We start from the raw sequence: 72089 nt of genomic DNA on the forward strand, positions 1-72089 counted from the left end.
GAAGAAAGATTCTGAGAACAGAGTGGCCACACTTATAACTGCCTTTATTTCTCCTGATCACTCTTACATGAAACTTATTGAAATTCATCTCCTCTCCAGTGAACAAACTTCCTTTCTTTATCCATTCATTCACCCATCTACTCATCCTACAGTGAGCCAGGTACTGGGCTAGGAGACCCATGAGCCTAGAGTTTACAAATTGGTAGAAATTCTATTTCTGGCATTTTCTTGCTATTGTTTTGACTCCCTGCTTACCAGGAAAGAGAACAAAAAAGTGACTGTGCTGATCAAAATACGGACCAATAAAGCTAAGAAGAAACCAGGGCTGCCAGGCGCGATGGCTCGCACCTGTAATCCCAGAACTTTGAGAGGCCAAGGCGGGTGGATCAGGAGGTCAGAAGTTCAAGGCCAAGATGGTGAAACCAGGTCTCTACTAAAAATACAAAAATTAGCCAGGCATGGTGGCGGGCGCCTGTAATCCCAGCTACTTGGGAGGCTGAGGCAGAGAACTGCTTGAACCCGGGAGGCAGAGGTTACAGTGAGCCAAGATCATGCCACTGCACTCCAGCCTGGGTAACAGAACGAGACTCCATCTAAAAAAAAAAAAAAAAAAAACAAAACCCAGGGCCTACAGCACACTGATCTCTCTATCCACAATTGCTGAGGAAATGTGGGAAGGAGGAGGAAGGATGGTAACATGTCCAAGAGCTTGTTCCACCCAGAGTTCAGTCATCCCTCACTTAAATAAAACAGACTCTGTATTTGCTGCAAATGTAAATCTGTAAGAAGATGTGCCACACAGGAATATATTTATAGATTTCTTTAATTTATGACATAGAGAATCCATTTCTTGGCCGGGTTTGGTGGCTTATGCCTGTAATCCCAGCACTTTGGGAGGCCGAGACGGGCAGTCACCTGAGGGCAGGAGTTCGAGACCAGCCTGGCCAACTTGGTGAAACCCTGTCTCTACTAAAAATACAAAAATTAGCCGGGTGTGGTGGCACATGCCTGTAATCCCAGCTACTCAGGAGGCTGAGGCAGGAGAATCAATTGAACCTGGGAGGTGGAGGTTGCAGTGAGCTGAGATCGTACCGTTGCACTACAGCCTAGGCAACTCTAAAAAAAAAAAAAAAGAGAGAGTCGATTTCTTCATAACGAGGGCTATTTTCACAGATAGCAGTTGAAGGAGCAATCACTTGGGTGAAGAGGAGGTGACTGGGCCTGTCACCTCCTTTTCACAGACCTTCCTGCAGTGGCCACAGCCATGGGACAGATCGTGCCTGCCCTCACACTGGGCATCTGGCCCCAGCGATTGTCCTCCCTTCTTTCTGGCCTCTGCCCGACAGGACCTCTTGACTGGACTCCTGCTGTCATTCTAGATTCGCAGACAGCATCTACCTCCAGGGAAGCAAAGGATTCCTCAAACTGGAGGCTTCAGATTCTCCAAAAGCAAACCAGTTCATGCTTTGAATTCACGTGTTAGCAAAACAAGTGACAGCCTTGTTCCAAAAGGCTAACATTAATTACCTCTAATAGGTGGGATCGTGGATAGTATTTTTTTTAATTTTGTATCTATGCATTTTCTAAATTTCCTTCAATAATCATAGATTACATTGGTAATAAAGAAACATAAACATTTCTTAAGGGTTGCTTAAAATGAGGGTTGCCTGTAAAGTGATCCTTCTCCACCTTAGGTGAGAAATAAGCTCTGCTTTTCCTTCTCTTGCCTCATGCTCCATCCCCTGTCCCCATATGGAGAGGCTGCCCCACGGCTTCCTCGTCCTTTCTTCATCCACTTACTATCTAGTCCCAGCAGCCGTCCTCTTAGCTGTCAGTCCATCCCCATCTCCTCCAGCTCCTCCATGCTCCAACAACACTTTAGAGAAGGCAGAGGGCCAGCACGTGGCTTTCTTGCCTTCCCTGAGCAAACAGCCCGAGAGAGAAGCTGGTGTTGACAGAGAGAGGCTCTTTTATTGCAAATTAGATAAGCCCTATGAAAATAAATAAAAGCATATTCACATTTATCAAACATCTCAAAGATGTGGCACCTATGGGATTTCAAAAAACCCTTCATAGATATTTGTCTCCCAAACCCACACAGCAGCCCCATGAGGTAGACGTCAGTTTCGTTCTCTTCTACGTGTGGGAACTGGAGGAATGTGGCACAGAGAATGCAGAGCTGAGTCCACAGTGAGGCCTCCAGTCCGTCCTTCCCTTGAAGATGTTTGACCCGCAGCCGCGATGGGCAGAACCACCCGCGTGGCAGGCAGCAGAATTGACAGGTCGCAACAAACAAGGCCCCAGGACGCAGCAGACACAGCGCTGGGCTGCCGCAAGCCTGGCTATTTCTGACTTGCCCTAGTTAGGGCCTCCCTTCCCAGGATCGTTTTATAATCACAAGGTTGTTTGATGTTGTACAATGTGACATCCATAGGACGCTACTGAAAAAAGCCTTGGTTTTTTTCATACTTTTTGTGCCTTGCAGAAAAGGTGAGGTGAAGCTTTCAAACAGCCTGTGGTTGTAGCTTTCTTTCTATTATTGATGCCCATGTGTCCTGGCAACAGTTACAACTGCAACTCTGGGCAAAGAATAGGTTGGAAGACTGTTTCAACGTTTTCCATCAGGACAAGATCATACCGACACAGCTGGGGCCTGGGAAAATAAGACAAAATATTCCTGTCAATGAATTTATGAAAATGCAATGGTCTAGTAAATAATATTATATCCTTAAGATACAAAATTATTTAGCAATTGTTTTTAATATAGAAAACGCTTACGGTGGCCAGGCGCGGTGACTCACGCCTGTAATCCCAGCACTTTAAGAGGCCGAGGCAGGCGGATACTTGAGGCCAGGAGTTCAAGACCAGCCTGGCCAACATGGCTAAACCCCGTCTCTACTAAAAATACAAAAATTAGCTGGGCGTGGTAGCGCGTGTCTGTGGTTCCAGCTACTCAGGAGGCTGAGGCAGTACTAGAGCCCAGGAGGTGGAGGTTGCAGTGAGCTGAGATCACGCCATTGCACTCTAGCCTGGGTGACAGAACGAGACTCTGTCTCAGAAAAAAAAGAAAGAAAATGCTTATGGTAAGTAAAACACCAAGGAGAAAGCAAGATATATGGCTAGGCACGGTGGTTCACGCTTGTAATCCCAGCACTTTGGGAGGCCGAGGCTGGCAGATCACCTGAGGCCAGGAGTTGGAGACCAGCCTGACCAACATGGTGAAACACTGTCTCTACTAAAAATACAAAAAATTAGCTAGGCGTGGTCGCGTGTGCCTGTAATCCCAGCTACTTCGGAGGCTGAGGCAGGAGAATCGCTTGAACCCAGGAGGTGGAGGTTGCAGTGAGCCAAGATCGCGCTACTACTGTACTCCACAGAGCGAGACTCCATCCCAAAAAAGAAAGAAAGATGTAAAATTGTATTTACTATATAACTTTAGCTTTAAAAACAATAAAAGAAGGGAGGATTATATAGACATAACAATAAATATTAACAGTGGTTGCCTCTGAATAATGACAATATGGGTGATATTTTTCTGCTTCCTAACAATTTCTGTACTTTCTAGATTTTGTCAAATAAACATATATTGTCTGATATTCAGGGGAAAAAAGTATTAAAAAGTTTTAGGATGTAATGACTATCCTTTTAGGAGAAACTTGTGTTATTAAATGTTTTAGGGTACCCTAAACTTTCTTTTTTTGTTTTCTTTTTTTTTTTTTTTTTGAGACAGGGTCTCACTCTGTCACCCAGGCTGGAGTGCAGTGGTACGATCTCGGCTCACCGCAACCTCTGCCTCCCAGGTACAAGCAATTTTCCTGCCTCAGCCTCCCGAGTAGCTGGGATTACAGGTGCACACCACAACTGCCCAGCTAATTTTTTATATTTTTGGTAGAGACAGGGTTTCACCACATTGGCCAGGATGGTCTAGAACTCCTGACCTCAGGTGATCCGCCCACTTTGGCCTCCCAAGGTGCTGGGATTACAGGCATGAACTACCGTGCTCAGTCCCTAAACTTTTAAGAAAAAGGAATTCACAAAGCACTAACTGCTCACATCATTTCCTGTCTCCCTCTCTGTCCACAGGTTAGATGCTAGGACTATATGGTAGAGTGGCATTTGTCACAAAACATACATGTCAACACAGCTCTGTACTTAAAAAATAATAATTCTTTCTCTCCTTCTCCCCTCTTTCTCTGTTTCTCTCTCTTTCTCTCCCCAAACATACATTGTTTATTTTTTCTGGAGCAATTGAGAATAGATTGTTTACTCCTTAATACTTCATTGTATATTTCCTAAGAACAAGGACATTTTCAGTACCATTATCAAATTTAAGAAATTCAATATAATACTTTTGTACTGTCAAGGGTGCAGTGGCTCATGCCTGTAATCTCAGCACTTTGGGAGACTGAGGTGGGTGGATACTTGAGGCCAGGAGTTCAAGACCAGCCTGGCCAACATGGCAAAACTAAAAATATAAAAATATTTTTTTCTACTAAAAATACAAAATCACAAATACAAACATTAGCTGGGTGTGGTGGACATGCCTGTGGTCAAGGGAATAAAATGTTCCAATTTTCTGTACCTTTTTTTATACTAGGCTCTGTTTAATCAGCTTGCCAAATTATACAAAGCTTTCTTTTCTACAACAATTTACCAGCTTATAAGCAGTGTGGTAGTTAGGGAAGAACTGTATAATTCTAAGCATATAACAACATTATTTCCTTGGATTACTAGGCCATCTACCTTATCTACCTTTAAGTACATGCAGTATAATTTTCTTGGATTACTGCGCTCCCTGTTTTTATTTTTTAAATATTTTATTTAATTTTTTGTTTTTATTTTGAGATAGGATCTTGCTATGTTGCCCAGGCTGGACTCCAACTCCTGGGCTCAAGTGATGCTCTCACCTCAGCCTGCTGAGTAGTGGGATTACAGGCATGTACCATCCAATGCAGGTGGGCTGGGCCACTTGCTTTCTTTTTTGTTTTTTTTTTTTTCTTTTTTTGTAGAGACAGGGTCTCCATACGTTGCCCAGGCTGGCTAGAACTCCTGAGCTGAAGCAATCCTCCCAGCTTGGCCTCCCAAAGTGCTGAGATTATAGGCTTGAGCCACTACACTTGGCCTGGGCTACTTGTTTATAATAAAAACTATTTTTGGAAAACCCACCATGTCCCTCCTTGTGAATAATGGAGTCTTATTAAAACATCAGACCAAGCAGATTGGACAGGATCCAGCAATATCTTTGGAAAACAGCGTTTTGTCAAACCCTACCCTCAGCTCACCTCTCCGGATGGGCAAGGGACCTCAACTTCATTCGGAGAATCCTGAGCTTGTACCTTGGGCCTGTTAGAGATCCTGTAGAGAACATCAAGGAAATTGCAGCCACTTTATCCAGATCTTGATTAAATCTTGCAAGTAGACTCACTTGGTGATATTTCTGAAATGTGGTGGGTTCACTGGAAGGAAGAAATAAGATTGAAAAATGGATAAAGACTACTAATGAGAGAAAGCAGTTTTGAAGCCTGCAAGGCACTGGTAAGCTGGTAACTATTTCATCCCATAGCCTGGACCAGCGGACTTTTTTTTTTTTTTTCTGAGACAGGGTTCACTCTGTTGCCCAGGCTGGAGTGTAGTAACCTCCCAAGAACGAGTCGACTTTGATGGGCAAAGTCTGCTGACTCCAAAGGGCTATGTAAGTGACCCAAAATGACATTAGAGAGGTATGATGCTAATGACTGCCCAGTACACACCAGATGATGTCCTTGTCTCTCGACTCATCTCTCCAACCCCCCGAAACATTCCGCAAGGGGGGCATTATTCTCCTCATTTAATAGACAGAAATAGATGCTTACGGAGATCAAGCTCCCCAGGTGACAGGCCTTATATGTAGCAGTGAAGAGATTCCAACCCAGTTCTGGCTGAGTTCAAAGTTATGATCTTTCCATTAAACTGCATCCCTAGATGCCTAAGTATATCTTTAGCCAAACTAGATGCTAATTGAATTGTGCTTTAGCATGTATTTTTTTTTAGTTCTCCCTCTCAAGATGAACCTTAAAAGAGGCAAATCCAGAGTCCGATACTTTTTTCCAAGTGTATAGTGATGTTTTCTACAGATGGAAAACCAAATTGAAGGTAAGGTATATCACTGGAGAGGTTCAGTCAGTCACTGTCTTTCTGGGGAGGTGGAAGAACCATGGAACCCCTGGCTTTGGGAACAGAAGGCTTGCTCTAGACATTCATCCTTTTTTTTTGAGACAGTGTCTCGCTCTGTTGCCTAGGCTGGAGTGCAGCGGTGCAATCTCGGTTCACTGCAACCTCTGCCTCCCAGGTTCAAGTGATTTTCCTGCCTCAGCCTCCCGAGTAGCTGGGATTACAGGCACCTGCCACCCCTCCTGGCTGATTTTTGTATTTTTAATGGAGACAGGCTTCCACCATATTGGCCAGGCTGGTCTTGAACTCCCGACCTCAGGTGATCCGCCTGCCTCGGCCTCCCAAGGTGCTGGAATTACAGGCATGAGCCACCGAGTCTAGCCAATATTAATCCTTACTTTGGGAATGGGGTGATTGTGACGAGGTATCTGTCACCCCACTGGAATCATGTATAAGTCCCATGGAGTACAGAAGTGCCACAAATAAAACTAATCTGAAAGGCGCCCAAATTTTGTTTTCTTAATATCATCTCTACTGAAAGAAACCAGGGATCCCTGGAGAAATGGTTGATTCCACGGCTGGGGCAGGAAACGTGCAAAGTGATCCTGGAAACCCGTGTGCCAGAAAGTTAGGAAGTGTTTTAAACAGTGATGGAAGCCGGGCACGGTGGCTCATGCCTATAATCCCAGCACTTTGGGAGGCTGAGGCAGGCAGATCACAAGGTCAAGAGATTGAGATCATCCTGGCCAACATGGTGAAAATGTTCATAGCAGCATTATTCATAATAGCCAAAAAGCGGAAACAACTCAAATGCCCATGAACTGATGCATTAAATGTGGCATATAAATACAATGGAACACTGGCCATAAAAAGGAACAAAGTATTGCTACATGCTGCAACTTGGATGAATCTTGAAAACTTTAAACTGGCTGGGCGTGGTGGCTCACACCTGTAATCTCAGCAGTTTGGGAGGCCGAGGCGGGCGGATCACCTGAGGTCGGGAGTTCAAGACCAGCCTGACCAACATGGAGAAACCCCGTCTCTACTAAAAATATAAAATTAAGCCTGGTGCGGTGGCACATGCCTGTAATCCCAGCATGTTGGGAGGCCGAGGTGGGAGGATCACCTGAGGTCAGGAGTTCGAGACCATCCTGGCCAACAGGGGGGAAACCCCGTCTCTACTAAAAGTACAAAAATTAGCTAGGCATTGTGTGGGTGCCTGTAATCCCAGCTACTCAGGAGGCTGAGGCAGGAGAATCGCTTGAACCCAGTAGGCAGAGATTGCAGTGAACTGAGATCGCACCACTGCACTCCAGCCTGGGCAACAAGAGCGAGACTCCGTCTCAAAAAAAAAAAAAAAAATATATATATATATATATATATATAATTAGCAGGGCATGGTGGCGCATGCCTGTAATCCCAGCTACTCGTGAGGCTGAGGCAAGAGAATCGCTTGAACCCGGGAAACAGAGGTTGTAGTGAGCCGAGATCATGCCATTGCACTCCAGCCTGGGCAATAAGAGCAAAACTCCATCGGAAAAAAAAAAAAAAAGAAAACATTAAACTAACCAAACGAAGGCAGGCACAAAAGGCCACATATCATATGATTCTCTTTATATGGCATGTCCAGAATAGGTAAATTCAGAGAAAGTTTAGTGGTTGCCAGTGGGTAGGACGTAGACATGTAGAATTACTACTAAAGGATATAGGGTTTCTTTTTGAGATGATGAAAATGGTCTGGAATTAAATGATGGTGATTGTTGTACATTTTGTGACTATATTAAAATTTACTAAATTGTACACTTTATTTTTAACTTTTATTTTTTTGAGACAGAGTCTGGTTCTGTTGACCAGGCTGGAGTGCAACGGCACGATCTTGGCTCACTGCAACCTCTGCCTCCTCAAGCCATCCTCCCACTCCCAGCCTTTAAGTAGCTGAGACTACAGGCACAAGTCATCAAACCCAGCTAATTTTTGTATTTTTTTGTAGAGACAGGGTTTTGCCATGTTGCTCAGGCTGGTCTTGAACTCCTGAGCTCAAGTGATTCCCCATGCCTCAGCATCCCAAACTACTGGGATTACAGGCATGAGCCACTGCACCCAGCCAAATTGTATACTTTAAAGGGTGAATGTGGCCGGGCGCGGTGGCTCACGCCTGTAATTCCAACACTCTGGGAGGCCAACACAGGCGGATCACCTGAGATCAGGAGTTAGAGACCAGCCTGGCCAACATGGTGAAACCCCATGTCTACTAAAAACACAAAAATTAGCTGGGCGTGGTGGCAGGTGCCTGTAATCCCAGCTACTCGGGAGGCTGAGGCAGGAGAATCACTTGAACCCGCGAGGCGGAGGTTGCAGTGTGCAGAGATTGCGCCACTGCACTCCAGCCTGGGTGACAAAGCACGACTCTGTCTATAAAAAATAAAAAAAAAAAAAAAAAATTAAAAAAGTGAATGTCATGTGAATTACATCTCAATTTTTAATTTATTTTTTGAGACAAAGTCTCACCTTGTCACTCAGGCTGGAGTGCAGTGGTGTAATCATAGCTCACTGTAGTTTCAAACTCCTGGATTCAAGTGATCCCCTTGGTTGAGCCTCTTGAGTAGCTGGGACTACAGGCACATACCACCAAGCCCAGCTGTTTGTTTTTTGTTTTTTGTTTGTCTGTTTGTTTTCTGTACAGACAGTCTTGCTATGTTGCCTGGGCTGGTTTCAAACTCCTGGGCTCAAGTTATCCCCCTGCCTCAGCCTCCCAAAGTGCTGGGATTACAGGAGTAAGCCACTGGGCCTGGCCTTTTAAAATGATTTTTTAAAAAACCAAATACAAATACATAAATACAGGGAGAGTCACCACGCCAATAATAACCTTGACTGTGACTTCATCTATTCCCATAGTCTGGTGAGACTGGATCAACTCAGGGTACATGCTCTGATATCATTTTCTTTTTCTTAAATGGTAAAAATAATTTAAAAAAAGTTAAAGTACATCTTGAAAAAAAGAGAAAGGTACCCATAATCTCACCATGTAATAGAACAATTATTTCCTTTTCATACATATTCTCTGATTGACAGTGACGTTTTCACAAACATGACTAAAATAAGAATGTGCATTAAAGATGTTAAGGTATTTATTTAATCAAGATACAAAACTCCAAATTTAGGAATTCCTACTTGGGAGACATTCACTATAGAAAATTAAAAACTGGGCTGGGTTTGGTGGCTCATGCCTGTACTCCTGGCACTTTGGGAGGCCAAGGAGTGAGGATCGCTTGAGCTCAGGAGTTCAAGCCTAGCCTGGGCAATGGTGACACCTCATCTCCACAAAAAAATTAAAAAGTAGCTAGACATGGTGGCGCACTTGTAGTCCCAGCTACTCGGGAGGCTGAGCGGAGAGAATTGCTTGAGCCCAGGCAGTTGAGCTACAGTGAGCCATGATCTTGCCACTGCAAGCCAGCCTGTGTGACAGAGTGCAACCCTGTTTCAAGAAAAAAAAAAAAAAATTCTAAGACATATGTGAAGCAAATATGTAACAAATTATTGACAGAATATTTAAGCTTTGCTAGGTGAGAAAATTTCATTATATAATTGCACAATCTCCCCTGCTAGCTCTTAGAATCTCCAGAATAGAAAATTCTAGATTCTAGATGAGGTCTCTGCTCTAGCTTCCTCACTGAAGAGTCCTCAAGATGCGCCCCCTAGCGGTGCTCTCTCTGAAAATGCTGCCCCCACCGTGAGTGTGGGGACATTAGCAATGAAACAGACCAGCAGGGAACCCTAAAAAAAAAAAAAAGCCAGCGGGGCGCGGTGGCTCATGCCTGTAATCCCAGCACTTTGGGAGGCCAAGGCAGGCGGACCAAGAGGTCAGGAGATCGAGACCATCCTGGCTAACACGATGAAACCCCATCTCTACTAAAAATACAAAAAATTAGCCGGGCGTGGTGGCACGCGCCTGTAGTCCCAGCTACTCGGAGAGGCTGAGGCAGGAGAATGTCGTGAACCCGTGAGGCGGAGCTTGCAGTGAGCCGAGATAGCGCCACTGCACTCCAGCCTGGGCGACAGAGCGAGACTCCGTCTCAAAAACAAACAAACAAAAAACCCACTGCACTCCCAAACTTCAACTGTGGTGGGGGTAGGGGGAGCAATACAGCTTAATGGGAGGAATCTAATGTAGTGATTAAAACTATAGGTGCTGGGGTTGGATAGACCTGTTTCTGATTTCACCTGATTCACACTGATCAGCTGTATGATACTGGCCAAATTACTTGGTCTCTCTGAGCCTCAGTTTCTTCATAGATGAAATGGGAATGCTAATACTACCTCATAGGGTTTTGGCATAATTGCATTAGCCAATTTGTATAACATGCTTAGTTCAATAAGCAAAGGTTATTATTATGATCCAAAAATGCATTTAAAAAAGCCACCTACAAACCACCCACCCCATACCCACTTTCTCTATTTATCTACACAATGAACCCGTCAGGTGACTGCCACTTTCAGATGACATTCTATGCAGTCTTCTGTGGATGTGGCCAAGAGACAACCCAAGTGCTTAGTAAACAATAGGTCCCAGAAAACATTTCCTGAATAAAATGAGCTTCAAATTCCTTTGCTTAAAGCCTCCTCCCCCCTTTTCCTGATAATAAGATTTTCTAAAGTATTAATTAATTTTAAACACATATATGTATATATCCATCAGAAAGTTAAAAAGAAAAGAGAAGATGAAAAAAGAAGCACTCAAATTCCCACCACCCAAAGGGCAATGTAACATTTTGGCATGTTTGTTTTTCATTGATTTTTACATTGTTAAGCTAATTTTATGCTTTATATCATTTGATATTCTACATTTTTCGCTTAGCACGTTATAAGCATTTCCTTTTCTATGTTTTATAAATGACTTCAGTGTATAGTGGGAATATTTACATTAACCATTTTCCCATTGTTAGATTTTTAGAATGTTTCCAATTTTTATTGCAAATTACATTTTCTTTTCTTTTTTTTTTTTCTCTCTTTAGATGGAGCCTTGCTCTGTTGCCCAGGCTGGAGGCCAGTGGCGTGATTTTGGCTCACTGCAAACTCCGCCCCCCCCCAGGTTCAAGCCATTCTCCTGCCTCAGCCTCCCGAGTAGTTGGGACTACAGGCAGAGGCCACCACACCTGCTAATTGTTTTATTTTTAGTAGAGATGGGATTGCACCACGTTGGCCAGGCTAGTCTTGAACTCCCAACCTCAGGTAATCTGCCCGCCTCAGCCTCCTAAAGTGCTGGGATTACAGGCGTGAGCCACCATGCCCAGCGGCAAATAACATTTCCTGAGTTTCAGAAACATATATATACAAACACAACATATATATGTTATATATGTATTATACATGTTTACATATATATTATGAGCTCATGAAAGAATAGAAATGTGTGCAGGTAGAGATGCCTTTTGCCTTTGGGGCTGGGATTGTTGGTGAGATTCAGCAAGGACTTGTACTTTTATGTTTGAAATTCTTTTTTTTAAATTACTATTATTTTTGATTGATAATGAGAAATCATAATTATATAGATTTAGGGGATACAATGTGATGTTTTGATATATGTATACAATGTGGGATAATTAAATCAGCATATTCCTTTATTGTTTAAATCCTTTATAGCAAACAAAGATAACTTTTGTATCACATGTTTAATCAAAGGAAGTGAGGAGAGGAACGAAGGGAGAAAGGGAGGGAAAGAGGGAGGAAAGGAAGGAAAAAGGGAGGAAGGAAAGGAAGAAGAGAAGGAGGGGAGGAAAGAAAACCCTTGCACCAATCCCAGAGCTTGGGAGATCAAGAGCCAGGGAAACAACTAAGCAATAGGTCCCCTTATATCTTTTATAGAACAAGGAAAACATAGATCTGTAAATAACAAAGTAGGTGGATTTGTGATTTAATTTCTCTGAGCAAAAAGGGAAATAGCGCACTGCAAACAATTGTAACTCAACTTACTGATTGATTTTGGATTCTGTGGTGTTTCCAGCTTTGTCTCTCAATTTGATGGTAATGTCCCCTCTTCTTATATTCTTGTTCCATGTTATAATATCCACAAAGTAATGATACACTGCAAAACAGAGAGAGAAAACGGTAAGAGAGAGATATTACCAACTGATCCCCTGAAGGTTTGGTTCCTAAAAACTGAACCTCCCTAATCACTGAGTCTCTTCTCTTTCTCTCTGGTTTCTCTGCAAAGATCCAGGTCAGAAGTTTCTAATATTCCCTTCTCTTCTCTTTGGTAAAGATGGCATGAGTGAATGCAGAGCTCACTGGTTTCCAGTCACCATGGTCAGGCATCATCGTTGAACCAGTGTTTCCAGGTATTGTGAAGTCTTAGGGCTTACGGCTGAGTGTGGTTCACATCAATTCCTGCCAATTTTAGACTCAACCATCTGAGGGGCCATTTGGAGACCCCCCATGGCTGAGACGGTTTTCCACAATTTGGGCCGTGTCCACCAGCCTACCCAGCCTTCCTCATCCTTCTCCCAATCATGCCCAACCACCTGCACTCCCTGCACTGTGAAGGCTCCTGGGCCTTCGCCCACCTGGGCACTCTTACTTTGCCAGCTCTGTGAACCCACCTTTCAGGTTTCAGCTTAATGTCATTCCTCCAGAAGGCTTTCCCTGACCCCCAGACTAAGTCAGATCTCCTTTCTTGGAGTTCCTGCCATACTCTGGACTCCCCGCATTATTACTCAGCACACTTTCCTCTATTTACAAAATGCGAGAAAGGATGATAATAAAAATAAAGTGGCATTCCCTAACCAGCAGACTCAGAGAAATAAAAAAGTGGTAAATATGTGGGTACATCTATACAAATGTTACCTGAATAATGTCTTATGGGTTTATTTTTAAAAAGATAAAATTAAAACACGCTACAACAGGAACTAATCAGGGAGATGAGAGTCCCACGAAGGAGTAAGGTCAGTCCTGGATTTGCTGTTTTATGGTCCAAGTTGCTCAGGGGCTTGCCCCATACAGACCAGGTAGGTGCCAAATCCTGGGCTGCCACACATGGCTCCAAAGAAAGAGGGAAACCCAGTGATCTGCAGGCTTTTTTTTTTTTTTTAAGAGTCTCTCTGTGTTGCCCAGGCTGGAGTGCAGTGCTGTAATCTCGGTTCACTGCAACCTCTGCCTCCTGGGTTCAAGCAATTCTCCAGCCTCAGCCTTCTGAGTAGCTGGGATTACAGGCAAGCACCACCACACCTGGTTAATTTTTGTATTTTGTTTTTGGGGTTTTTGTATTTTTAGTAGAGATGGGGTTTCACCATGTTGGCCAGGCTGGTCTTGAACTCCTGGCCTCAAGTGATCCACCTGCCTTGGCCTCCCAAAATGCTGGGAATACAGGCGTGAGCCACCATGCTTAGCCTCCAGGCTCTTTTAAAAGAGTTGCTCACACCTGGCGTGGAGGTTCACACCTGTAATCCCAGCACTAAGGCAGGAGGATTTCTTGAGCCCAAGAGTTCAAGACCAGCCTATGCAACATAGTGAGACTCTGTCTCTAAAAGAAACAAAAAAAAAAACAGTTAGCTGGGCATGGTGGTGCATGCCTGAAGTCCCAGCTACTTGGGAGGCTGAGGTGGGAGGATTGCTTGAGTCCAGGAGGTTGAGGCTGCGGTGCCCCATTATTGTGCCACTGCACTCCAGCCTGGGTGACAGAACAACACCCTGTCTCAAAAAAAAAAAATTAACATAGGCTGGGCATGGTGGCTGATGCCTGTAATCCCAGCACTTTGAGAGGCCAAGGCAGGCAGATCACCTGAGGTCAGGAGTTTGAGACCAGCGTGGCCAACATGGCAAAACCCCGTCTCTACTAAAAATACAAAAATTAGCCAGGCATGGTGATGCACACCTGTCGTCTCAGGTACTTGGGATGCTGAGGCAGGAGGATCACATGAATCCAGGAGGCAGAGGTTGCAGTGAGCTGAGATTGCACCACTGCACTTCAACTTCGGTGACAGAGTGAGACCCTGTCTCAAAAAAAATAAATAAAATGAAATAAAATAGTTGTTCCTAAGGAAAGTGAAAATGGGTACAAGACTGTAGGAAAAACACATCTGCCCAGGGAAATTCTAGTTGTTTCCCAAGGCGTCTAATCATCGGCTGCCCCCTTTAATTCCCATCTGGAATACTTAGCCTCTCGAGGCCTTTAGGTCATCATGTTTGCTTTAGAGCTGGAACTGACCTGTAGATATGGCTGGCACCTGATTTTTTCCTGGTCTCAATTTTATGTCTCTTGGGGAATCAAGCAGTTTTCTGGAAGATCTTAGTGACTAGAATGGTCATCCAGTGAAACTAACAACTCTGATTTGTTGAGATTTTATTAAATTAATATTTTTAAATTGCATCAGATTAAACCTAATATCCCAGAAGACAGGCATTATTACCCCATTTGACCAGTCAGGACACTGAGACTCAGAGAAGTCAAATGACTTGACCAAGGTCCCACAGCTATTATGTGGTAGACTCAGGAGTCAACCTAGGCCCTTCCAGCTCCAAAGTTGATGCTTCATCATGGCCCTTATTTGCCAAGAAGTAGCCAGGAAGCTGAGACTCAGCCATCCCCAAAATCAGAGTTAGGCAAAAGCCAACAACCACATTCATCACTCACTGCAGAATGGGCTCTCCTCAGCTGTGTCAAAGAATGCCTTCGTCATTGGAGGATCTTTCCCCCTTAGATAGTCTTTCCAATTATCAGCATAATAGCCTATGAAAACAAGTTTAAAAAATTGTAAGATTAACATGTATTATATAAACGTAGCAGCAACTGAGGCAGCAAGAACGTTGAGTTTGACTGTATCCACCACTTCTGAGAGAAACTCCCTCCCACCTCCATCCCCCATGGTGAGGGCCTGCAGGGTGACCCATCTTGCTGGCTGATCCTGTCCCTAAGAGCTGAAGGGCAACAGGACCCTCCAGTGATTTTCCCCCTTTACTGGTTCTCAGTAGCAGGATGAGGGAGGGTGTAGGGTGTGGCACACACTGGTGTGGACTAAAAATAACTACCGACATTTTTCAGTAATACATTCCTTTTCTAGATTAAAACAGATTCAAGTTCATACCTAAAATAGCATCACTCTTGAAAAGCAATATGCTTTCTTCAAGAACTACAATGGGGCCCCTAAATTGCATAGACCTGGGCTTGCCACATGACTGACTGTGTCACCAAGCAGGTGAGTGTCCTCCTTCGTGTGCTGTCCAGAGGGCCCTCTTTCTCTCCTCTGTCCCTAGCCCTAGAGAATGGCCTTCACATTCTGCCTTAATTGATACAGGGTGGGACCCAGGCATCAGTATTGTGTTATAACTCCTTAGGTGATTCTAAAGCACAATCAAGGTTGAGAACCCCTTGTCTATACCATGCCCTGTTGTTAACTTGGATTTTTCCTTTTGGCAAAAAATAGAAAATCCTCATGGCCATCCAGTTTCAAAGTCCTAACCACCTAGAATATCTGTACTAATCCCTAGAGAATATCCAAGCAGCCTCCACAATATGTTACCTCATTTCCACCTGCTGTACGTGCACACAAGAGCCGGAATGTGGAGTGAGGGCATTTACACAGACATGAGTCTGTGAAAAAGTTCACTTGTCAGGAAGGTCTCTGGGCTCATGGTGGACCCTCTCCCAGCAGAGAGGTTGTATGCACAGAAAGGGTATTCCTGTCCCCACAGGAGCAGGCTATATAGAGTGACTGTACCCGGGGTAAGCTTGGAAACTCCTCTGGAACCTTCTTTTCCATGCTAGAATAGAGGGTCCAGGGAGGCTGTACTGCCTTCCGGATGGAATACTCTACAGTTGCTTTTCTTTTCTTTTTTCTTTCTTTTTTTCTTTGTTTGTTTGTTTGCTTTTTGAGACGGAGTTTCATTCTTGTTGTCCAGGCTGGAGTGCAATGGCGCGGTCTCAGCTCGCTGCATCGTCCGCCTCCCGGGTTCAAGTGATTCTTCTGCCTCAGCCTCCCAAGTAGCTGGGATTACAGGCACCCGCCACCATGCCTGGCTAATTTTTTTGTATTTTTAGTAGAGATGAGGTATCACCATGTTGGCCAGGCTGGTCTCGAACTCCTGACCTTGTGATTCGCCCGCCTCAGCCTCCCAAAGTGCTGAGATTACAGGCGTGAGCTACCATGTCCAGCCTACATTGCTTTCTAACACTGTTTATTAGTAGGAGACTAGAGTAGTTCAAAGAACAAATTGGCTAGAAAAAGCTGACTAGAAAAAAAAAGTCTTTTTAAAAAAATTTTTTTCTTTTTAAGAAAAATTTTTTTAAATTTTAACCTTTTATTTATTTTTGGAGACAGGGTGTTGCTCTGTCACCCAGGCTGGAGTGCAGTGGCATGATCTCAGTTCACTGCAGCCTCAACCTCCTGGGCTCAAGTGATCCTCCCACCTAAGCCTCCTCTTGAGTAGCTGGGACTACAGGCATGCACCACCACACCCGGCTACTTTTTGTATTTTTGTAGAGACAGGGTTTCACCATTTTGCCCAGGCTGGTCTCGAACTCTTGACCTCAAGTGATCCACCTGCCTCAGCCTCCCAAAATGCTGGGATTACAGGCATGAGCCACTGTGCCCAGCAGAAAAACAAGTTTTTAATACAATTATGGGGCCGGTTTTTACATGATAAAGTGGTTCTGGGATTCATACCAAAAACTAGTTCTTTGTGAATCAGAGAGGAAACTGCTGGTTGGACTTACCCAGAAGGGGACAGGACTCTTTTTGTGACGCGCCGCAGCTGACACACTTGCCATTCCTATAATCCTGGTAGGAGTCACAGGGATATGCAGTGATGGTGCAGCTCTCTCTCAGGGAAGACAGGTACAGGTATACAGACCTCTGGTGGTCACATTTAAAATACTGAAATCCTTGGTTGTAAAAGAAGTGGTGAAAGAGTAGAGCAGTTGAAGCATTTAGTAATACTATATCACATATTCTATACACACACAATTTCTCATCTGGCCCTGCGCTCTTTCAGTGTATTTTATTTCATGTCATCTTTATAAAATCCCATAGATAAGAATTCATGCTGGCAAGTGGGAGGAGAAAAGATGACATCAAATTAAGGTTGTGGCAAGAATTAGAGCAAATATGCTTTGGTGAAAGACCCAGGGCCAGGTGCAGTGGCTCCTGCCCAGCACTTTAGGAGGCCGAAGCGGGTGGATTGCCTGAGGTCAGGAGTTCAAGACCAGCCTGGCCAACATGGAGAAACCCCGTCTCTACTAAAAATACAAAAATTCGCCGGGAGTGGTGGCGGGCACCTGTAGTCCCAACTACTCAGGAGGCTAAGGCAGGGAGAATCGCTTGAACCTGGGAGGGGGAGGTTGCAGTGAGCCGAGATTGCACCACTGCACCCCAGCCTGGGCAACAGAGTGAGACTCCATCTCAAAAAAAAAAAAAAAAGACCGTGATTGCTCATGTAGCAATCAAGGTATCTTTCACTGTCATCCAATGCTTGATCCATAGATTGCCTGCATCAAAATCGTGCTTGTTAAAATACAGAGTTCAGGTCCACCCTCAAACATTTCTAATTCAGAGGAGGCGCCGGCATCAGCATTTTAACAAACACTCTCCCCTGTCTTCCATGCGGTCCCGAAGCATGTAAGTTTGAAAGCCCCTGGTCTAACATTGCAGGGCTACTTCAGACTACAAAGACGCTGTGTCTGCTCATCAAGCTGACATGGTGAGGGTGTTTGGGTCCAAGGCCAACCTTCCCTAGGTCATGGAGAACCAGAAGGAATTACCAAAATCGTTATCATAAAAGTAAATTGCTGGCTGGGCACAGTGGCTCACACCTATAATCCCAGCACTTTGGGAGGCTGAGATGGGCAGATCATGAGGTCAGGAGTTCAAGACCAGCCTGACCAACATGGTGAAACCTCGTCTCTACTAAAAATACAAAAATTAGCCGGGCATGGTGGCGCATGCCTGTAATCCCAGCTACTTGAGAGGCTGAGGCAGGAGAATCACTTGAACCTGGAAGGCGGAAGTTGCAGTGAGCCGAGATTGAGCCACTGCACTCCAGCCTGGGCAACAGAGCAAGACTCCATCTCAAAAAAAAAAAAAAAAGTAAATTGTGAATCATTAACTAATTCCTTTTCATTCTGCCTTTTCATATGATATATTTACTTAGAGAAAGGTTGAAAAACGCAAACAATAGCTTCAGTCATGGAGCTCTCTCACTCCCCTGCCACATTTATTATGGGAATTTTCAAACAGGCACAAAAATCAGGAGAAGGATACAAAGAACGCTCATGCCCAAATTATCCCCGCTCCAGTAATTGAGTAATTATCAAAATTCTCCCATTCTTATTTCACTTACTCTCCAGCGTTGTGGCATTTAAAAACCAATCTTTCACTGTTAAACACCACTATTAGATCTAATCAAGTACTAGCTTCTATCCTTTTTTTTTGAGATGGAGTCTCGTTCTGTTGCCCAGGCTGGAGTGCAGTGGCGTGATCCCGGCTCACTGCAACCTCCGCCTCCCGGGTTCAAGCAATTCTCCTGCCTCAGCCTCCAGAGTAGGTGAGATTATAGGCTCGTACCACCACTTCCGGCTAATTTTGTATTTTTAGTAGATACAGGGTTTCACCATGTTACCCAGGCTGGTCTTGAACTTCTGACCTCAGGTGATCTGCCCACCTCAGCCTCCCAAAGTGCTGGGATTTCAGGCATGAGCCACCATACCCGACTGAGTACTAGCTTCTATCTTGAATAGAATAACTTTGACTCTGCTTTTCTCAATGTACAGACTTTACCTATTTAGTTCACCATGATAGTTGAACTATTATACTGTTCTGAACTGTTATACTATACTGAACTGTTCTCCTATACTTCCAGATCCTAACACAGTGCCAGACACATGGCAAATTAATAGGTATTTGTTGGATGAATGAATAAATGCAACCTCTAGCGGGTTCCGCTGTTTGCTGAAACCCCTCTGCTTTATTTCTGTTTGAGGGTTTAACTGGAAGTCTGGTTCTTATGAGCTTCCTCGGTCTGGTGCTGTTCAGTGCCAATAATCCCAACAACTGCCAAAAACTCAAGAGCAAGAGTCATTCGGATTCCTGCCACATTTTCCATTCATGTCAAAGGCAACGGGGCCTGGCACTGCACAGAAACCAGGCAGGCAATCAAGAGAGACATGGGGGACACCTGCCAGATGTTGAGGGTCATTGGAAAATACAACTGCTCAGTAGTTCTAAAATGCTAGTAAGTTCCAAAAAGACCAGAAGTTCCATTTCTGGACTAGTGCTGGTTTATGACAATGTGTTCACGAGTCTGTAGTAGAGTATGGGAACCACACAGATGAGACGGTGACTATTTCATTAAGCTAACTGCAATTAATGTAAAGTTCTGCATGCTCTGGGTTTATGTCTTTTCTTTTGTGGGTGTATGTGTTACAGTGCCCTTTATTTAATGGAAATAATGGTGATGATAGATGTATTTTTGTGGTTTAGGATTTTTTCCTGACTCAGCAAATTAAATATCCCAAATTTGTTTTCAAATATTTTAAAACCAGAAACGTATACATTGTACTTATAACTGCTGAAATAGAACAATCAGAAACACTATCGACAGCCAGGAATGGTTGTTTGTGCTGGGCCCCTGTTGACTTCAGTAAGGATGACACCAGGTTCAAAAGGCTAAAGAAGAGACCCAGAACCAGTGAACAAGACCTACAGTTTATTGGAGGAACTTACATACAGGGACAGTCCAGTGACAACAGGCCGGACAGGAGAACTGCAACCACTTGTAAAAAGCATGCAGTTTTTACAGCATCTTCACTTAGCACCCTCACCCTACCCAGCAACCTCCACATGGCAACCCTCATTACTGAAGTGTTGCTGTCAGCTGTGTCTGCAGTAAGGGTCATTCTCAGGGTATGCTGACGTTATTGCTGTCAGGTATAGCTCACACCTGTAATCCTAACACTTTGGGAGGCCAAGGCAGGAGGATCTCAAAGAAGGAAGAGGAAGGAAAGAAGAAAGAAAGGAAGGAAGGAAGGGAGGGAGGGAGGGAGGGAGGGGAAGGAAGGGAATGAAGGAAGGAAGAGAAAAAGGAGACAGAAAAAACAGAAAGAAGGGAGGGAGGGAGAGAGAGAGAGAAAGAAAAGGAAGAAAGAAAGAAAGAAGAAAGAAAGAAAGAAAAAGAAAGAAAGAAAGGAAGGAAAGAAAGAAAGAAAGAAAAGAAAGAGGTCGTCATATTCTGTCAGTCACCTCACTTTTATGTTGCCCTCTAACTCCCCATTTATGTTTTTGTTTTTTCTCATTGTAAAAGTAATATATAATTATTTGAAAAACACAAAATGATAGGAAATAGTGATGCAAAAACACCTAAAAGTCTGATATCAACAGATTGCCAGTAATAATTACTTGGAGCATTTACTTTTAGTCTTTTTATCTATATTTACATCTGTACAAATACAGATTAAAAAAATAAATTGGCATCATATTATATAGTTTTGTCTTTTTCACTTATCACACTAAGAATTTTTATTAATCTCTGAAAATGTGACTTTTAAGAATTACATTTTTTGTGAGCATACCATAATTCATTTAATAATTTTTGTAAGTTGGCCATTTACATTATTTCAAAAGCTCTAATTATTATAAATAATGTTATGTTGAACATCTTTGCACTCTAATTCTTGTCTGCATTTTCCATTATTTCTCTAGGAGCGATTTCCAGGTGTGGAATTTCTAGATCAAAGACATACCTTTTCAAGAGAGAGAAATAATTCATAATAGCTTTCAAACATGTGGCTATAGTTTTAAAAGTAGTATCTTTGAGTTATAATTTATAATTTATATTTATACTACCTGTATCTTCTCAGGAAGTTTGTTTTCTATTAAAAATTACTACATGTAGAATAATGTCAGATTTTAAAGATATGCCTTTTTCTTTTCTTTTTTTTTTTTTTTCTTTTTTGAGACAGGTCTCACTCTGTTGCGTAGGCTAGAGTGCAGTGGCATGATCATGGCTCTCTGCAATCTCTACTTCCCAGGCTCAAGCAATCCTCCCACCTCAGCCTTCGGAGTAGCTGAGCCCACAAGCATGCCACAACACCCAGCTAATTTTGTTTTTATTTTTTATAGAGATGGCATCTCCCCTCTGTTGCCCAGGCTGGTCTTGAACTCCTGGGCTCAAGCAATCTTCCCACCTTGGCCTCCCAAAGTGCTGGGATTACAGGTATGCACCACTGCACCTGGCCAAAATATGCCTTTTTATGTTTTTTATTTTTATTTTTTTGAGATGGAGTATCACTCTTGTTGCCCAGGCTGGAGTGCAGTGGTGCAAACTCAGCTCACTGCAACCTCTGTCTCCCAGGTTCAAGAGATTCTCTTGCCTCAGCCTCCCGAGTAGCTGGGACTACAGGCATGCGTCACCGTGCCTGGATAATTTTTTGTATTTAGTAGAGATGGGGTTTCACTATGTTGGCCAGGCTTGTCTCAAACTCCTGACCTCAGGTGATCCACCCACCTCGGCCTCCCAAAGTGCTGGGATTACAGGCATGAGCCACCATGCACGGCCTCCAAATATGCCTTTTTATACCACTATTTTACAAAATATAAAGTATCTGTGCTTACCTCCCAATATTGTTTTGGGGCAGCCAGGTTGATCCAATCCTCCATTTGGGTAGAAGTCTATGTTTCCTAATGGCTCCTTGTAGCCCAGTGCTAAAAGAGAATACATTCTGCTTTTATCCTGCTTTGAATTTTTCCTATCTCATAGCTCATTTGCCTGCCGGGTATAAGCAGGAATTGTATTATTATTGTTGTTATATCATTATTGTTATACCTATGCAAGTGTTTTGCCCAAAGTCACCCAGCTAGTTAGTTAGAAGGCAATGATTTCCAACTAGGTAACTGTGAAGATGGTAAGGAATTTACTTCCAACATTTTTAACAACCTAAGGGAGTTTAGTCACTTATCCACTGCAAATGATGCATTTCTTCTTTTTTTTTTTTTTTTTTTTGAGATGGAGTCTTGCTCTGTCGCCTAGGCTGGAGTGCAATGACGTGATCTCTGCTCACTGCAACCTCCACCTCCTGGGTTCAAGCAATTTTCCTGCCTCAGCCTCCCGAGTAGCTGGAATTACAGGCATGTGCCACCATGACCAGCTGATTTTTTGTGTTTTTAGTAGAGACGGGGTTTCCCCATGTTGGCCAGGCTGGTCTTGAACTCCTGACCTCGCGATCCACCCACTTCGGCCTCCCAAAGCACTGGTATTACAGGCATGAGCCACTGGGCCTGGCCCCATTTCTTCCTTATATTTTGCTGCAACCCTTTAATTGCCTGGAGCCTCTATTTGCATTTGTATAACTAATAAATAGGAGACAGGAAAAAATGAATTTTTACTTAGTAGATAAAATCTTTAAATATTTGAGATCTAGGATGGTAAAAAGATTGGAACTACTTCTAGAAAATGAGGACCTAGAAATGTATACATAGGTCGGGTGCAGTGGTTCACGCCTATAATCCCAGCACTTTGGGAGGCTGAGGTGGGAGAATCAAGGCCAGCCTGGACAAAATGGCAAAACCCCATCTCTACAAAAAATACAAAAATTAGCCAGGCATTGTGGTGTGTGCCTGTAGTCCCAGCTACTCAAGGGGTTGAGGTGGGAGGATCACTCGAGCTAGGAGGAGGAGGGTGCAGTGAGCCAAAAGCGTGACTGCATTCCAGCCTGGGTGACAGAGACAGACCCTGTCTTAAAAAATAATAATAATAAAAATTTTTAAAAGTATATATAGATTTAATAACTGTTTATGGTCTTTATTAAACCCCCAATCAGCAAAGTGCTTGATTTAATATAAATTAATTTAATGTAGGTGTACATACATATGCACATGTATATACATAACGCATCATAGTAATAATAATAATAGTTATTATATATTGAGAACCCACATGTGTCTCTGGGTGTGGTACTAGGTGTTTCACAATGCAAAGTGGCCACTGGTAAATTCAGATGAAACAACTTAAGTGAAGACATGGGACCAGGCATGGTGGCTCACGCCTGTAATCCTAGCACTTTGGGAGGCCAAGGCGGAAGGATCATTTGAGCTCAGGAGTTTGAGACCAGCATTGGCAGCATAGGGAGACCTCGTCTCTATCAGTGAAAAAAAAGGAAGCTCAGAGGACTTAAGGAACTAACATGACATCACTAGAAAGGGCAAAACCTGGGATCCGAATCTACATCTGCCTGATGGCAAAACTATACCCTTTCCTTCAAAATTCACTTCCCAAAAATAAATTGCTCTATTCTCTTCCACCAAGCATTAAAATGTACTTTGCAAACTTCATAGTAAGAATGCCACTGTTTCACAAAGAGACAATTTCTTTCAAGGCAAATAACTGTGGAACACCACACCACAATGCCGATGAGAGATGGCAAAGGTTTTTTTAAGTGGTTGTATCGTGAAGAGAATGTCCAATTAAATGACCACTCTGCTGTCTCCTCAATCCTCCCCAAGTTCCTACTCCAGCTCTTCTCCCAGACATCTGGATCTAGGTACCCATCCTTGAGTATCACCCAACCCCACATGACACGTGTCCAATCCCAGACACAAAAACAGCACCGTGAAAGACAGAAGTGGGCCAGCTCCAGTGGCTCAAGCCTGTAATCCCAGCACTTTGGGAGGCTGAAGTGGGAGGATTGATTGATCAGCATGGACAACATAGCGAGACCCCCATCTCTACAAAAAGAAGACAAATTTAAAAATTAAAAAAATAAAGATGGCTGAGCACGGTGGCTCACACCTGTAATCCCAGCACTTTGGGAGGCCAAGGCAGGTGGATCACCTGACCTCAGGAGTTTGAGACCAGCCTGGCCAACATAGTGAAACCCTGTCTCTAGAAAAAATACAAAAATTAGCTGGGAATGGTGGCGAGTGCCTGTAATCCCAGCTACTTGGGAGGCTGGGGCAGGAGAATTGCTTGAACCTAGGAGGCAGAGGTTGCAGTGAGCCAAGATCATGCCACTGCACTCCAGCCTGGGTGGCAAGAGTGAAACTCCGTCTCAAAATAAAATAAAATAAAATAAAAATAAAGACAGCAATGTCCAAGAAGATCCACAGAGAGCCAGAGAGCTGTAGGTGCATCAGAGTGACTCTGCGTGGAGAGATTTAACACCTGCAGCTCAAGAAAATAAAAAGAACCAACACCACCAAGAAATCATGTATGCAAATCCAGTCGCACACAGGAAAACACTTATCTTCATGTTGAGAAAATTAGCCTGTCCTTCATTGAGCATGATGATTCCTTTAAAAATATGCTGGGCGCAGTGGCTCACGCCTGTAATCCCAGCACTTTGGGAGGCTGAGGCCGGCGGATCACAAAGTCAAGAGATCAAGACCATCCTGGCTAACATGGTGAAACCCCGTCTCTACTAAAAATACAAAAAATTAGCCAGGCGTGGTGGCATGTGCCTGTAGTCCCAGCTACTCGGGAGGCTGAGGAGGGAGGATGGCGGGAACCTGGGAGGCAGAGCTTGCAGTGAATCGAGATCGCGCCACTGCACTCCAGCCTGGGTGACAGAGCGAGACTCTGTCTCAAAAAAAATTAAAAAAATAAAAATATGAAGAGACCGTGAGATAATCATCCACACTCTAGCACAAGGTCCTGGGTGCCTACATTAAACCAGCTTCCCTTCAATATTTCGGTGGATTTGGAACCCTGCCCGGAAAAAAAGTAGGAATCTAGAGGAACCTGATCTGCTCCTACGTGATGATCTCTCCCCAGGGGAGACTCTTTAGGAGCCTGGAGGTAGCCACTGGCCCACAAGGAAAGGAGCGTTACCATCAGTGTCAGAATGGATGACATCAACAAACTGCGCATCACTGGGATCTAATCTGTCTTGGTGAGGTTTCCCGTTGAATAAAGGGCCCGCAGGGTCGAGGCCTGGAAGGAAAACAGAGTCACTTGGCAGCCCCACACCATGAGTCACCTGCAGCCGGCCTTTGATCCTTCTGGATGAGGGCGGCTCCCAGGCTGCAGGGCACCCTCAGGTGGGCGAATGCTCACACTCCCGTGCCGCTTGGCCAGGACTCCTTTCCATGGCTCTGCAGCTTGTTCCCACAGTGGAGACCGTTACCCTGGCTGTGCCCCTGAGAATGGCATCCAGACTCCATCAGGGGCATGTCTCATGCGGAGCTCAACAGTAGGGAATGCACACATGTATGAGGTTCAAGGGCTGGAGATAAACGGGCGTTCCCCAGGAAAAAAGCACCAAAGGGCGCATTAAAGAGAAAAGAGCAGGCCGGGCGCAGTGGCTCACACCTGTAATCCCAGCACTTTGGGAGGCCGAGGCAGGTGGATCATGAGGTCAAGAGGTCAAGACCATCCTGGCCAACATGGTGAAATCCCGTCTCTACTAAAAATACAAAAAAATTAGCTGGGCATGGTGGTGTGTGCCTGAAGTCCTAGCTACTCGGGAGGCTGAGGCAAGAGGATCACTTGAACCCAGGAGGTGGAGGTTACAGTGAGCCAAGATCACTCCAGCCTGGCGACAGAGCAAGGCTCTGTCTCGAAAGAAAGAAAGAGAGAAAGAGAGAAAGAAAGAAAAAGAAAGAAAGAAAGAAAGAAACAGAGAGAGAGAAAGAAGAAAGAAAGAAAGGAAGAAGGAAAGAAAGAAAGAAGGAAAGAAAGAAAGATGCTATATTCATCTTTATCCCACTTTAGATGACCCAGAAACCTCACTCAGCCCTTCCTTTTTGTTGTTAATAAATAAAGAACTTCCACTCTTATTCATATATGCTAGCCCATTTGATCCACATTACAAACCTGTGAGGGAGGCAGGGTAGCTATTATTATTTTCCGGATGAATGAACTGTGATTCAGGAAGATCAAGAGCCTTGATCAGAACACAGCCTCTTAATGCAACCACTTCTATCTGTTGAGCTCTTGGTTTCACTGCCCTGAGTTTAGCAAGCTCGGCGGAGAGGGCGAAACTCACTGGGCAGGCCAGGTATCAGGCTAGGTATTGAAGAAGGAAACCAAGTGGGTGTCAATCCCTGCAGAATTAACCCGCTCTATAAATGCCTAAACCGGTTTCTCACCCTTGGTCAATGTTATTTGGGTGTTCCTCACCATCACTACGAAGCAGCTGGAAAAACAGGAGAGAAGCTCCTATGATGTTGTAACAACAAAATAAAGATTAAACAACAACAAGAAAAAGCTGGGTGTGATGGCGCACGCCTGTAATCCCAGCACTTTGGGAGGCCAAGGTGGGCGGATCATGAGGCCAGGAGATCGAGACCATCCTGGCTAACATGGTGAAACCCCGTCTCTATTAAAAATACAAAAAAAAAAAAAAAAAAAATTAGCTGGGCGTGGTGGCACGCGCCTGTAGTTCCAGCTACTCGGGAGGCTGAGGCAGGAGAATCGTTTGAACCGGGGAGGCAGAGGTTGCAGTGAGCCGAGATCGTGCCACTGCACTCCAGCCTGGGTGACAGAGCGAGACTCCATCTCAAAAAAAAAGAAAAAAAAAAAAGAAAAGAAAAAGAAAAAGAAAGAAAAAAGGAAAAAACAAATCAGCAGCTCCAAAAGGTCTGGTTTACCAGATCCCTACCTGGAGTGAAGAAGGTTTCAAGGGAAGTCTCCCTTGAAGTTTTTGTCTATGAATGTCATTTTATATCTCCTATCCCCTGGTGTTACATATAAAATGCAAGAGTATCTTTGCCTTTATTTCCTAAGTTCTAGCCTTTTTCTTTTTTTTCTTTTTTTTTTTTTGGTGGGGGTAGGGGAGGAGAGCCGGTTGTGGGGGCACTTGCTATGTTGCCCAGGCTGGTCTCAAACTCCTAGACTCAAGCAGTCCTCCTGCCTCAGCTTCCCAAAAGGCTGGGATTACAGGTGAGAGCCACCACACCCAGCCTACCTGGTTCTAGCTTTAATCCCTCCATTTCAGCTGGTTGCAGTGGCTTACATCTATAATCCTAGAGTTTGGGAGGCCAAGGCAGGAGGATTGCTTGAGACCAGGAGTTCCAGACCAGCCTGGGCAACATGTGGAGACCCTGTCTCTACAAAAAAATTAAAAATTTGTTGGCTGTGGTGGCTCATGCTTGTAATCTTAGCTACTCTGGAGACTGAGACAGAAGGATCACTTGAGCCTAGAAGTTCCAGGTTGCAGTGAGCCATGATTGTGCCATTGCCCTCTAGCCCAGGTGACAGACCAAGCAAGAGAAAGGAAGGAAGGAAGGAAGGAAGGAAGGAAGGAAGGAAGGAAGGAAGGAAGGAAGGTAGGTAGGTAATAAGCAGTGCCTGGCGTGGTGGCACGCGCCTGTAGTCCCTGTAGTCCTAGCTACTTGAGGTGGTGGGGAGATGGAGAGAAAGCTGAGCTGTGAGGATGGCTTGAGGCCGGGAGTTTGAGGCTGCAGTGTGCTGTGATTGCACCACTGCACTCCAGCCTGGGTGGCAAAGTAAGACCCTGTCTCAAAAGTAAATAAATAAATAGGCTGGGGACAGTGGCTCATGCCTGTAATCCCAGAACTTTGGGAGGCTGAGGTGGGTGGATCACCTGAGGTCAGGAGTTTGAGACCAGCCTGGCCAACATGATGAAACCCCATCTCTACTAAAAATACAAAATTAGCCAGGGGTGGTGGCAGGCACCTGTAGTCCCAGCTACTCGGGAGGCTGAGGCATGAGAATCTCTTGAACCTAGGAGGCGGAGGTTGCAGTGAGCCGAGATTGTGCCACTGTACTCCAGCCTGGGTGACAGAGTGAGACTCGGTCTCTAATAATAATAATAATAATAATAATAATGAATTAATTTAAAAAATGCAAAAATTAGCAGGTGTGGTGGCAGGTGCCTGTAATCGCAGCTACTTGGGAGGCTGAGGCACGATAATTGCTTGAATCCGGGAGGCAGAGGTTGCAGTGAGCCAAGATCGTGACACTGTAATACAGCCTGGGTGACAGAGTGAGACTCTGTCTCAAAACAATAAAAATAAATAAATAAAATTAACAGTTAGAGCCTCAGTTTATAGCAACCTCTAGATTCATGATGAATAAAACATCTGAACCAGGGCAATTTTCAGAGTGATAAGGATGCTATTAATAAGCCTGGGAGTTTGAGGCTGCAGTGAGTTGTGATTGCACCACTGCACTCCAGCCTGTGTAACAAAGTAAGACTCTGTCTCAAAAATAAATAAATAAATAAATAAAATTAACGGTGAGAGCCTCAGTTTATAGCAACCTCCAGATTCACGATGAATAAAACATCTGAACCAGGATAGTTTTCAGAGTGATAAGGGTGCTATTAATAATTATACTAAGACAAATGTACAAACTGGGACTGTCACAGGCAGGCTTGGACTTGGGATTTCCTTAGTGATAAGCCATAGCAAATGATTAGCTTCCAATGTCAGAAAAAAACTGTAGTAAAAGCTGCGTACTATGTGTGAGCAGATAGGTACGGAGCCCCAAACCTAGAGAGCTAACCAGCTGTGTGCCCTTAGGCAGGTTACTTTACTTTTCTGAATCTCAGTTCCTTTAAGTTATAAAATGGAGGTAGAATTAATAGCTACTTCAGAAGACTCATAAGGTCAGGTGCGGTGGCTCATGTCTGTAATCCCAGCACTTTGGGAGGCCGAAGCAGGCAGATCGCTTGAACACAGGAGTTCAAGACCAGCCTGGGCAACATGGCGAAACTCCGTTTCTAGAAAAAATTCAAAAATTAGCCAGGCATGGTGGTGCACGCCGGTAGTCCCAGCTGCTTGAGAGGCTGAGATGGGAGCCTCAGAGGTGATCACCTGAGCCCGGGGAGCTTCAGGCTGCAGTGAGCCATGATCATGCCACTACACTCTAGCCTGGGCGACAGAGTAAGACTCTGTCTCAAAAAAAAAAAAAAAGGAGAGAATACTTATAAAAGGACTCCTAAGGCCAGATGATGGCTCACACCTGTAATCCCAGCACTATGGGAGGCCAACGCAGGAGGATTGCTTGAGCCCAGGAGTTCAAGGCCAACCTGGGCAACATCATGAGATCTCATCACTAAATTTAAAAAATTAAAATAAATAAATGGGTCCTGAATCCAAATCCAGAACATTCTGAGATTATTGTGGAATACAAACAATGTAAAAAGTGACCTTTTCCTTTTTTGTTGTTTTGTTTTGTTTTTTGTTTACTGTTTTTTTGAGACAGGATCTCACTCTGTCACCCAGGCTTGAGTGCAGTGGTACGATCATAGCTCACTGCATCCTCAAGCTCCTAGACTCAAGCGATTCTTCTGCGTTGGCCTCCCAAAGTGCTGGAATTACAGGCATGAGCTACTGCAACCAGCCAAAGAGCTTTTTCTTATTGCTCTAAGATCACCAGAAAAATGTTCAGATAAGAATCCTTGGCTTTTATTGCAGCCTTAACTGGTTTGAGAATTTGATGAAAATTCTAGACCCCTCCCCAGGACACACACCCAACATTTTGCATGCAACTTCACGGCCTCTTACTCCCATACCCAAGATCAACATAAACTCTTGAAGTAAGTGCTGTCCAACAGAAATACAACATGAGGCCGGGCACAGCAGCTCATACCTGTAATCCCAGTGCTTTGGGAGGCTGAAGTGAGAGGATTGCTTGAGCCCAGGAGTTCAAGACCAGCCTGGGCAACATAGTAAGACTCTATCTCTACAAAAAAATTAAGAATTAAGCAGGTGTGGTGGCACACACCTGTAGTCCCAGCTACTTGAGAGGCTGAGTGGAGGACTGCTTGTGCCTGGGGGGTTGAGGCTGCAGTGAGCTGCGTGCCAGCCTGGGCAACAAAGCGAGACCCTGTCAAAAAAAAAAAAAAAAAAAGGCTATGTGCAGTGGCTCATGCCTGTAATCCCAGCACTTTGGGAGGCCGAGATGGGTGGATCACCTGAGGTCAGGAGTTCAAGACCAGCCTGGCCAACATGGCGAAACCCTGTGTCTACTAAAAATACAAAAATTAGCCAGGAGTGGTGGCACATGCCTGTAATCCCAGCTTCTCAGGAGGCTGAGGCAGGAAAATCGCTTGAACCCGGGAGGTGGAGGTTGCAGTGAGCCAAGATTGCACCACTGCACTCCAGCCTGGGTGACAGAGTGAGACTCTTTCTCAAAAATAAATAAGAAAATAAAATAAAATAAAATTTAAATTAAAAATAAAATCAAAAACTTGCGGCCCTAAAAGTTTACCTCCTAAATGTAGTTTTAATCATTTACCTCTCCCCTTTTTCCATCCACTTCTACCTTTTCAGTTTCCATAGATTTAAAATAGCCCTCTAGGTATGAGGATGGATTCTGGTAAAGGAGAAATGGGAGAGGCTTTGAGACTCTGAAAGAGAGAGCGCTGTGGAAAGCTACTAAGCCCTAGGCAAGAGATTCCAGCAAGGGAGTCTTTGTTTGGGATCTGACCTGCTGCATTTCTGAAGGTTTTCATTCAGTGTTGGCCTGAAAGCTGATATTTAGAGAATAAGCCCCAGCCATCAAAATTCCCATCTCATTTTCTTATGAGACTCCAGCTGTGCCTGGGCACTAAAGCATATTAGGTTTATAGTTCAGGGTCTCCTGGATTAAATAACAGGAAGAGGACTAACTGCTTGGGGCACACAAACCCCTGAATGGGACATAGCTGTTTTTCTAGCCATAAGAGAAATAAAGTCATGACCCATTTTTTCTGTAGTATATACAATTTACAAAATGCTTTACTTATGTTTTATTACATAATAGCCTGAGGTCAATATTATTTTGATCTTCCTTTTGCACGCAAGGACCCATGCTCAGAGAGGTTAGGTAATTGGAGCTGGCTTTGAACCCAAGGAGTTGGATTGGCCTACATAATGCTCCCCCAGTGAACACCCTGCCCAGGCCACCACCCCATGCCCATTCACAGGCGCTTACCTGTAATTCTCCCCAGCCATCCATCGTACATCTCTCCAACAAACCCAGATATGTGGGCTCCTAGACTTACTCCGATCATGTAAATGTCATCAAGAGAAGCTCCTTCTGCCTGGAATTTCAAGAGGTCCATCATTGTAAATTGTAAGGGGCCAAGGAACTAACATTTGTAGAAATTTCCTGGCTGTTGACTTTGGAGAAGTAATTCTAAGCACCTTACATCTATTATCTCATTTAAAGGTCACAACACCCACGCAAACTAAATACTATTCTTTTGATTATGCAGATGCGGAAACTGAGGCCCCAAGTTGAAGTCATCTGCCCCAGACCAGGCAGCTGGGGAGACAGCAGAGCAGGATTCAAAATAGTCTGTCCACTGGGCACAGTGGCCCACGCCTGTAATCCCAGCCCTGTGGGAGGCCGAGGTGGGCAGATCACCTGAGGTCGGGAGTTCGAGGCCAGCCTGACCAACATGGAGAAACCCCGTCTTTACTAAAAATACAAAATTAGCCGGGTGCAGTGGCTCATGCCTGTAATCCCAGCACTTTGGAAGGCCGAGGCAGGTGGATCACGAGGTCAGGAGATCAAGACCAGCCTGGCCAACATGGTGAAACCCCGTCTCTACTAAAAATACAAAAATTAGCTGGGCATGGTGGCGTGTACCTGTAGTCCCAGTTGCTCGGGAGGCTGAGGCAAGAGAATCACTTGAACCCGGTAGGCAGAGGTTGCGGTGAGCTGAAATCACAACACTGTACTCCAGCCTGGTGACAGAGCGAGATTCCTTCTCAAAAAAAAAAAAAGAAAAAGAAGTTGAGGAAGCTCTAGGCATTTAAACCAAGAACTCCTAGACAGAACCTCTCCTACCTGTAAGACACCTTTATTGTGAGCTAGAAAAAAATGCCCCTTCCTCAAGACACTTTGTCATCATCTGGTGGAAATTTATCATAATAAATACATAAATCTATAATGTCACAATGACAAGGGTGCTCCCTTAGATGGGTACCCTGTGCAGTGCACAGCCTAACAAACATGCCTATGGACGTTTTGCACAGCCCCTCATCCCACCTTCCCTGGGGTTTATTCACATTTGCAAAATGTTGCAATATAGGCCTCCTGCTCACGGTAGCTGTCTCTTGGCTTTAAGCCCTCAGATAATGGGCCAGTTTCAACTTAGCTCTGAATCACCTAAGAGAATTCTCTTACCAACATCTGGTCAATAAATTCCTTCAAGACCATGGCTACTTTTCTGGTCTTACTAGAGGCATGGGTGTATATTAAAGTTGTAGCTCCTCGATTCCAATCAACAACAACTACATTCATGTCTTCAACAGAGAGCAAACCCTTTACTAAGTCGTCCAGCCAAACAGGAGGGGAGCCTGTTGGCCTGAATCCATGGACAACGAAGGTGGTTTTCTTGGTCACATTCAAGTTCCCAAAAGCTGAGGAGTTGATGGTTTGTGCGCAGGTCAGGTTTCTCCTTGTGTAGAGCAACAACCTCACATTTAGTCCCGTACCAACCACTGCACTGTGAAAGCTCAGCCTGGTGAATGAAGGACATGTTTCTTCTGTGTCTGAAAATAAAAATTAGATGGCATCACGACAGGTCTTTCCTTAGTTGGGCATCAAGCAAGAGTGCTGTTCTATATTTGTAGGAGTTCTTCTTATGTTCTTGTTAGGACCTGACTAAGGGCTGGATCCAGTTGAATGAAGTTGCAAAATCATATATACATATTTTGAGACAGAGTCTCACTGTCACCCAGGCTGGAGTGCAGTGGCGCAATATCAGCTCACTATAACTTCTACCTCCCAGGCTCAAGCAATTCTCCCACCTCAGCCTCCTTGAGTAGCTGGGACTACAGGCACATGCCATCATGCCCGGCTAGTTTATATATTTTTTGATAGAGACGGGGTTTCACCATGTTGGCCAGGCTGATCTCAAACTCTTTTGACCTCAAGTGATCCACTCACCTCGGCCTCCCAAAGTAGTAGGATTACAGGCCTGAGCCCACTGCACCTGGCTGCAAAATCATATTTGTTTTTTTGTTTTTGTTTTTGTTTTGGAGACACAGTCTCACTCTGTCACCCAGGCTGGAGTGCAGCGGTGCAATCTCAGCTCACTGCAACCTCTGCCTCCCGGGTTCAAGTGATTCTCATGCCTCAGCCTCCCAAGTAGCTGGGATTACAGGCGCCCACCGCAACACCGGGCTAATTTTTGTATTTTTAGAAGAGATGAGGTTTCACCATGTTGGCCAGGTTGGTCTCGAACTCCTGACCTCAGGTGATCTGCCCACCTCGGCCTCCCAAGGTGCTGGGATTACAGGCATGAGCCACCGTGCCGGGCCAACAAAATCATATTTGATCCAGAGCTTGTAAGTAGTGACCTCTTGCTTCACCAGAAAACCATTCTTCCAAATCCTATCCTCCTTCAAGATTTAACCCAAAAGCCACCTTAACGAAGCCTTCTCTGACCCTCCCAGCTATAAGTACTATCCTTCGCCCAGGAACTCCCAAAACTCCCTTTATGCACCTTGTGGATGACACAATGAAAACCCACTTTCAGGCACGCATTATAGGTATCTATGTACATATGTGTCTATCCTGCTAGAACACAATCTCTTTGAAATGGCAGCTCATTACTTGTATTTCCCTCACAGTGCCCAGCACATGGTAGAGGACTCAATAACATGTGGAACAGCAAGCCATCCCCAGCTCCAAGTGGGAGATGATGAGTATCTTCTGTAAGATACTCAGAAGAGGCAAGGCACTACCGATGGCCATTCTTGGTGGACAAGAGCAGAAAGGGAAGGCTGTTAACATGCAATGGGCCAACAGAAGACAAGAATGCCCTGGGAAACATCTGTCTGACTTCCTCCAGTAGGAATTCAGGAAGCATTTGCTCTGGGTCTCTGCTCTCAATGAATCTTCATTTGCACACACAGGAATTATTCTCCTTCATTCTAAGCCTCAGAGTAGCCTTCGTCTTGGGGTCCCAGCCCATCTTTAATAACCTGAGTCTGTTCATTTATGCATTTATTGAAACTTTTCACAAAGGCTCTGGTACTCAGGAGTGAGTGAAGTTTCATAATAGAATCAGCACAAAACCAACACCCCCAAATAAATAAATATGTAAATAAATAAATAAATAGAAATTAAATGAACTTAAAGGAAACTTACACGTGGCTAGATGTTACTTGTTGGTTACACTTAAATTGATGGTTTTTATCGTTACTTAACAATTAGTGAAATTTGTTCCCAGAAAACACCATCTGTAGGATTTCTGCTTTCATGAAGTTAAAGAGACTTATTTGGGACTAAAATCTTGCCATTTTATTTATTTATTTGATATGGAGTCTTGCTCTGTTGCCCAGGCTGGAGTGCAGTGGTACAATCTCAGCTCACTGCAACCTTCATCTCTGGGATTCAAGCGATTCTCCTGCCTTAGCCTCCCAAGTAGCTGGAATTACAGGTGCCCGCCACCATGCCCAGCTAATTTTTGTATTTTTAGTAGAGACAGGGTTTCATCATGTTGGCCAAGGTGGTCTTGAACTCCTGACCTCAGGTGATCCTCCCACCTTGGCCTCCCAAAGTGTTGGGATTACAGGCGTGAGACATCGTGCCCAGCCAAGCTTGCCATTTTAAATAATTTTTCTTGGTATGTGAAAATTATCTGCATCCTCTGTTTAGTGCTCAAAACTGCAGTTAATCAGGTAGATAAATAATCAGCGAGACTCTATCTCTTAAAAAAAAAGTTAAGGAGGCTTTGAAATCCCTCATCCTAGAAAACAGGTGGTTAATGTTGAACCCCAAATGCGCGCATTCCTCCTTTTACTGCATCAAGTAGCGTGTGTAGTGAGGCATGCTTGTGATGTAAATATTTTCTCCATCCATTGGCCTCTTTCATTTCCTCTTCCTGTAAGTTGCATGCTCCTGGGAACATGGACTTGGCCAGTTGTTTGTAGAGCAAAACCCAGAGCAAAGAGTTGACTGTGTAATTAGTCATCTTCTTATTGAACAGGAGGTGTCTTGGGGTAGGGCTGAGCCTCTCCTTCTTGGCTATCAGTAAGGCTGGGTTTTGTTCCTGGTTGTGCAACTGACTCACCAGGTGGCGTGGGGAAATTATGTCATCTTTCATTTGCCACCTATCTGCCCAAGAGAGGAATCCTGGGGAGACTAATTCTGAATGAGCTCATAGTTGAGAAGAGAGAGATTACTTTCCCAAGAAGAGGATTGTTTAATTGTCTGGTTTTGTGTTTTGTTTTGAGACAGGGTCTTGCTCTGTCGCCCAGGCTGGAGTGCAGTGGCATGATCTCGGCTCATGCAACCTCTGCCTCCTGGACTTAAGCAATCCTCCCACCTCAACCTCCCAAGTAGCTGGGGCTGCAAGTGCACATCACCATGCCTGGCTAATTTTTATATTTTTGTAGAGACAGGCTTTCGCTATGTTGTCCAGGCTAGTCTTGAACTCCTGGGCTCAAGTGATCCACTTGCGTCGGCCTCCCAGAGTGCTGGGATTACAGCATGAGCCTCCACGCCCAGCCCTACATAATTTCTTTTAAGTCTTAGTTATTTTTGTAATGGTACTGTCCCCCGGAGAAGTCCATCGTAAGTATTGAGTGAAATAGATTTCCTTGTTCCTCTAAATACTAAATATTATAAGAGCTTTATATATATTATCTCTCATCCTCAGAGAATATGTGCAATTCATTCCAAAAGAATCTACTCTATCCTAGATTCTATGTCAGGTGGCATTTTTGAGGAAGAATCAGTCAGTAATGAAATAATACACACAAATAAGTATAAAACTGCTACCTGTGATATGTGTCATATAAAAGAGATAGAGTGTAAGATGAGAACTTAGATAGGGAGCTTGGTCTGGTCTGGGGATCAGGAATCTTCTTTCTCTTGCATCCTCTGAAAATAATGAGTATCTAAATGCCAACAATGGGGGATTCTTTTTAAAGAATAAAAACATAACATCAAAGTACGATAACATCACAGTTGGGCAAATTCAAGTTACCCAAACTATTAAGCTTTATTTTTGTGGATTTTTTCTTTTATTACCTATACTTAATGTTTCAGGTGTTATGTCCTTTTTAATTTTAATATGCCCCTTTTACCTTTAATTCCACCAAATAATATATATTTTTAATATATATATATATATATATATATTTTTTTTTTTTTTTTTTTTTTTTTTTTTGAGACAGAGTCTTGCTCTGTCGCCCAGGCTGGAGTGCAGTGCTGTGATCTCGGCTCACTGCAACCTCCACCTCCCAGGTTCAAGTGATTCCCCTGCCTGTCTCCCAAGTAGCTGGGACTACAGATGCCCGCCATCATGCCCAGCTAATTTTTGTATTTTTAATAGAGACAGGGTTTCACCATGTTGGCTAGGATGGTCTCAATCTCTTGACCTTGTGATCCTCCCACCTCAGCCTCCCAAAGTGCTGGGATTACAGGTGTGAGCCACTGCGCCCAGCCTCAAATGATATTTTTATCATAACTGGGCTCTCTTTTTGTCAGCATTTGCCTACCATGTATTCATCCTTTTTACCTTCTGAATCCCTTTATTTTACAGATCTTTTTTTTTTTTTTTTTGAGACGGAGTTTCATTCTGTTGCCCAGGCTGGAGTGCAGTGGCATGATCTTGGATCACTGCAACATCTGCCCCCCAGGTTCAAGTGATTCTACTGCCTCAGCCTCTTGAGTAGCTGGGATTATAGGTGCCCGCCACCATGCCAAGCTAATTTTTGTATTTTTAGTAGAGACGGGGTTTCACTGTGTTAGCCAGGCTGGTCTCGAACTCCAGACTTCAGGTGATCCACCCGCCTCAGCCTCCCAAAGTGCTGGGATCACAGGCGTGAGCCATCACGCCCGGCCCCATTTTATGGATCTTATATATAGGATCAAATTGGGTATTATTTTATGACCCACTCTCAGATCCTTTAAAAAAGATAAATGAGTATATCTTAGGCACTTCTTGGCGTGGTGCCCATAGAGGTGCCTAAGACCTGCCTTTCAGAGAAACTTCTGGAGGAAGCACAGCTGAGTTGGCCGATAGCCTCCAGCTGCCCCACAGCATTTACACGAAGCCATGACTCCCCATGCTGCTCCCCACCAATCACTGAGCCAAGCCAGGCAGGTCATTCCTGTCCCATGTGGCACTCTCTAACTGGAAACTCTGGCTCAAGGACTCCCCATCAGTCTGGCTGAAATATTCTCAGAACTGTGCTGGGGTCTGAGGCTCTTCCTACCCAACTTTTCCTTTCTCCTCTGCTTTCTCAGCTGCCAAACTGCCTGCATCATGGTGTGAAGGCTCCCTCTGCCTATTCCCACTCCCTCCTCCTCTATCCTTCACACTTTCTGAAATAGATCTCTTGCACATCCATCCCCATCTTCTCAGAGGTCCCACATGGACACGACTGAACTGAATTCGGCAATGCTATATTTTCCAGGGTTAGTGCCTTCTAGGTTCACTATCTTTAGCTTTACGGATTGTCCTTTTGTTTTTTGTTGTTGTTTTATCAGGGATTCTTTTGTATATATGTGTTCTTTCTCATATTGGGAAGTTTATAGCTTGCTTTAATTCTTCCGGTAAACACCTTGATAACTCTACATGAAATATTTAAGGCTGGGCCCGGTGGCTCACTCCTGTAATCCCAGCACTTTGGGAGGCCGAGGCGGGTGGATCCCCTGAGGTCAGGAGTTCAAGACCAGCCTGACCAACATGGTGAAACACCGTCTCCACTAAAAATACAAAAATTAGCCAGGCATGGTGGCGTGCGCCTGTAGTCCCAGCTACTCAGGAGGCTGAGACAGGAGAATTGTTTGAACCTGGGAGGCGGAGGTTGCAGTGAGCCGAGATCTCACCACTGCATTCTAGCCTGGGCGACAGAACAACACTCCCTCTCAAAGAACAAAAAAAAAGAAATATTTAAAATCCTTTTTCATGGAATGTAGATGTGTGTGACCTGTATGCCAGAAGTAGACTACATGCAGAACTGTTCCAGACTGAAATATATCTATCCACACTTATTCACCAATGTGCAACCCCTGGCAAGGATTTCTGGGCATCTGGAAACTGGATTTCCGACTCGGAGTGCGCTGCTAACTTCTGCCATGTGCTCTGCTGCTGATCTTTGTCAGAACAGCTCTTTCCTGACTCTTCTCTAGTCCTGGCGTTAGTGCTTTGAGACAATATCTAATGATTCTTTGTTATACGTGACGAGGACATTAACACACTTAATACTTCTCCCCACTAACTGGACTTCTACCTCCTGATTTTTATTAGTTATAAAATTATTTTTAGCTCACCTGGTGATTCCTTGTATAGTTTCAAAATAAATGTTTAAGCCTCTGTGTATTGATGTATCAGTCACAGAGTTTCTGTTCTATTTACTGTATCTGTTCTATCAACTCATTCTCTACCAAGAAAAATGAGAAAGTTAATACACCTATATTGCCTCTCAAATCCTCCTTGATCCTTCCTCCAGAATATATACATACACCCCTGGAAGCATGCACTCTCTTCCCACTGTCAAATATGGTCAATTCTCATTATTTCTGGATTTTTCTTTCTTTCTTTTTTTTTTCTTTTTGTTTGTTTGTTGAGACAGGGTCTCACTCTGTCACCCAGGCCGGAGTGCAGTGGCACTCACTGCAGCCTTGACTTCCTAGGCTCAAGCAATCCTCCTGCCTCAGCCCTGAAAGTATGTGAGACTACAGGCGAGTGCCACCACACCCGGCTATTTTTTTTGAATTTTGGTAGAGATGAGGTCTTGCTATGTTGCCCAGGTTGGTCTTGAACCCCCGAGCTCAAATGATCCTCTTGCCTCAGCCTCCCAAACTGTGGGATTATAGGCGTGAGCCACCCCACCCAGCCATATTTGTGGATTTCCTTTTGGTTTTTGGTGTTTTATTTGTTTATTTATTTATTTATTTTATTTATTTTTGAGACAGCGTCTCACTCTGTCGCCCAGGCTGGAGTGCAGTGTCATGATCTTGGCTCACTGCAACCTCCGCCTCTCGGGTTCAAGCAATTCTCCCACCTCAGCCTCCCAAGTAGCTGGGATTACAGACGTGCGCCACCACACCTGGCTAATTTTTGTATTTTTAGTACAGACAGGTTTTCACCATGTTGGCCAGGCTTGTCTCGAACTCCCGACCCCAGGGGATCTGCCTGCCTCAGCCTCCCAAAGTGCTGGGATTACAAGCGTGAGCCACTGCGCCTGGCCATATTTGTGAAATTCTTATGTGCAGATTTATTCATCACCCCAAAATCAATACTTGAGGAACCTTTTCAGTCATTCATGGACATGTGTAGAGTGGTGAAAAATTTGTGTTGCCTGACATGCGTGATCTCAGCTGAGGTCAGAGAGAGCAACACTCTGCCTTCTTATTTGTTTCAGCTCTCATACTCTAAACAGGTGTCCTTTTCATGGACACTTAGGTGACAGTCACTTAGTGCCACGTTTTTTGCTTCCTGTGCTTTTTCTTTTTTTTTCTTTTTCTTTTCTTTTTTTTTTTTTTTTGAGACAGAGTTTTGCTCTTGTCGCCCAGGCTGGAGTGCAGTGGCGTGATCTTGGCTCACTGCAACCTCCACCTCCCAGGTTCAAGCGATTCTCCTTGCCTCAGCCTCCCGAGTAGTTGGGATTACAGGTGGCTGCCACCATGCTCCGCTAATTTTTGTATTTTTAGTAAAGATAGGGTTTCATCATGTTGTCCAGGCTGGTCTCGAACTCCTGAACTCAGGTGATCCACCCACCTCAGCCTCCCAAAGTGCTGGGATTACAGGCATGAGCCACCACACCCAACCGCTTCCTGTGCTTTTTCTTGGTTATTTCACTGTTTAAAATGGTGTCCACTCATTACTGCAGCACTATTCACAATAGCAAAAATATGGAATCAACCTAAGGGTCTCTCAACAGATGATTGGAAAAAGAAAATATGATGTATATATACAATAGAATACTATGTGCTCATAAAAAAGGATGAAATCATGTCTTTTGCAGCAGCATGAGTAGAACTTGAGGCCATTATCTCAAGTGAAATAACACAGAGCAGAAACACAAATACTGCATGTTCTCACTTATAAAGGAGAGCTAAATAATATATCTAGGGCTGGGCGTGGTGTCTCATGCCTGTAATCCCAGCACTTTGGGAGGCCAAGGCAGGCAGATCACTTTGAGCTCAGGAGTTCGAGACCAGCCTGGGCAACCTGGCGAAACCCTGTCTCTACTAAAAATACAAAAATTAGCTAGGCATGGTGGTACATGCCTGTAATCCCAGCTACTCGGAAGGCTGAGGCAGGAGAATTGCTTGAACCCGGGAGGCAGAGGTTGCAGAGAGCTGAGATCACGCCACTGCACTCCAACCTGGGCTGTAACAGAGCAAGACTCCATCTCATAAATAAATAAATAAATAAATAAATAAATAAATAAATAAATAAAATGGTGCCCAAGCATAATGCTGAAGTACTGTCTAATGTTTCTAAGCAGAAGGCGGCTATGATGTGCCTTACAGAGAAAATACATGTGTTAGGTAAGCTTCATTCAAACATGAGTTAGAGTGCTGCTGGCCGTTAAGTCCAATGTTAATGAATCAACAGTATATATTAAATCAGATGCCTTTAAACAGAAACACACAGAAAATTATGTTTTGATCCGCTGACAAAAATATTGTGACCAGAGGCTTGCAGAAAACTAACCTTGGACTTCCCCTAGGAGCAATGGTTCAGTATTTGCTAATTCAGTGTTTAAGTCCACTTAATGGGACATAACTAACACAAATAATGAGAACAGGCTGGATATAAAAATTATCTTCTGGACTCACGCCTGTAATCCCAGTGTTCTGGGAGGTCAAGGCAGGAGGATTTCTTAAGCCCAGAGTTTGAGACAGCCTGGGCAACATAGCAAGACTCCATATGTATTTTTTTGTAATTATCTTCTGAAACCATACTTCTCCAGTTATGTAGTTTTAGTTCTATAAAGTACATGTCCATTGCTCACTGAGTCCTTTTCCTAAGCTTCTCCCTTTACCACTGGGTGACTGGCTCTTGCTGTCTTTTTTTTTTTTTTAAATGCACGGTTTCTCACTCTTGTCCCCCAGGCTGGAGTGCAATGGCATGGTCTCGGCTCACTGCAACCTCCACCTCCCAGGTTCAAGTGATTCTCCTGCCTCAGCCTCCCGTGTAGCTGGGATTACAGGTGCATGCCACCACGCCCAGCTAATTTTTATATCTTTAGTAGAGACACGGTTTCACTGTGTTGACCAGGCTGGTCTCGAACTCCTGACCTCAGGTGATCCACCTGCCTCGGCCTCCCAAAGTGCTAGGATTACAAGCTTGAGCCAGCATGCCTGGCGCTCTTGCTGTCTTTCAAGGAGGGCTCATGGTCAATATAATGCCTAAATTCATTTGTATCTCGGAATAAATTCCTTAGCCTAAATGATGACCTGGCTTTGAACCATACTCTTTCCTTCAGGAAAAATCAATATTCTACTATTTTCTTGTACTGAATTCTACCCTGGAGAACTTTCCTCTGTTTTTTGTTTTGTTTTTGTTTTTTTTGAGACGGAGTTTCGCTCTTGTCACCCAGGCTGAAGTGCAATGGCCTGATCTCCGCTCACTGCAAACTCTGCCTCCCAAGTTCAAGTGATTCTCCTGCCTCAGCCTCCCCAAGTAGTTAGGATTACAGGCACCCACCACCATGCCTAGCTAATTTTTGTATTTTTAGTAGATATGGCATTTCACCATGTTGGCCAGGCTGGTTTCAAACTCCTAACCTCAGGTGATCTTCCTGCCTCGGCTGCCCAAGGTGCTGGGATTACAGGTATGAGTTACTGAGCCTGGGAGATAATTTTCTCCTTTTTATGTCACTTGCATTTTTTCTACCACATACCTGAAGCATTATTTCCTTTTTCCAGAAAAACTCCCCACTGATGTAGAAGCTCCAGGATAATTCATCTGTTCCACCCATTATATTCTCAGTGCCAAGAACAGAGCCTGGTTCAGAGTTAGCATCAATAAATGTTACTTGAACAAATGAATATCAACCTGCTAGCATGTTCTGCAGACATCAGATCCTCCAAAGTGTTGGGATTACAGGTGTGAGCCACTGTACCCGGCCTCATTCTTTAAATATTCATTTCTGTTGGTATTTCTAAAGTCATCAGATACTTGTATGCCTTCAGAAAGCAAAATCCTTTTGAGTTATTTTATTGTTATGGTACAAAGTCAAGGTTGTTCAGAGGTAGTGCAACAGAGCACATATAATCAGTGACCATAGAACATGTTAAACTGGTTTTTAAAGCTTGACTTCTTCTATTTGAGTTTATCTGAAACAGGAGAAATTTTGCCTGTCCTCTTCAGACTACTTTGACATTCAATTACTCTGAAATGCCATTTCCTGTTGACAGGTGGAAAATTACAGTTGGATGAGTGGTGTTTCCAATATCCTTTGATAAGGAATTCAGACTCCTATTTAGAGCAGGCATGATTATCATTTATTCCCTTCTATCTCTTAAAAGAAAAGAAACATATCCAAGTAGGATACCAGGGCAATCTGACTGTAACTTCTTTAGCATAATTGTGCCTGAGATGTTTTCTTGCAATTTAATGCATGGTCGCCTGCAGGTCAAATCTGGTCATGCCCATTTATATATTGTCCATGGCTACTTTCCTGCTCTAAAGGCAGAGTTGAGTGGTTATGACTAATGGCCCATAAAGCTGAAAATATTTACTATCTGTCTCTTTACAGAAAATGTTTGCCAACCCTAGTCTAATGTCCTAAACACAAATACAGGCCAAGTGCGGGTGGCTCACACCTGTAATCCCAGCACTTTGGGAGGCCGAGATGGGAGGGTCCCTTGAGGTGAGGAGTGCGAGACCAGCCTGGGCAACATAGTGAGATCCTATCTCTACAAAACAAAAAAACAAAAAAAATCTTTGGAAAGATCATGAGTTTTGGAGTCAGATCTAGGTTTGACATCCAACTCCACTGCCTATTAGCTCTGTGACCCCTGGTAATTAATTGCCTAACCTCTCTGGACCTCAGCTTTGCATCTGTAAAATAATCATAATAGGCTGGGCACAGCGGCTCACGCCTGTAATCCCAGCACTTTGGGAGGCTGAGGCGGGCGGAATACTTGAGATCAGGAGTTTGAGACCAGCCTGGCCTACGTGGTGAAATCCCATCTCTACTAAAAATACAAAAAAAAAAAAATTAGCTGGGTGTGGTGGCACATGTCTGTAATCCCAGTTACTTGGGAAGCTGAGGCAGGAGGATTGCTTGAACCCGGGAGGCGGAGTTTGCAGTGAGTCGAGACCCAGCCACTGCACTCCAGGCTGGGTGACAGAGTGAGACTCTGTTTCAAAAATAAATAAATAAATAAAAATAAAAATACAAAAATTAGCTGGGTGTGGTAGTGCACACCTGTAATCCCAGCTACTCAGGAGGCTGAGGCAGGAGAATCACTTGAACCCAGAAGGCGGTGGTTGTGGTGGGCCACGATTGTGCCACTGCGCTCTTAGCCTGGACGACAGAGTGAGACTCCACCTCAAAAAAAAAAAAAAATTTCTAAAGCTGGGCATGGTGGTGCAGGCCTATATAGTCCCAGCTACTTGGGAGGCTGAGGCAGGAAAACCACTTGAGTCCAGGGTTCAAAGCCTGCCTGGGCAATATGGCAAGACCCATCTCTTAAAAAAAAAAAAAAAAAATTTCCTGCTGGGTGCTATGGCTCACACCTGTAATCCCAACACTTTTGGAGGCCAAGGTGGGAGGATCAGTTGAGCTCAAGAGTTCAAGACCCGCCTGGAACAATAAAGTGAGACCCTGTCTCTAGAAAAAAAATCAAAAAGTTAGCTGGGCGTGGTTGCACATGCTGGTGGTCCCAGCTACACTGAGCCTGTGGCAGAAGGTTGGCTTGTACCCAGGAAATCAAGGCTGCAGTGAGCTGTGAGCTGTGATCACACTACTGCATTCCAACCTGGGCAACGGAGTAAGAACTTGTCTAAAAACAAACAAACAAACAAACAAAAAACAAAAAAACGGCCTTGCTGTCTCAGCTACACACTCAGCTCTGGCTTCTTAACTTCTATCTCATTTTGGAGGAATTAATTTTATTTCCCACATTTCTGATTGGAGAAAACCCTCTTCAAAGAGAGGAGACTCCTCATTCATATCCAAAGAGGCATCTGTGAAAAAAGAAGACAGAATTATGGACAGAGGCAAGGAGGTTCTGAGATTCTACGATAGTCAATAAGCAAAGGTGGGAATTGCTTGAACCCGGGAGGTGGAGGTTGCAGTGAGCCGAGATCACACCACTGCACTCCAGCCTGGGTGACAGAAAGACTCCGTCTCAAAAAAAAAAAAAGAAGGTATCTCAGACCCATGGTTGATGAAGGTGCCTTGTACCCTTTGGTCCACTGACCTCCAAACCTACATTACAGAAGTGAAATTCTGTCATGTAGGACATGACAGAATTTCATGTCAATTTCAAGTCCTACATGAAATTAACTTTGACGTGTGGTGCCCAGTCAGGAAGTAAAACAGCCCTGACTCATACTGCCTTTTTATCTCGAGTTTTGGTTTCTAAGGTGTGCTTGAGCTTTCTTCCCCTCCACCCCGCCCCCAAACATGACATAGATGTATATTAATAACTTCTTTAGAACAGAGGTCCACAGTCAGGTTTACTGACTTGATGCTGCCCGAAAATATTTACTGAAGGCAGGACATGGTGGCTCACACCTGTAATCCCAGAACTTTGGGAGGCCGAGGAGGGTGGATTGCCTGAGTTCAGGAGTTCAAGACCAGCCTGGCCAGCCTGGCCAACATGGTGAAACCCCGTCTCTACTAAAAATACAAAAAATTAGCCAGGTGTGGTGGCAGGCACCTGTAATCCCCAGCTACTCGGGAGGCTGAGGCAGGAGAATCACTTGAATCTGGGAGGCAGAGGTTGCAATGAACTGAGATTGCACCACTGCACTCCAACCTGGGCAACAAGAGCAAAACTCAGTCTCCAAAAAAAAAAAAAGAAGAAAGAAAGAAAGTATTTACTGAGACCCAGATAAAGATTAAGAGACACATTTTCAAGTATTCTGCATGCTTGCAATGGATGTTACTGTCTGGGATACAAGCTCATTACACGTTGATGCCGTTGATGCCAAAATGTTCACAGTAACCTATGCTTGAGCACACTCTTATGCTTGCCTGAAAACACTGTTCTGAAGGAATTTCCAAAAGTCCAAGAAATAAAAATCTGAAGTTTTTTTTAGGCCAGAAACTTTGCCCTCCTTGTATCAGAAAATGAGTTGGGGCCGAGCACAGTGGTTCAAGCCTGTAATCCCGGCACGTTGGGAGGCCGAGGCAGGCAAGTCACCAGGTCAAGAGATCGAGACCATCCTGGCCAACCTGGTGAAACCCTGTCTCTACTAAAAATACAAAAATTAGCTAGGCGTGGTGGTGGGCACCTGTAGTCCCAGCTACTTGGGAGGCTGAGGCAGGAGAATTGCTTGAACCAGGGAGGCGGAGGTTGCAGTGAGCCAAGATCACGCCACTGCACTCCAGCCTGGTGACAGAGCGAGACTCTGTCTCACATAAAACAAAAACAAAAACAAGAACAAAAAAAAAAACTCATCCTAGACCAAGCACGGTGGCTCATGCCTGTAATCCTAGCACTTTGGGAGGTCAAGGTAGGTGGATCACCTGAGGCAAGGAGTTCGAGACCAGCCTGGCCAATATGGTGAAACCCCATCTCCACTAAAAACACAAAATTAGCTGGGTGTGGTGGCACATGCCTGTAGTCCCAGCTACTCGGGAGGCTGAGGCAGGAGAATCACTTGAATCTGGGAGGCGGAGGCTGCAGTGAGCCAAGATCGTGCCACTGTACTCCAGCCTGGGTGAGACAGAGCAAGACTCTATCTCAAAAACAAAACAAAACAAAACAAAAAAAACCTCATCCTGAGCCAGACTGTGAAAGGATTACAGTTGGACAGGGTCAAACCTGGTGAAGCATTTGTTTTGCCAGGCATGGTGGCTCACACCTGTAATCCCAGCACTTTGGCAGGCCGAGGCAGGTGGATCACAAGGTCAAGAGTTCAAGACCAGCCTGGCCAAGATGGCGAAACCCCGTCTCTACTAAAAATACAAAAATTAGCTGGGTGTGGTGGCAGGTGCCTGTAATCCCAGCTACTTGGGAGGCTGAGGCAGAGAATTGCTTGAACCCGGGAGGCAGAGGTTGCAGTGAGCCGAGATCATACCACTGCACTCCAGCCTGGCAACAGAGCAGGACTCCATCTCAAAAAAAAAAAAAAATATTTGTTTCTTTTTTACCCTGGGCAGAGACAGGCAAGAAGCATATGGGCAGGATGCCCTCTTGATTGGAAGGACATGCCTCCTTTTAACCACCAGCTGTATTTCTTTAGGATGCAACCAAGAAAATAAATGAGATGCCAGATTTTCTCATTCTCATTTCTGAATCATGTGCATAAATATGCACATTCACACCCCCTCATTCACCTTTGCCAACTCGTTAGAGAAAGAGGAGTCACCACACAGGCACAGTTCTAAATCATTCTAGAGAATTGCAAATATCTGAGGAAATAATTCTGGTTTTGGCACTAAACAATTTTTTTCTGGGAAAACATCTATCTAGTTTTACAGCTGCTATGGGTCAAAATATTGATAGCAGAGTAACTTTAAAAAATACTTATGTCAAGCAGCCTTAATTAGAACAATATTTTAAAACCTATGTTTGTTGCACCACCTGCAGCTGAAAAACCCTGAGGGCTTGTTAAAAATGCAGGTTCCAGGCCAGGCACAATGGTATGTACCTGTAAGTTCCAGATACAGACAGGGCGGGAAAATTCTTGAGACAGGGTCTTGTTCAGCCAGGCTGAAGTGCAATGGCTACTCAGAGGCACAGTCATAGTTCACTGCAGCCTCCAATTCCTGGGCTCAAGCGATCCTCCCCCCTCAGCCTCCCCAAGTGCTGAGACTACAGCAAAGGTGTGAGCCCTTTAGACCAGACAAAAATTTTTTTAAGATGTAGATTCCAGGATCTCACTCCCAGACCTACTAAGTTTGGATTTTTGGAGGTGGAGTCTGCATTTTAATCAAGCCCTCAGGGGATTCTAGTGTACTTTAGTTTGTTAGCCATTGCTTTGTTCACTGGTAAGATTATGGCAAATATTCCTAACATGATTTCACAAAGATTAGAAAACAAAACAAAGATTTCTGAAACTGAATGACTTGTATCCTTGGGATTTCTGAAGCCCATTTTAATGCTTGCTAATTTTTAAACTGCAAGCAGAAGGGAAAAAAAAAAGTCCATGTATTTGAGATTAATAATGTCTGCTACCAGATGAATATTATTCAACACCCTCCCTAATGAAAGTTCCAAGTTTATGGTTTCCTAGACACTGAGAAGACTAGAATTAGCTTACAACTATACTATTTTTTTTCCTTCTACCTACAGAAGTTTATTCTTGTGTGTCTCTGTCTGCTAAGATTCTATCATGCAGCAGTGACAGTCTTCTAGAATCATGTAAAACAAGACTTTACTTCTGAGAAGATGCCAAGGAAAAGGAAGGTCACAAAAAATTAAGTTGCCATTTTTTCAACTTTATAAATGGAGATACATAATGAAAGACTGGAAGAAGGTACCCACAAGCCATCTCATGTTTTTGTGTTAGGGTTGGCCCTGACCCACTTAAGATACGTCTACATTTATATTATTATTATTATTATTATTATTATTATTTTGAGATGGAGTCTCACTTTGTTGCCCAGGCTGGAATGCAGTGGCATGATCTTGGCTCACTGCAACCTCTGCCTCCCAGGTTCAAGACATTCTCCCGTCTCAGCCTCCTGAGTAGCTGGGATTACAGGTGCATGACACCAGGCCCGCCTAATTTTGTATTTTCAGTAGAGACGGGGTTCACCATGTTGGCCAGGCTGGTCTTGAACTCCTGACCTCAGGTGATCCACGCGCCTTGGCCTTTCAAAGTGCTGGGATTATAGGCGTAAGCCACTGTGCCTGGCCATTTATCTTAATTTTTTTAATTTAAAAATGATAATAGGCCAGGCGCGGTGGCTCACGCCTGTAATCCCAGCACTTTGGGAGGCCAAGGCGGGTGGATCACAGGATTGAGACCATCCTGGCCAACACAGTGAAACCTCATCTCTACTAAAAATACAAAATTAGCCAGGTGCAGTCGCGCACTCCTGTAGTCCCAGCTACTTGGGAGGCTGAGGCAGGAGAATCATGTGAACCAGGGAAGGGGAGGTTGTAGTGAGCCAAGATCACGCCACTGCACTCCAGCCTGGACAACAGAGCAAGACTCTGTCTCAAAAAAAAAAAAAAAAAGATAATAAACATATACTTTAAAATATCGACTTCTTAGTTAAAAATATCATCATTGGTATGATTTTAACTTACTAGAAAATCAACCTCAAAACCATATATAAAGAAAAATTTATAGGCCAGAAATCCTATTTTTCCATTTCCCTTCTAAACGTCATTCACATGCATACACACATGATTTTAACATAGTTGTAATTATAGTTTATCAACAAATTTAAGTTCTACTTTTTCTACTTTGTGTTACTTTAAAAATGTTTCCTTATTTCTGCATATCATCAGAATTAGTTTAAAGGCTACTTTAAAAAAATTAAGTTGATATACCGTCTTTTATCCATTCCTGTATGTAGAAACATTTTGGTTATATCTAGTTTCAAGTTATTGAAAGTCATATAGTTAGACTTATCTCTGCATAGGAGGCTTTTTTCTTTTAAAAGTTATTCATTTAGAATAAATTCCCAGCAATGGTTTTACTAGCTTAAAGTATATGAACATTTTTACAGATCTTAATATATAACATATTTACCCTTTGCCCTTCAAAAAATTATATCAACCTTCATTACCACAGCTATCTGAAACAAAACTGAATACCTAAAAAGGTTGCAAAGTGTCAAATTTTATTTTTTTAAGCATTTCACTTTATTTTTGTTACATTATCTGGTACATTAGAGTTTTAATTTTGATTTCTGCATTATGATTAATAATTTTTAAGTTATAAGAATGCCAGGAACCATTCCAAGGAGTTTGTCTATATAAAATTATGTTTTCTCTAAGAATAATTTAAATAAACTCTCAATGCATGAACATATAAAAACCGGCCGGGCGCGGTGGCTCACGCTTGTAATCCCAGCACTTTGGGAGACCGAGGCGGGCGGATCACGAGGTCAGGAGATCGAGACCACGGTGAAACCCCTTCTCTACTAAAAATACAAAAAATTAGCCGGGCATGGTGGCGGGCACCTGTAGTCCCAGCTACTCGGAGAGGCTGAGGCAGGAGAATGGCGTGAACCCGGGAGGCGGAGCTTGCAGTGAGCCGAGATTGCGCCACTGCACTCCAGCCTGGGCAACAGAGCGAGACTCCGTCTCAAAAAAAAAAGAAAGAAAATATAAAAACCAACCCTCCATATATTAAATACAAGATAGATTTTTACATTTCCAGAAAATAAATCATCTCATTTCACAGAACTAGAAAGGCACAGATAAATAGGCTAAGAAAGAAAATAAGACTTCTAGCTTTTTCAGCATATTTGATTGTTGTAAATAAGAAGAAATTAATTTGAAGACATAATAGCTTCTTTTATTATTGAGAAATTTTTTTCAGGATGAGAAAGTTCATCTAACCTATATCTTTTTTTTTTTTTTTAAAGGAAAGGTTAAGGAAATGATACAGGCTTCCTATATCTTTTTCCTTAAAAACGACTCTATGGAACTTAAGTTCACTGAAGGAAGTGAAATGATGACATGCAAAATGACAACACAACTAATTCTATTTTTTAAGCAGTTAAGAAAACCAGTCAGTAAATAACCTACCTGATCTTGCCAAGCACATCAAACTGATGAATAAGTAGAATCTCAACATATGGAAACTGGAGAGATCGTGCGTCACATTCACAAGAATGATTTACTTCGTCGAAGAGGCTTAAGAGTTTCCACTGCGGGATTTTGCTCACAGTGAGCTCAGACGTCTCAGAGGTGTGGTGACAACAGGAAGTTCCCTAGGGACTGACTGCAGGCAGTCCCAACCCTTTCAGGATCTTTGACTCCTCCTCTTTTCAATAAAAGGTCAGTTATTGTCTACTTTATACAATTTTATGCATATCTTAATATTATAATCTGCATCTGCAGAATGATGAGCTCAGAATAGTTTCATTCTTCGTGGGCGGTTTATTAGTTGTTTGGCTTGGTGTGTTGAAACCAAGTGTGACTTGAGATCTTTTCCCCCTTGGTTCTTGTGAATGAAATAACAAATCCAGTTTGTATCTGTTGGCCTGTATATACAAAGCCAGTTTTTATGTTAATTCATACACACATTCATCATAGGGCAGTCTTTAGATTTTAAGAACATTTCATTAGGTCCAATTATACATCTACACTTGCCAAAATATATGTGTATGTTTCAGATTAAAAGAAACTTTTTTTGGTATTATATCTCTTTATTTGTATTTCTTCCTACATAGAATTTCTACATCTCTAATAGATCTTTTTTAAAAAAGAAAAACAGGCTGGCGCAGTGGCTCATGCCTGTAATCCCAACACTTTAGGAGGCTGAGGCGGGTGGACTGCTTGAGGTCAGGAGTTTGAGACCAGCCTGGCCAACATGGCGAAACCCTGTCTCTACTAAAATTACAAAAATTAGCCAGGTGTGGTGACACGCACCTGTAATCCCAGCTACCTCAGGAGGCTGAGGCACAAGAATTGCTTGAACCCGGGAGGCAGAGGTTGCAATGAGTCCAGATCACATCACTGCACTTCAGCCTGGGTGACAAAGTGACTGTCTCAAACAATAAATACATAAATAAAAGGGAAAAATCAATGAAAAACTTTCAAATAGAACCCCATGCCAGAATCTATGCATCTCAGTGATAGAGGTAACTAAACTTGTGCTGCATAGCTCCAAGGTAATTTAATTCCCTTTCTGGTGAGAGTGCTTGCAACACTAACTCAGGCTTCTAGTGGTCTGATGAGCTTAAAAATAAATTAATAAGCCAGGCGCGGTGGCTCACGTCTGTAATCCCAGCACTTTGGGAGGCCGAGGCGGGCGGATCATGAGGTCAGGAGATCGAGACCATCCTGGCTAACACAGTGAAACCCCATCTCTACTAAAAATACAATTAGCTGGGCGTGGTGGCGGGCGCCTGTAGTCCCAGCTACTCGGGAGGCTGAAGCAGGAGAATGGCGTGAACCTGGGAGGCGGAGCTTGCAGTGAGCAAAGATCACTCCACTGCACTCCAACCTGTGCGACAGAGCGAGACTCCGTCTCAAAAAAATAAAAAAATAAAAAAATAAATAAATTGATATGCTGGGCGCAGTGGCTCATGCCTGTAATCCCAGCACTTTGGGAGGCTGAAGGGGGTGGATCGCTTGAGCCCAGGAGTTCCAGTCCAGCCTGGGCAACATGGCAAAACCCATCTCTGAAAAAAAATACAAACATTCTTTAGTGCACCTGTGGTCCCAGCTACTCAGGAGGCGGAAGTGGGAGGATCACCCGAGCCCAGGAAGCAGGAAGTTGCCATGAGCCAAAATCATACCACTGCACTCCAGCCAGGGTGACAGAGTGAGACCCTGTCTCTAAACAAATAAATAAATAATAAAGACACGACTTAAGAAAACATTTCATCCAAAGCATCAGGCAAAAGCAATTAGTCATTTAGCATTGTCTACCTGAAGTATGGGTTTGTGAAGTAATAGTACCGCTCATATAAGTTTATCTATTAGTTCTCTTCATGTTCCCACCCCATTTGAATAGCAAGAGATTCCTTTGCTGGAAGTAGATTCTAGCAATGCTTCCCAAGAAAGTACTGGGAAGATTTCTGTGTCACACCTCAGACCTAATGAATACCAAGACTGCCTAGGGCTGACTTATTATACTAACCTGAGTTCAAATCCATTGTCTTCCACTAGCTTAGTTGTGTAGACTTATGCAAAACATTTAAGTTCTTTTTTTTTTTTTTTTTTTGAGTCGGAGTCTCGCTGTGTAGCCCAGGCTGGAGTGCAGTGGCGCGATCTCGGCTCACTGCAAGCTCCGCCTCCTGGGTTCACGCCATTTTCCTGCCTCAGTCTCTCGAGTAGCTGGGACTACAGGCACCCACCACCGTGCCCGGCTACTTTTTTTGTATTTTTATTAGAGACGGGGTTTCACCATGTTAGCCAGGATGGTCTCATCTCCTGACCTCATGATCTGCCCACCTTGGCCTCCCAAAGTGCTGGGATTACAGGCCTGAGCCACCGCACCCGGCCTGCCGCTTTTTTTTTTCAGACAAAGTCTCACTCTGCCACCCAGGCTGGAGTGCAGTGATGCAAGGTCACTGTAACCTCGAACTCCTAGGCTCAAGTGATCCCCCTGCCTCAGCTTCCGTAGAACTACAGGTGTATGCCACCACGCTTGGCTAATTTTTCGATCGTAGAGATGGGATACTTGCTACATTGCCCAGGCTGGTCTCAGAACTTCTGGATTCAAGTGATATTTCCACCTCAGCCTCCCAAGGTGTTGAGATTACAGGCGTGAGTCACCGTGCCTGACCCAACATTTAGGTTCTTAAAGTCTGTTTTCTTAGCTGTAAAATGAAGATAATAAAATCACACATTTCACAGGGTTGTCATATGGACTAAATGAGATATTACAGCTAAAGTCCTTAGCACTGTGCTAAGGTAAGCGCTCTGGCAACTTGATAACTATTGTTATTATCTAGCTGGCCACACATTTGTACCTTTCCTTTCCAGCAGAAGGCAGGCTGCGCAATGTTGAGAAGAGAGACTTAGACAGGATTTTTAGGACTGGGGGGCACCCTAAGTCTTGGGGCTTCAGGTGAGAGACTTCAGTCACCACTTCAGCCTGTTTTTGGTTTTGGTTTTGTCTCCTGCTTGGAGAAATAAATTAAGGAACTGTGAATAAGTGAAACCAAATAGGTCGGGTGTGATGGCCCACGCCTGTAATTCCAACACTTTGGGAGGCCAAGCCGGACGGATCACCTGAAGTCAGGAGTATGAGACCAGCCTGGCCAACGTGGTGAAATCTCATCTTTACTAAAAATACAAAAGTGAGCCAGGCATGGTGGCTATCACACCTATAATCCCAGCTACTTGGGAGGCTGAGGCAGGAGAATCGCTTGAACCTGGGAGGCAGAGGTTGCAGTGAGCTGAGATCGCACCACTGCACTCCAGCCTGGGCAACAGAGTGAGATTCTGTCTCGACAACAACAGAAAAGAAAAACCAAATAGATAGCCTGTTAGCCTGTCTATTTTTCGCTCAGCTTTTGTTTAGTTTAGAGAAAAATTTGCTTTTATTGCTGTAAGCTTTACTAATTTGAAAACAACTGCCCTCTGGGACAAATGGAGACTTGTTTCACATCTCTTTTAGGAACCTGTAAGGGAATTCCTTGCTCCCTGTTCAATCAGTGTACTTGCCTGATAAATATTTGTTGAGGTCCTATGAGTTTTAAGTACCATGCCAAGTGCTTATCTACACAGAGCTAATGTACATTTTCCTGGAAACTATCCAATTATAGGAATGGGAATCATTTCTGTTGGGAGGACTCTTTGTGTTACTTTTGGTTGTTGTTGTTTTTGAAACAGGGTCTCACTCTGTCGCCCAGACTTGAGTGCAGTGACTCGATCACAGCTCACTGGTCTTGACCTCCTGGGCTTAAGGGATGCTCCCACCTCAGCCTCCTGAGGAGCTGGGGGTCACAGGCACATGTCACCATGCCCTGCTAATTTTTTAATGTTTTTGTAGAGATGGGGTCTCACAGTGTTGCCCAGGCTGGTCTCAAACCCCTGGACTCAAGCAGTCCTCCTGCCTTAGCCTCTCAAAGTGCTGGGATTACAGGCATGAGCCACCGTGCCTGGCCTCTTTGTGTTACTATTAATGATTTTCCTGCTGGTGGGCACAGAAGGTCTCTAACTTCTTAACTGTGCTCCTTTCTATTTTAGTCTTTCAGAACAGCACAAAAATCTATGGGAGAATCTATCCCTTATTTTTTTGCAATAGCGAGAAATATCAAATATAAGAAAACATAAAACATTCCCAAGAATGGGGAGAGGAGAGGCAGGGAGGAGAGGAGAATGGGTGTGACTGTAAAAGAATCTTTTAGTTGGCCGGGCTCATGCCTGTAATCCCAGCACTTTGGAAGGCCGAGGCAGGTAGATCACCTGAGGTCAGGAGTTTGAGACGAGCCTGGCCAACATGGTGAAACCCCGACTCTACTAAAAATACAAAAATTAGCTGGGTGTGGTGGCGGGTGCCTGTAATCTCAGCTACCCGGAAGGCTGAGGCAGAAGAATCGCTTGAACCCAGGAGGTGGAGGTTGCAGTGAGCCAATATCGTGTCATTGCACTCCAGCTTGGGTGACAAGAGCAAGACTCCGTCTTAAAAAAAATCATCTTTTAGTGATGCAATAATTGTGTATCTTAATTGTAGTAGTGGCTATGTGGTGGTGGACAGGTGATGAAATAGCACAGAACTACACACACTTACATGTGAAACTCTAAATGAGGTCTGTGGATTGTCAACCAGGGTCAATTTTTTTGTTTTGCTTATTTTTATATTGATTTTTTATTTTTTTGAGACAAGGTCTCACCCTGTCACCCACCACAACCTCCAACTCTTGGGCTCAACTGATCCTCCACCTTAGCCTCCTGAGTAGCTGGGACCATAGGCACAAGCCACTGCACCTATTTTTGTAACTTTCTGAGAACCAATAATTCTTTTTTTTTTCCTTTTAGTTTTCTTTTGTTTGTGACACAGTCTTGCTCTGTAGCCCAGGCTAGAGTGTAGTGGTGCAACCTCCGTTCACTACAACCTCCGCCTCCCAGGTTCTAGCTATCCTCCTGCCCCTCAGCCCCCTGAGTAGCTGGGATTATAGGCATGCGCCACCACGCAGAGCTAATTTTTGTATTTTTTAGTAGAGACAGGGTTTTGCCATGTTGGCCAGGCTGGTCTCCAACTCCTGGACTCAAGTGATCCACCCTCCTCGGCCTCCCAAAGTCCTGGGATTACAGGTGTATGCCACCATGCCTGACCCAAAAATTATTTCAAAATAAAGTTTTCCAGGCTGGGCGTGGTGGCTCATGTCTGTAATCCCAGCACTTTGGGAGGCTGAGGCAGGTGGATCACCTGAGGTCAGGAGTTCAAGAACAGCCTCACCAATGTGATGAAATCCCGTCTTTACTAAAAATACAAAAAAATTCACCAGGTGTGGTGGCATACGCCTATAATCCCAGCTACTTGGGAGGCTGAGACAGCAGAATCGCTTGAACCCAGGAGGAAGAGATTGGGAGGCAGAGGTTGTGGTGAGCTGAGATTGTGCCATTGCACTCCAGCCTGGGAAACAAGAGTGAAACTCCGTCTCTCTCTATATATATATATTATATTATATTATATATATAATATAATATATAATATAATATAATATATTATATATTAAATTATATATTATATTATATATTATATATAATATATATTATATTATATATTATATTATATATATATTAATAATATATACACACACACACACACACACAAAAATTAGCCGGGCATGGTGGCAGGTGCCTGTAATCCCAGCTACTCGGGAGGCTGAGGCAGGAGAATTGCTTGAACCCAGGAGGTGGAGGTTGCACCACTGCATTCCAGTCTGGGCAACAGAGCAAGACTCAGTCTCAAAACAAAACAAAAAAAGAACTTTTCCACAATTTTAAAAGATGAGTCAACTCATAATCATTTGAAATAATTTATTCAAAGTTACTCTAAGAAAAAGCATTTCTTCATTCCCAATCAGTTAATTACTATTTTTTCAATTCTATGACCTCCTGATTACAACTCAAGAATACCACAGTTTTCCTAGTTTCCAGTCTAGAAACCTATGGGTTTTTCTTCTTCTTTATTAAATCTAGAAGTCACTTGCTTCTAGATTTAAAAGGTACAGGCAAGCTTCCAAACGCATGGACAGGAAAAACAGGTATGAAGTGTAATGGAACTAAGGGGTGGAGGTTTTATAACTCTCATTTGTGTCAACAGCCAAGAAAGGTGACCTATGTCCCCACCCACCCAGGTCTAGGGCTCCAAGCTGGTATATGACTCACTATAATACCCTTTGGTCTTCCCTTCCACATCAGTGACCCTGCCATTTCTCACTTGCAGTCCAAGTTTGGAAAGATAAGTGGGTTTCTTCAATTCATATCCTGCAAAGAGATAAGGGTAACTTTCTCCAGTTCCATGTATTTGTTTCATTTCATCATTCCCTCATTTATCGAACATTTCTAGAGCTCTCAGTACAAGAAATAAGGAAGAAATAGAACATGCTCCTTCCCTCAAGAAGACAGACACATTAACCATGAAAATGGTAATAATAATGCTAATATAGGCCAGCACGGTGGCTCATGCTTGTGATGCCAACTGTGGGGGGCCCACGGCAACATATTCAAGCTTATGTACAAGGCATTTGAGGTCGGGGCATGGAAAAATACTGAGGCGCTGTGTGTATGTTATTTGTGCATGAGAATGAAACTCGACCCTGAAAACAGGACAGGGAGTGGACTGTGTGGTGTGATAAGGAACGCTGAAAACAGCCTCCTGAGAATGCAGTTTGAGTACTTTTACATGGCCACAGGTGCCTCACGACCCGACCTCAAAAAAGCCATCTAGTGGATGTTTGTGGTTTAACAAGCCCTTTCAATAAATACTTGGCGGACAGATGCCGGGGCGGACTCTCTTAGAAGAGCTATCCCGCAATGCCGGGCGCGGTGGCTCACGCCTGTAATCCTAGCACTTTGGGAGACGGAGACGGGTGGATCACGATTCAAGACCAGCCTGGTCAAGATGGTGAAACCCCATCTCTACCAAAAATACAAAAAATTAGCCGGGAGTGGTGGCAGGTGCCTGTAATCCCAGCTACTCGGGAGGCTGAGGCAGAGAATTGCTTGAACCCAGGAGGCAGAGGTTGCACTGAGCCGAGATCATACCACTGCACTCCAGCCCGGGCGACAGAGCGACTCCGTCTCAAAAAAAAAAAGAGCCACCCCCATTCTAACTGGCGTGAGATGGTATCTCACTGTGGTTTTGACTTCCATTTCTCTAATGACCAGTGATGATGATCATCTTTTCATGTGTCTCTTGGCTGCATATGTGTCTCTTGGCTTTGCACGTGTCTCTTGGCTCTTCTTTTGAGAAGTGTCTGTTCACACATCGGGGCCTGTTGTGGAGTGGGGGGCTAGGGGAGGGATAACATTAGGAGAAATACCTAATGTAGGTGACGGGTTGATGGGTGCAGCAAACCACCAGGGCACGTGTATACCTATATAACAAAACTGCACGTTCTGCACATGTAACCCAGAACTTAAAGTATAATTAAAAAAAAAAAAAAAGAAGAAGAAGAAGAGCTGCCCCCTGCCCCGCTCAGCTGGAATTGTCTGAGCACTCATTTCGTGGCATTCATTGCAAGCTATAAGCTCTGCAAGTGGTGTCCCCAACATGATCGCCTTGAAGTTACGTGTGAAGGAGGAGAGCTCATCAATTTTCGGTGAATCTCCACCTGGAAAGAATTCAGAAGATTTAAAGGGAGAGATTCCTGACTCCCATCAGGAGTCAGGAGGACACAACCCACACGTAAAATATCAGGGGTTGGGTTATCATGGGTCAGGAAATGACCAAAGAGCAGAAAGTTTTTTTTTTTTTTTTTTTTAAGATGGAGTCTCGCCCAAGCTGGAGTGCAGTGGCGCGATCTCCGCTCACTGCAAGCTCCGCCTCCCAGGTTCACGCCATTCTCTGCCTCAGCCTCCCGAGTAGCTGGGACTACATGCGCCCGTCAGCCTAGTAGAGACGGGGTTTCACCGTGTTAGCCAGGATGATCTCGACCTCCTGACCTTGTGATCCGCCCGTCTCGGCCTCCCAAAGTGCTGGGATTACAGGCGTGAGCCACCGCGCCCGGCCCAGAAAGTATTTTTTAAAACAGTACAACAGCTACTTAAGGCTATCCAGTGCACTGTAGAGCCTGGAGCTCTACACAAGTTCATGTTTTAATTCGGCAGGAATGTCCTTGGTTTCCTGGTCAAGGAACCTTAGATTTAGAGCTATGGGAGCAGGTAGGTAGCTGCCTGAAAAGAGGATATGAGGAAGGTCATTTTACTAATTTTACTATTTTGACCACCTGGGCCCTGGTACACTCTGCGTTGTGTCCTCTTTATCTGCCAGATCGCGGTTAGATGGCCCATTATCTCCACCTGAAAATAATTCAGAAGATTTAAAGGGAGTGATTCCTCTCCCCACTTCATTCCCTTCTATGGGGAATAAGGAAGAGATTTTTTCTAGTGAGGAAAAACAGGAACCAGAACAGCGGGGGCGGGGCAGTGCTCCTCCCTCTACTTCATTCCCTTCTCTAGAGGGGCCTACGGAGTACATTTTTTCTAGTGAGGATAAGGACGGACCGGAGCCTTTTCCTCCCCCTATAGAAAACCCATTGCCCTCCTTTCCTCCACCCTTAAAGGGACCTGCATTTGTTGGCCCCGTTCAGCCAACAGCACCTCCCATCCCCCTTAAGGAGACCAGAGGCCGCCCAAGGGACAGTTCTTAGATCAGACCCTCTGGTCAGCGAACATCGGTATGATCGGGTGACCGCGTCTCCTCAACCAACTTCCCTGCTGGAGGGGTGCCGCCAGGAGGGAAGGAAAGTGGCTGATTATGATTGTCTTCCTAATACGCAAGTTCCCGTTTCCTATTTCCAGCATCAGCCTTTCGGGCCTTGTCTTTTTTCTGTTTTTCTGGAGTATAAGGGGAAGTTGCATGCTGCCTCCTGGGTTTTATCCCAGCTAGCTCTAGCTTTCTTGCTGCCCACAGAGGCCTGGGGCAGGAGAGTTGCTAAGATGCCAGGGAGTGCCCATGTGGTCACTGGCAGTCTGGGCAGGTTACCCCTTTCTGGGTTTATGGTGATGGAGGGGAGGCCAAAAGGCACAGAGCAGGCAGCTCCAGCCGGGTCCTGAGGATCCGCCTCACCACGGTCACATGCCTTAGTAACTGTGCCCAGGAAGTGGCCTGCTGCTCAGTGTGCTGCTCCTTCTGCCCTTCCCTGCCACCCCTCGCATGTCTCAGTTGACAAGCAATTCCTTGTCTTCCCTGGCCCCCTAGGGAAAGGGCTAAGAAACAGTCCATGTGCACCCCAACCTTACTAGCCTAAGGTGGGCAGAGGAGTGTGGAGCAGCCTAGAGTACAGAACCCTGGGGGAGGAGCCCACTAATAAGGGGTGCTCTCCTGTAGCCATATATTAAATGCTAACTAGGCTAAGGTGGACGAGCTCTGCCAGCTGCTGTCATCTTCAGAAGACAGACGCAGCAGTAAGGAATGTTTGTTTTGCTTTTTTATAAAAATGTTTAAAAACACTGTGGCTAAGAAACTTCAAAGCAGACCCTGTGCTGCATGTCTGCTCCTCCCCTAAGCCTCTCTGCTTGGGGGTGGTAAAAATAATAAAAAGTACATTTTCAGTACCTTACCTAACAGGGTTGGCTCCAGGCATAGGGGGCCTAGAAGATAAGGGGAGTGGTTTTCTCCCAGCCTGTTACTCTCTTGCCTCCAGCCTCCACACTTACACACGCACTTTACCACCCGGTCATTCTCTAGCCCCTTACTGCCACTTGTAGTCTTCCTTCCTTCCTCTCAGGGTAAGGACAGCAACAAGTGGTGGGCCATTAAAAAGAGAAGCTACCTAAGGAGCCCAGAATGAATAAAAAGAAACCAGCCACAACCCTACTTTCCCGAGCTCACTTCTGAGACATTCCAGCTAAAGGCTGATGCAGGAAAATGGCCAACAACAAAGGACATTTTTTAAAGCTTTTTATTTTTTATTTTTTTCTTTTTTGCACACTTAAGCTAACTCAATGCAGGTTTATTATCCTGGCAACTTGCAGTCACATTCTAATGACTTTCAAGGGCCAAAATATAGTAAAAATCACTTAAAATATCCATCCCTTCCATGCCTTAGTTTAACAGGTAGGTTTATCTTTTGCCATTTCTGTATTTTATATGTTATGTACCTGTCTCATAATCCCTTTAAACATATGCAAAAGGCTACAGATTTAATAGCTTCTCTTCTCATAAAAGGACGCCAACGTTGCATCCAGCTGTCAGGATATGACCCTGCTATTCTTTTCCTACCTTTAAGCGAGGAACAATTTCATATTCTCTTAGCTTGTGATCTTAATTGGCAAGTAGCAATGACTGACTTTATTGGTAATATCAGCTTTCATTTACCAGCCTCTAAGCTCCTGGACTTTTTACAAACTGTGCCTGTTAAGTTTGTATCTATTGTTGTCTCTGAGGCTTTTACTTCATGCCACCACTGTCCTTACAGATGGCTCAAAAAAAAAAAAAAAACTGAAAAAGCAGCTATAGTGTGGCAAGATGCCATGCAGAACTGGCAGCACAAAATCCAGGAGCATTTTAAAAACTACACAACAGGCAGAGTTACGTGCCCTGATATTGGCCTTACAAACTTTTCCTCACCAAGACATATAGTTAGTGATTCCGCTTATGTGGTATATAGTATTACTCATTTAGATCTTGCACATGTGAAGGGCATTACTAATAAACCCTTATTAGCTTTGTTTCTTGCAGCGCAAGAGCTCCTCTGTGCCTGTCATCACCCTCTTTACATCACAGATACCCGCTCTCATTCTGTTCTGGGCTACCTGGTCCCTTATCAGAAGGGAACGCTTGAGCTGATACTCTGGTACGACCACAGATGTGGTTTGCAAATTCTCCTGCCTTTTTGCGAGCTCAAGCCGATCATGCTTTTTTTCATCAGAATGCCCGCAGTCTTAAACAACAGTTTCATTTGACACTTACTCAAGCTCGCATGATTATTAAAACTTGTCCTGATTGCCAACGGCATTCTCTTTCCCCTTTTTCCTTAGGCCTTGGTGCCAACCCACGAGGTCTGCCTAATGCTATTTGGCAAACTGATGCTACTCAGTATCCACCCTTTGGATGTTTCAAATTTCTCCATGTTACCATGGACACATATACAGGCCTGATACATGCTACCCTCCAGACCAGAGAAAAAACTAAAGATGCAATTGCTCATTTGTTTAAATCTATTATAACTCTAAGCCTTCCACACACTATAAAAACTAATAATGGGCCGGGCACAGTGGCCTGTAATCCCAGCACTTTGGGAGCCTGAAGCAGGTGGACCACCTGAGGTCGGGAGTTGGAGATCAGCCTGGGCAACACAGTGAAACCCTGTCTCTACTAAAAATACAAAATTAGCCGGCCATGGTGGCACATGCCTGTAATCCCAGCTACTCAGGAGGCTGAGGCAGGAGAATCGCTTGAACCTGGGAGGCAGAGGATGTGGTGAGCCGAGATGGTGCCATTGCACTCCAGCCTGCACAACAAGAGTGAATCTCCATCTCACCAAAAAAAAAAAAAAAAAAAAAAAAAAAAATTAATAATGGACCTTGCTATCTTAGTGCTTGATTTGCATATGCATTGCAACTTTGGCACATACAACACAAAACTGGTATTCCTTATAACTCAACCAGTCAGGCCATTGTTAAATGAGCTCATCAAACTCTTGAAGTGTATCTTAATAAACAAAAAAGGGGGAATATGGGACTCTCTTCTCGAGAACAAGACCTGTTGTTGGAGAACCAACTGACAATGATGGTGATGACTCGGAAGGCACCTGACATTACCTGGGGACAGCTAAAGAAATTGGATCAACAGGCATCTATTCGGCTTGCAGCCATGGAAGCCCCTGCAACTGCAGAGAATCGGTTTCTTATGTATCTGGTGGTAATTGGGGAAACTTCTGAGTAAGTAAGACAGACATGGATGTTGGGGTGGCTGGTAATTCTTGTCCTTTGTCAAGTGGGATCAGCTCAAGAACATGTTTATTTGAGTCATGTTCTAAATCCCCCTGTTTTTAATGTTATTACATGGTGGGATGCTGACCTGCCTTTGTCATCTAATGATACTTCTTGGACAGAAGGCCGATGGATGACCCTGTGTTACCCCTTAACTGAAAATTCTGGATGGATTAAACTTAATGACTCCTTGATTTTACTGTCTAGTAACCCCCCTCTTTGTTTTTCCACAATAGCACGTAAGTGTGTTACTCTCATCCCTCAGGGGTATCTTTACTGTCAGCCTAAAAGGGATGCTAAGCTTGCAAACTTGACCTTTATTTCTACTATTGCCACTAATCTTACCGAGGTGTCTAATGAAGCTTCACAAGTGCCCGATCTTCCTATATGCCGTCCGAGTAGGGACTGGCGACATAAGTTTAAGGCCATCCAGTGGTCGCCGTGCAGACAGCCTGCACCGTGTCAAGGGCCTCTGTTTGATAATGTCACCTTACTTAATTGGGGTCCCTATGGTAATCTTATGTCTGCAAATCAGACTATTGGACTTAGGAGTCCCTCCAATAGTTCTATTACCTAGTCACAATGTGGGCTTTCAGGACCAGTATTACAACTGAAAGGGAAAGAAGCTTTAAGCCCTGCTCATACCCAAATTTGGAGATTAGGATTCCCCTTTTTGAACGGGTTATTTCACATGGTGAGTATATTACTAGCGGTGGCAACTATACCCTCTCTTTGCATAATAATGTTACTGACACAGTCCTGATTTGTACTATGCAGCCTTATATACTTTTGTTTGGGCAAGGTGTTCCTAACATAGAGCAGAATCAATCCTTTTATAGTATTAAAGTCTCTTCCAGTAGTTGGTATGCTACATGCTTGTCTCACCAAAACGTTACACAGTTGAATATAAGCTATGTCATGATCTTAAAATGGTGTGTGGAATTGTGGCTGCCTGTAAATTTAACCCCGAGCCGGGAAGTAGATTCTACCCTGCAGCTATTTAGAAAAGCGCTGTCTCATACTCGAAAAAAAGAGATTTCTGGCCACTTTAATTGCCTTTTTAGTCTCAGCTATTATTATATTAGCAACTGCTGCTACTGCAGCTGTTTCTCTGACAGAATCTATTCACACAGCCTCAGTGGCGAACCACATGGTATATAATGTAACCCATGAATTTCAAGAACAGGTAAATATTGATAAAACTATTCTGTCTCACCTGAAGGCACTTGAAGCTTCTGTTACGTAGCTGGGGAATCAGCAGCAGGCATTCGTTACCCGTCAAAATTTACACTGTGATTGGCAATATAATTCTATCTGTATCACACCCCTGCCATATAATAGCTCCTAATATAATTGGGAGAGAGTGAAAGCACATCTGCAAGGGGCTTTTCACGACCATTTGTCTTCTCAGATTTCCACTCTTGAGTGTGAATTAAAGAAACGACTTGAAGAATGGTCGCAGTAATTACAAACAAGTACCCTTCAACAATTACAAGAAGGCTTCAATGGTTAAACCCGAACACTTGGTTGTCTGGGTTAAATATACGCATTTGGATGACGGCCGCTGTACTTATTCTTTTTTGTATCTGTTTGCTAGGCATTTGCAGAAGGCTTTGTGCTGCCACTCGATGCATCTGTGACCAGGGAAGAATGATACCAGGGAATAATTACATTGCATGGGATGACCAGCAAGCTCTAAGAATTAAAGAAGGGGGAGATGTGGGAGGCACATGGCAACATATTCAAGCTTATGTACAAGGCATTTGAGGTTGGGGCATGGAAAAATACCAAGGCACTGTGTGTATGTTTTATTTGTGCATGAGAATGAATCTCGACCCTGAAAACAGGACAGGGAGTGGAGTGTGTGCTGTGATAAGGAACGCTGAAAACAGCCTCCTGAGAATGCAGTTTGAGTGCTTTTACAAGGCCACAGGTGCCTCACGACCCGACCTCAAAAAAGCCATCTAGTGGATGTTTGTGGTTTAACAAGCCCTTTCAATAAATGACAGACGGATGCTAAGGTTGACTCTCTTAGAAGAGCTGCCCCCTGCCCTGCTCAGCTGGAATTGTCTGAGAACTCATTCTTGGCGTTCACTGCAAGCTATAAGCTCCGCACGAATACTTTGGAAGACCGAAGCAGGTGGGTCCCCTGAGGTCAGGAGTTTGAGACCAGCCTGGCCAACAAAGTGAAACCCTGTCTCTATCAAAAAATACAAAAATTAGCTGGGCGTGGAGGCAGGTGCCTGTAATCCCAGCTGCTTGAGAAGCTGAGGCAGGAGAATTGCTTGAACCTGGGAGGCAGAGGCTGCAGTGAGCCGAGATTGTGCCACTGCATTCCAGCCTGGACAACTGAGAGAGACCCCATCTCAAAAAAAAAGAAAAAAGAAAAAGAAAAGAAAGAAATAAAGTGAATATAGAGACATGGACGCAAATTCTATAGGAGAACAGAGGGGAAAGCAATGAGATATAGGGAATCCCAGACACTGGAAGCATTGCAAAAGCCTCACGGAGGAGGTGCCCTTTGGTCTGGGTTCCAAAAACTAGGTAAGTGTTCATGAGGTAGAGAAGGTGGGGGAAGGACATTCCAGGCGAAGTGAAAAGACCAGGAGACATGAAGTCGTGAAAGAAGTGCAGCTTAAGGGTTTGGTGTGTATGAATAGGGAAATGATAAAGTAATTTGAAGATAAGCTGTGAAGAACTTCATAGCCATGCTTAAGATACTGGATTTGGCCGGGTTCGGTAGCTCACACCTGTAATCCCAGCACTTTGGGAGGCCGAGGCGGGTGGATCACAAGGTCAGGAGATCGAGACCATCCTGGCTAATGTGGTGAAACCCCGTCTCTACTAAAAATACAAAAAATTAGCCGGGCGTAGTGGCGGGCACCTGTAGTCCCAGCTACTCGGGAGGCTGAGGCAGGAGAATGGCATGAACCCGGGAGGCGGAGCTTGCAGTAAGCAGATATCACGCCACTGCACTCCAGCCTGGGTGACAGAGCAAGACTCTGTCTCAAAAAAAAAAAAAAAAAAAAGAGATACTGGATTTTACCTTCAAGGTGGTAGGAACCTGACCATCTTCTTGTTAACTCATTTATAAGTTAATATGTTTTATTATATAATAATACAAATGAATATAATATAATAATACATAATATATACTATACTACATAATAAATATAACATATCTATGTTAACTTACTAACATTATTACACACAAAAAAATTTTGGTCATTTATTACAAAACAAGAAGGAAAGGCTGGGCATGGTGGCTCAGGCCTGTAATCCCAGCACTTCGGGAGGCCGAGGTGGGAGGATCACCTGAGGTCAAGAGTTCAAGACCAGCTTGGACAACATGGCGAAACCTCGTCTCTTCTAAAAATACAAAAATTAGCCGGGCGTGGTGGCATGTGCCTGTAATCCCAGCTACTAGGGGGCACTGAGGCAGGAGAATTGCTTGAACCCAGGAGGTGGAGGTTACAGTGAGCCCAGATGGCGCCACTGCACTCCCGCCTGGGCAACAAAGGGAGACTCTGTCTCAAAAAAACAAAACAAAACAAAACAAAACAAAAAAACCGAAGGAAAAATCTATTTAAAATTAAAATCTGGCTGGACGTAGTGGCTCACGCTTGTAATCCCAGCACTTTGGGAGGCTGAGGCAGATAGATCACTTGAGGTCAGGAGTTCAAGACCAGCCTGACCAACATGGTGAAACCCCATCTCTACTAAAAATACAAAAAATTAGCTGGCTGTGGTGGTGTACGCCTGTAATCCCAGCTACTAGAGAGGCTGAGACAGGAGAATCATTTGAACTTGGGAGGCAGAGGTTGCAGTGAGCTGAGATCATGCCATTGCACTCTAGCCTGGGCGACAGAACGAGACTTCCTCTCAAAAAAAAAAAAGATCAACTAGGTATGGTGGCTCACGCCTGTAATCCCAGTACTTTGGGAGGCCAAGGCGGGCGGATCACCTGAGGTCGGGAGTTTGAGACCAGCCTGACCAACATGGAGAAACTCCATCTCTATTAAAAATACAAAATTGGCCGGGCCTGGGGGCCATGCCTGTAATCCCAGCTACTTGGGAGGCTGAGGCAGGAGAATCGCTTGAACCCAGAGGGTGGAGTTTGTGGTGAGCCGAGATCGCGCCATTGCACTGCAGCCTGGGCAACAAGAGCAAAACTCCAGCTCAAAAAAAAAAAAAATTAGCCAGGCTTGGTGGCACATGCGTGTAATTTCAGCTACTTGGGAGGCTGAGGCGGGAGAATCGCTTAAACCTGGGAGGCAGAGGTTGCAGTGAGCCGAGATCCTGCCATTGCACTCCAGCCTGGGCAAAAGAACAAACTACTTCTCAAAAAAAAAAAAAAAAAAAAATTAAAATCTGCTTAAAAAGTATTGTTCATGGCATAGAGCTACCATGACTTCTTTATAGACAATGTATCAAACACAATCAAGGCAAGTCCACCCTGTCACTTACTGCTTGTATTCAGAGTGCTGCACAGAACATTTCAAGGAGAGATGGCTCTAACAAGGCCAGTATGCACACTAGTAAGACAGAGACAAAACACTTTTTCTTATCGAAAATTTATTTTTCTAATTTTTTTTTTTTTTTTTTTTTTGAGACGGAGTCTTACTCTTGTTGCCCAGGCTGGAGTGCAATGACGCGATCTTGGCTCACCGCAACCTCCAACTCCCGGGCTCAAGCCATTCTCCTGCCTCAGCCTCCCGAGTAGCTGGGACTACAGGCGCCCGCCACCATGCCCGGCTAATTGTGCATTTTTAGTAGAGACGGGGTTTCTCCATGTTGGTCAGGTTGGTCTCAAACTCTGGACCTCAGGTGATCCGCCTGCCTTGGCCTCCCAAAGTGCTAGGATCACAGGCGTGAGCCACCGCGCCCGGCCTTTTTTTTTTTTTTTTTTTTTTTTGAGACGGAGTCTTGCTCTGTCGCCCAGGCTGGAGTGCAATGGCATGATCTCTGCTCACCACAACCTCCACCTCCTGGGTTCAAGTGATTCTCCTGTCTCAGCCTCCCAAGTAGCTGGGATTACAGGCGCCTGCCACCACACCCAACTAATTTTTTGTATTTTTAATGGAGACGGGTTTTCACCCTGTTGGCCAGGCTATTCTTGAACTCCTGACCTCAGGTGATCCTCCTGCCTCAGCCTCCCAAAGTGCTGGAATTACAAGTGTGAGCCACCATGCCTGGCCTAAAATTTTAAAGTAGAGACGGGGTCTCACAATGTTGTCCAGGATGGTCTCGAACACCTGGGCTCAAGCAGTCCTCCTGCCTTCATTGCCCAAAATGTTGGAATTATAGGTGTGAGCCACCACGTCCAGCCTACTAAAAGTTATTTTTTTTAATTTAATGCATCCCACTGAAAAAAGTTTTTTTTTTGGTTTTGTAATTTGTTTGTTTTTGTTTTTGTTTTGAGACAGGGTCTCACTCTGTTACCCAGGCTGGAGTGCAGTGGCACAATCTCGGTTCACTGCAACCTCCGCCTCCCAGGCTCAAGTGATCCTCCCACCTCAGCCTCCTCAGTAGCTGGGACTACATGCCTGAACCACCATGCCCAGCTAATTTTTTTTTTTTTTTTTTTTTTTTGATACGGTGTCTTACTCTGTGGCCCAGGCGGGAGTGCAGTGGCGCAATCTCGGCTCACTGCAACCTCCACCTCCGTGGCTCAAGCAATTCTCATGCTGCAGCCTCCTGAGTAGCTGGGACTACAGGTGTGCACCACCATGCCCGGCTAATTTTTCTTTTTGTATTTTAGTAGAGATGGGTTTCACCATGTTGCCCAGGGTCATCTTGAACTCCTGAGGTGATCCACCCGCCTCGCCCTCCCAGAGTGCTGGGATTATAGGCGTGAGCCACTGTGCCCGGCTGCTAATTTTTGTATTTTTAGTAGAGACTGGGTTTTGCCATGTTGGTCAGGCTGGTATCAAGCTTCTTATTTTTCTTTTTGAGACGGAGTCTCGCTGTCGCCCAGGCTGGAGTGCAGTGGCGCGATCTTGGCTCACTGCAGGCTCCGCCCCCGGGGTTCACGCCATTCTCCTGCCTCAGCCTCCTGAGTAGCTGGGACTACAGGCGCCCGCCACCTCGCCCGGCTAATTTTTTGTATTTTTAGTAGAGACGGGGTTTCACTGTGTTACCCAGGATGGTCTCGATCTCCTGACCTCGTAACCCGCCCGCCTCGGCCTCCCAAAGTGCTGGGATTACAGGCGCGAGCCACCGCGCCTGGCCTGAGCTTCTAACCTCAGGTGATCCACCTGCCTCAGCCTCCCAAAGTGCTGGGATTACAGGCGTGAGTCACCTCACCCAGCCATAATTTTTATTTTGAGATGGAGTCTCACTCTGTCACCCAGGCTGGAGTGCAGTGACGTGATTTTGGCTCACTGTAACCTCCGCCCCCTGGGTTCAAGCAATTCTCCTGCCTCGGCCTCCCAAGTAGCTGGGATTACAGGCGTGCACCACCATGCCTGGCTAATTTATATATTTTTGGTAGAGATGGGGTTTCACCATGTTGGCCAGGCAGGTCTTGAACTCCTGACCTCAAGTGATCCTCCCACCTTGGCCTCTCAAAGTGCTGGGATTACAGACGTGAGCCACCACGCCCAGCCTGAAAAAGTTTAAATAAATAAATAAATAAAAATTTGAGGGAAGTGTGCAATATTTACATAACTTTCCATTGGTACCACATAATTTTAAATGTACTTGGATCTTAAACTGTTATTTTAAAATATTATTCTTAGGGCCAGATTTCTGTTTTTATTTTTACTTAACTGGCTTCCCAAGCATTGGTCATGAAACTGGGAGCCTTTATCAGACAATTGTTTCCTGTAGCATGCTTGAAGAGTTGTCTCTCCATGCGAGAAGCAACTCTACGGAAAATTTCTGTAATTTGGAAGGTTGATCCTTACAACGTTTCTTGGGCCATCATTTAGAACCTTCATGAACCATTTGAGGGGTTCATGCTGTTTCACTGTAGGGCATTTCTCACTTTGAGGAATCCCTGTCTTCTGGCTGCTCCTAAATTGCAGCTGCTTCCAGAGATGCCTGTCTCTTTTTTCTAGGCTCTCCCCAGGGCCATCTGAGGTTAATTTTAGGGTTGGCTGGGCGCGCTGGCTCACACCTGTAATCCCAGCACTTCAGGAGGCCGAGGTGGGTAGATGAGCTGAGCTCAGAAGTTCCAGACCAGCCTGGGCAACATGGCAAAACCCCGTCTTTACTAAATATACAAAAATTAGCAGGGCATGGTGGCGAGGGTGCCTGTAGCTACTTCAGCTACTTGGGAGGCTGAGGAGGAAGGAGCGCTCGAGCCCGGGGAAGTCGAGGATGCAGTGAGCCAAGATCACTCCATTGTACTCTAACCTAGGTGACAGAGCAAGACTCTGTCTCAAAAAAAGAAAAAAAAAATTTTAAGGTTGCCATATGCTCTATATTTTAAGTCAGACCACCCCAAACAAACCTCCCAAATTTGGTGAAAATCAATCCAACCATTTTTAGTCATTCGGTAATAGAAAAAGATAGAAACTTAATTTATAAATTTACCTTTTTTAATAAATAAGAATATAAAATTTAGTTGCTTAACAACAACAGAAGAACAAAAGACAAAAGACAACAAGAGCGATCATCCTGCAAACAGCATAAGTTAACAAGACGAAAGGTAGAAGCAAAAATGTCTACTGCAACCGTGTGAGAAAGGATCAGCCCCTGTAAAGCACTGTAGTTCTGGCCAGGTGCGGTAGGTGGCTCACACCTGTAATCTCAGCACTTTGGGAGGCTGAGGCGCATGGACCACTTGAGGCCAGGAGTTCATGACCAGCCTGTCCAATATGGTGAAACCCCATCTCTACAAAAAATACAAAAATTAGCCGGATGTGGTGGCGGGCACCTGTAATCCCAGCTACTCGGGAGGTTGAGGCAGGAGAATTGCTGGAACCCAGGAGGCAGAGATTGCAGTGAGCCAAGATCGCACCACTGCACTCCAGCCTGGGTGACAGAGGGAGATTCTGTCTCAAAAAAAAAAAAAAAAAAAAAAAGGAAGGACTGTAGTTCTGATAGGTTTGGAAAGAGGAATGAACAGATATATGAAAAATGTAGGATACAGACCAGGCAAGTTAAGATTTATTAGATATGAGAAGGAAGGAGAGGCAAGAGAAACACTAAGCATCAGCTAGCTGTGCTGGGCACTGAATGGGCCCTTCGTCTACATAAACACTTTTCTTTTTCTTTTTTTTTTTTTTTTTGAGAGGGAGTCTTGCTCTGACGCCCAGGCTGGAGTGCAATGGCATGATCTCAGCTCACTGCAACCTCCACCTCCCAGGTTCAAGCAATTCTCCTGTCTCAGCCTCCAGAGTAGCTGGGACTATAGGCGCATGTCACCACACCTGGCTAATTTTTGTATTTTTTTAGTAGAGACGGGGTTTCACCATATTGGCCAGGCTGGTCTCAAACTCCTGACCTCGTGATCCGCCTGCCTCGGCGTCCCAAAGTGCTGGGATTACAGGCGTTAGCCACCACACCCATCATCTTTTCTTTTTCTTTTTTTTTTGTTTTGAGACAGTCTCCCTCTGTCGCCCAGTCTGGAGTGTAGTGGTGTGATCTCAGCTGACTGCAACATCGGCCTCGCGGGTACAAGCGATTCTCATGCCTCAGCCTTCTGAGTAGGTGGGATTACAGGCACCCACCACCACGCCCGGCTAAATTTTTGTGTATTTTTAGTAGAGACAGGGTTTCACTACGTTGGCCAGACTGGTCTCGAACGCCTGACCTCGTGATCCACCCGCCTCGGCCTCCCAGAGTGCTGGGATTACAGGCATGAGCCACCGCGCCCAGCCCTCTTCTGGTACTTAAGAAAAACCTGTAATCCCAGCTACTCAGGAGGCTGAGGCAGGAGAATCACGTGAACCCGGGAGGTGGAGGTTGCAGTGAGCCAAGATCATGCCACTGCACTCCAGCCTGGGCGACAGAATTAGACTCTGTCTCGAAAAAAAAAAAAAAAAAAGTACCAGAAGAGTTGGTAACTAGAAAGAAATTAATCTACAGAGTCGTGAATTATGTTGGATTTTAGGAACATTAGGCCTAACCCAACACAACCTCTTCTAGGGGCCCTTACCCCTTCCAACAAATGGCCTAGAATTCTTTTCTGTCCAGGGGTCAGGAAAAACAAAGTTGAGAAGAAGTTTGTTAACGTTCTCTGAATGCTTTAAAAGGGGAAATTTGCAAGACTAAAGAATGGATTGGAGGGGAGGTAGGTTTGGAGGAAGAAGGGGGTGGGGCCCTGAAAAGGCTTCAAGGAGCTGCTCTGAGCGGAAAGGGGATAAGGATCTTCTTGGAGAACTAGGGCATCTGATTGGAACACCTATGAAAGCTTGAGCAATGAGGTTGTGCCCCTCTTGCAGTACAAGGCTGCAAATTATCCAAGCCAAGGGCAGAAATCTCAATGTCCTTGTTACTCCATATGGCCTTGGGATTCTCCCATGGCCCTCCAGTAATGAGCTGCTAGGTCCCGGAAAGGCTGTGGCAGTGGTGGGGTTGGGGTTAAGGATAATCCCACTCCTTGGCCAGTGGATGGACAGTCACCCATGTCTCTACTGTGGACCACAGGACAGCGAAGGCAGCAACCGGCAGACAAGTCCCAGGTGGGAGCGAGTATAAGGATGCGTCTCCTTTTCTTCCTTCTAGAGGGTAACTAGGGGGATATGGAGGGAGCATGCATGGTGGCAGACTGAGGATTGCCACATTCATTTCATGAGTTATTGTTTGCTGATGGGGTCCTGGGATTCTGACTGAGATCTGTAATTCTGAAGCCTTCTCACTCTTCCTGGCAGATGGCCAATGTTTCAGTATTGAGTTTGTAAGGGTGCTATTTATGAGGCAGGAAAAATGTGTTGTTGTGTTGCACCGCAGGGCTATCAAGTGTGACCCCAATAGATTTTTTTCTTTTTCTTTTTTTTTCTTTTTTTTTTTTTTGAGATTCTAAATCTCACTCTGTCACTTAGGCTGGAGTACCGTGGCGAAATCACAGCTCACTGCAGCCTTGACCTCCCACCTCAGCCTCCCAAGTAGCTGGGACTACAGGCACATGCCACTACTCTTGGCTAATTAAAAAAAAAATTTTTTTTAGAGACAGGGTCTCCCTACGTTGCCCAGGCTGGTCTCAAACT

The 72089-nt window shown here is 44.5% G+C and overlaps 1 protein-coding gene across 2 annotated transcripts; it reads right to left on the reverse strand.

Annotated features, from left to right (window-relative positions):
• Positions 1 to 1564: 1564 nt before the first annotated feature.
• LIPH (lipase H) lies at positions 1565 to 50062 on the reverse strand. Of its 2 annotated transcripts, XM_003256585.4 has the most exons (10): positions 49894 to 50062; positions 32212 to 32579; positions 31012 to 31120; positions 24958 to 25059; positions 21747 to 21836; positions 16856 to 17023; positions 14777 to 14872; positions 12121 to 12232; positions 5283 to 5456; positions 1565 to 2653 (listed from the first exon to the last, which is right to left on the reverse strand). In XM_003256585.4, exons 1-10 carry the CDS (start codon positions 49940 to 49942, stop codon positions 2566 to 2568), a joined length of 1356 nt encoding a protein of 451 aa, XP_003256633.1. In that variant the 5' UTR covers positions 49943 to 50062; the 3' UTR covers positions 1565 to 2565. The 2 variants fall into 2 exon arrangements, with proteins under 2 accessions (XP_003256633.1, XP_003256634.1); XM_003256586.4 differs by lacking the exon at positions 24958 to 25059 and having other exon boundaries at positions 1830 to 2653; positions 49894 to 50032.
• Positions 50063 to 72089: the final 22027 nt, after the last annotated feature.

The sequence above is a fragment of the Nomascus leucogenys genome, chromosome 11 (genome assembly GCF_006542625.1).
Source record: "Nomascus leucogenys isolate Asia chromosome 11, Asia_NLE_v1, whole genome shotgun sequence".
Classification (NCBI taxonomy): Eukaryota; Metazoa; Chordata; class Mammalia; order Primates; family Hylobatidae; genus Nomascus; species Nomascus leucogenys.

Excerpts from the sequence above, each read along its gene's own strand:
- LIPH (XM_003256585.4), bottom strand. The coding sequence starts at position 49,942 with ATGTTGAGATTCTACTTATTCATCAGTTTGATGTGCTTGGCAAGATCA. Across the intron at positions 21,837-24,957 it reads CATCCATTCTGACACTGATG|CACTGGGCTACAAGGAGCCA; the intron begins GTAACGCTCCTT and ends ATTCTCTTTTAG. Across the intron at positions 2,654-5,282 it reads TCCCTTGCCCATCCGGAGAG|GCCCCAGCTGTGTCGGTATG; the intron begins GTGAGCTGAGGG and ends TTATTTTCCCAG.